The following is a 72,089-nucleotide window of genomic DNA, read 5'->3' as shown; positions in this document are numbered from 1 at the left end:
GTCTATTTTCCAATTACAGATATCCATTCTTTGCAATGCTGATGTGGAGTTTTCATGTGCTTTTCATTTACTAGCTTCTGAGCATTGGTGCCAGTCATTATATGGAGTTTAGGCTACTAATTTTCTTGATCTTCTTAACCACTGCTACTTCATTTTTCCTTCTATCCCACTTCCCTAATGTTTTCTTTCTTGTCCTTGAGGTTGCAAATATAACATATAGGCAGGATTGTAATTATTCTTCTGTTAACTGTAGTCTTGCATTATCTGATGTTAACATATATGTCTTAAAGGTCTTTGGGAATGAAAGAGGCTTTCATTTGTTACATATTCTAATTATTCAATTATTTTGTCTTGGAAAACGTTGGCATAAATAGTACTGATTCTGACATTTTTTGCCTTCTAGGGCTTTAGAAATTTGCAACAAGATTTTGAAGTTGTTGGCAAACAATAAGCTTTAGCTTCTTTTGGATTGGGTCTACTTTCTGCATATTATAGTTGGGAATATTTTAGATGTTTTATCCAATAAATATCATTTGTGGTTTCATCATTCATTTGATGAATTTTTTAGCAGTTCTTGTCTTTTGGAATTCCTCTGCTGTCATTAGTTGGGAGAACTGCACCAACCATCCCTCACATATCGTTGATATGAAAATTTAGTCCTCCAGAACGACCATAATCAGTTTTAGTCCGTAACAAACAAAAAATGATCACCTTTGGTCCCTTTTCACTTTTCCGAGCAAATTTTGGCCGAAACTCACTGGGTCCACATGTCCACATGTCATGCCTAATTTTTAAGGGGTAAAAATGGAAAATCACCGTTGACCAATTTTGTGAGGGACTAACCATGAAAAACTTTAGTTAAACATTAATCAAAAGATACAAAAACTAACCTGCCATTATTTGCAATTCATCTCAACCCAAAATCTTAATACCTAGCAATTCAAACAGTATAGCAATGTCCTTAAATCTTAACAAATCTCACCATTGTGATCAAGGAAATAAGTGATTTACCAAAATCAATCTCGGATGAAAAAAGCATGTACTGTACTAGTACTAGTATAAAGTCCTTGCTATTCAAATTTATCCACCACTTTTGTTTCTTACATCATCAAAAATCCCTCCACAAAATGCCGTGCTCAATGGCTAACAGCACTCCCTTGACGCCACAGCACGTAAGCCACCAAAATGAAACATCCTCCCCTACTGCACTACACCAAATCTCAGGCAAATCCTTTGCAAATTCAGCACCAAAACTGTACCCAAAATGTCAAATTCTATTCCTCCATCACCTCCTTTGACCCCTACTCACTCCCCCTTCCAAAAATGCCTCCTTGCCATTCCAAAACCCAAACATACTCCATTACATCATAATTTTGCCCTAATTCATTTGCCCTAGAATGATAAGAAAACTCAGGACCTTCCAAATTTTTCTGAGTACCATGGTTGTTGCCCTTGGATCGATTATAGTAACCCCAAACAACATCTTCAAGCCCTTGGACAGCTTTTGGAAGATTGTTCTCTGCAAGAAATGCATCAGCAGGTAACTTTTGGCCAAATATGTATCTACTATTTTAAAGACATCACAAACCCTTCTTCTAGCTAAATATGCCTCTACCGTGATCATGATCATTGCAACTTTTCAAAGTATTAACACATCTTTTCATCAATCCACAAATCCTTTGGTTGAAGATTAAAAAATACATACCATAATCTGGAATTCTGGTGTTGTCTTCTTCATTTATTAGGCCGGTTAGCCTTTCTCTTACAAGTCTTCAATCACCAATTTCCTTCAGATGAATTTCAATCAGTTTGGGAGTTTGCAATTTGGGTTTGTTTTGTGCTGAAATGAATTGCAGGTAATGTTGGGTTAGTTTTGTATTTTTTGACGAATGTTTAACTAAAGCTTTGCATCTAGTCCCTCACATTTTTTGTCAACAGTGAGGTGGTTTGCCATTTTTGTCCTTAAAAAATTGGGCATGGCATGTGGACCCAGTGAATTCCGGCCAAATTTTGCTCAAAAAAGTGAAAAAAGACCAAATGTGATCATTTTTTGTTGGTCAGGGATTAAAACTAATCATTTTAGTTTTGAGTGACTAAATTTTCACATCAGTAATATGTGAGGGACGGTTGGTGCAATTCTGCCGTCATTAGTTGGAATGGGACTCCACCATGATTAAGGTTTGGTCCTTCGATATCTAATCATTGTGTAATTTCTTACTTTTTAAAATTTTTATGTTTTACTTTTCTTTTTTAAGGTTTATCTATTATCTATTAATTTCAGTTGCTAGTTTCTACTACCCTGTGAAATCTTAAAAGAATTTAGCACAAATTGCAAGTTAATAACATGATTTTGAGATAATGTGACTTTGGGTCTAAAATCTTTTTGAAGCTGAAGTCTGCCATTTCCTTTATATTTTCTGGGTTTTGATGTTAATTATTGTCCCTGGTTGCTAGAATGGCAGTTAAATGAGCAATTGCTCATCCAGGTCAACAGTGAGGTGGTTTGCCATTTTTGTCCTTAAAAAATTGGGCATGGCATGTGGACCCAGTGAATTCCGGCCAAATTTTGCTCAAAAAAGTGAAAAAAGACCAAATGTGATCATTTTTTGTTGGTCAGGGATTAAAACTAATCATTTTAGTTTTGAGTGACTAAATTTTCACATCAGTAATATGTGAGGGACGGTTGGTGCAATTCTGCCGTCATTAGTTGGAATGGGACTCCACCATGATTAAGGTTTGGTCCTTCGATATCTAATCATTGTGTAATTTCTTACTTTTTAAAATTTTTATGTTTTACTTTTCTTTTTTAAGGTTTATCTATTATCTATTAATTTCAGTTGCTAGTTTCTACTACCCTGTGAAATCTTAAAAGAATTTAGCACAAATTGCAAGTTAATAACATGATTTTGAGATAATGTGACTTTGGGTCTAAAATCTTTTTGAAGCTGAAGTCTGCCATTTCCTTTATATTTTCTGGGTTTTGATGTTAATTATTGTCCCTGGTTGCTAGAATGGCAGTTAAATGAGCAGTTGCTCATCCAGGTCAACCTCAAGGTTGATTTGGAGCATTTTGTGGTGATAATGTAGAAGTGGTTGGTTGTGGACCCTGTTTCAGTTGTAATTTTTATATAATTCAAAGGCCAAATTTTGGTTTGTCCATTTTCTCCATCCACCATGTTTCCTGAGTCGTCGGTTTGCAATGCTTAGCAAGGTGACAAGCTAACTGTTACATAATCTTTCAAATAAGTCATACTTTCTGCTGTTTTTGGTGATTCGGAGTTTTTGACATCTATTCTTTATTATCAAGAATAAAAAGAAAAAATCTGGAATGGAAATTCTTAGCTATGTTACAATCATGGTTCGCCATATCAGCCGATATCGATACGTATCGGTCGAGTCATAACTGGAACGGAGAGGATTGTACCATACCGATCTCTAAATCGCGGATATTATCATATCCGCGATGACTCATTCTGACTCGGCCCATATTGATCGATTTGAATCTGTGATGCATGATATTGGCCGATATATAGGAGTCAACTCGGAGTCGATTCGAATATTTTTTTAAATTGTGTCTTTTTTGGTATTTTCTAATTTTAGTAATTTTTTCAAAATTTTTGGAAACTTTCATGTGTTATAATATACGTATCACCCGATATTCAACTAATATACCGCAACAGATGTGAACCAACCGAGTCCGCGACGCGACACGACCTGTGATGGCGAACCATGGTTACAATATTGAAGTTGGCGCTCGGTGAGTTATGTCATGCATTTTGCAAAGTTACTTCTAAATTCAAGACAATGCTCTCACCTGAAATAATCCGCCAGCTCTACATTCAATTGCGGCATATTTGTTACTCTTAACTTTTGATGAATCCTATAGTATGTTTGTTACGTTCTGAATTTGTTCAAAGTGTATTGACTTGAGTTGCTGATAAATTTCAGATCCGACAGACTTGGAGGAAATGAATTCGTCATTAACTCTGGTGGCTGATAGTGTTTGGAAGTATCCCAGTTGACAACTCTCAAGTCACTGAATTCATGGATGCTTCTTAAATTATTGCAATGTTTAGATGTAAGGATGGTATAACTTGTCGTCCCGTGATCCTAGCTCCTTAGGAGAAGACATATTCACCTCCATGTTAAATCTGGAAGAAACCCTCTTCAAACAAGGGTATGAAGATGGCTATGCCGACAGCTTAGTCCCCGACGAGGAAAAGGGCCAGGCAGCAAGTGGACCTGAAAACGGGAATTGAAATGGGACAAGAGCTAGGTTTGTATAGAGGCTTTATAATATTTGGGTTGACCCAGCATGCTTTTCAACTCGGGTCCTCAAAAGGATTAAGCTGATGCAGGAATTGCTTAACAAGTACCCGATATCCAACCCAGAAGATGGGCCTGGTACTTATACTATGGATTCTCTAAGCTTCAAGTTTATGGCTACTTTTGGCACTTTGAATTTGGAGGTGGAATTCAATTGCCACCCAAAGCTTCTGATAGTAGAAATTTTGAACTTTGAGGTAAACTTTTTTGCCTATTTACAAATACTGTAATTTTCTTTTTTATGTTTTTCTGCAATATATGTTTTGGTGCCTATTTAGTAGTTGATTCTTTGTTTTGTTTGTTTATTTGTTTATTTATTTTTAAGTGTTTGGTTGAGTTTATGATTTTCTTGCCTGATTTGGGATTTTCTGGAGTATGCTGTATTTATTGGATATCACCATTTGGATTGGGGGAGTGGGAAGGAAAGGTAAGGAGAGGAATTGGATGGATTTTGTAATTCTTATTTGGATTGATTTTTGATGAGTAAAAGGAAAGGATAGGGAGGGAAAGGGAGGCAAAGAATCTAGTTGTTTTCTTGATATATGGTTTCATGTAAAAGTGGGGTGGAAATGGGGGGAAAAGGAACATTTTTTAAAAAAAAATAATTTAGTTTTTTTAAAAAACAATTTTTTCCCTTCCCTTTTTAGTTAACTAAATACTTGATCTTTTCCATCCTCAATCCAAACAGAAGTTTGGTGTTTCCTTTCTTTTCCTTCCATATTTGATCCAAGTAAGGTGAACTTTTCTTTCCTTTCTTTTCTTTTTTTTTTTTTACGGAAACGGTAGGAAATATATTGATTTCAAAAAACAAGCTATACAAACTTGAGCAAAGGCCCATCACGAGCTTTACAATTGTGTTGCTTGACACAGAGGACTTAGATATTCCTCATCTTGTACTAATGTAGTAGCATACTTGCTAATTGTTCTCCCTAATCTATTACCCTGGTTTTCAACCAAGCCGAATGAGCAGTTCATAAACAAAGCTTTGAGCATGTGAATATCTTCTAGTTGAGCAAAAAGTCTGATGTCTTGTGTGTTGTGAGTTCGCAGCATTCGTAACAAGTGAGCGGATGAAACTAGTAGATTAACATCTGGCCAAGGCTTTTGTCTAATTTTGCACAATGATAACTTAAGTGCAGCAGAATAATCCAGTAAAAAGTCACCTGTACTTCTCTCTCGCATGGCCCATGCAGCATGCACATTGGTGTCTTTTGTTGCCACTATGCCAATGCCAACAATTTTGCTTTCCTTCAGCTGGCTCACCTCCACTTCAATTGTCATCTTATTGCTGTGTATAAAGTCGCACGGTCCCTCTTCATCACTAGCTGATGTTTCCTGGCTGCTCACCCGCTTCTCCCTACTTTTCACTTCAGTGTACTCTATCCATTCTAGATGGGCTTTCTGTACAATGTCAAAAGGAGTCCTGCACTTGTTGTTAAAGACCTTGTCATTTCGAGCTTTCCACAGTTGCCAGAGAATGTTCACAGTAAGAGCTTGGTGCTTGTGCCCTTCATTTCTGCTTGTTGCTTCCATTAGACCACTCCACCATTTGTTGAAATTGCCTCTACTGTTATCAATGCCTGGTCTCCTTTCCCTTCCTTTCTTTTTCTTTCCTTCAATCCAAACAGTAAAAGTTTAGGGCAAATTGTGGTTATGGTCCCTTATGTGTTCATTTTTTTCCTACTTTAAACCCCTCACTTTTATTTTGCTAATTCTGCTCGGTTAGTTGTTCAGAAGAAGCCAAATCAGTTTTATGTATTTCTTTATTTATTTTTTAACACGATTTCTCATCGAATGAATAGTGAAATCTGCAACTGAACAAGAATTTGTCAAAGCACATGTGTTTCAATCGTAGATTTCTCTGTTTTGGCCAAAGTTGCACTTGAAAATGTGTTTTTGAATGAATATGCTAATTGATAGGTGTTGAAAATAAAACGGGACAGAAATGGCAATTTTCCCTTGAATTTAGGAAGCAAGCTGATAACTTTTGTTGGGAGTTAATTAAGTTGTTATTAAGTAGATTTTCTTGGAAGCTGGATTCAAAAGTAGTCCTACATTTAGTAAGTGATTGCCAATGGAAAAGAAATAATTAAGGAAGAAGCTTTCAAATGAACCATCACATTGATGTCCAAAAAAGAAAAAGGAACATAGCATTAAGCTGTCTAGATAAATGCTTCCTGATCATGTACAGAAAGACTGCAGATTTGAGACTACCTAAAATTCTTTCTTTTAGTGGGTCCTGTCTCATGCTTGTGACATTTTTTGTCAGGATTATTGATTTTATTAATATATGCTATATGTGTTGCAAAGTAATGAAATGAGTAGCCCCAGCATGAGGTTGAGAGCTTTATTGGCGTTTAAATCCTTAAGAAGGGCTTTTCATTACCTAAGTGGTAGACAGGAGTTTATCCAAATCGATATCTTTTAGTGGTCCTATCTCATGCCTGAAACATTTTTGTTCTCGGGATTATTAGCTTTATGAATAACCTTAACTTTTCATTTTACAAAATTAGGTGTAGCCTTAACACAATGATAGGTGCTTAGGTTACTCCAATGTGACCTGGAAGTCACAGCATTAGCACTTAGAATAGCCTCTCTAGTTGTAGTGTTAAAGCTGCACACGTCAAATCTTCTTAATTGCTCGAGACAAATTAATTTAATCTTCTTAGAGTTGCGGTGGGATCATCATCTATTGAATTCAACTGTTTGTTTTGTGATTTCCATTCTTGTCTGATACTAGTGGTTGCTTTTTATTTTCTCTCTCTCTCTCTCTCTCTATATATATATATATATATATATATATATATAAAAGAAAGTGGGCAACGGTTTATTTTCCTATTATAGAAATCCATTCTTTGCTATGGTGATTGGAGTTTTCAATTGCTTGTCCTTTGCTAGTTGACAAGCATTTATGCTATACCACAAGGTCATTACATGCAGTTAAAGCTACTAAATTTCACAATCCTCATAACCATTACTATTTGTTCCCCAAGCACTTTGCCCTCTTAAACAGGTTATTTCTTGTCCTTCGGGTTGCCTGCATATATGCATGTGTCCCGTATAGCAGTATTCTTCTGCTATAGACTACGTCAGGTTACTTTTTTTTTTTTTTTTATGTTAAAACATATGTCGTAAAGATCCTTTGGAATGAAACAGGCTTTCATTTGTCACATGTTGTAGTTGTTAATTTATTTTGTGTTTGAAAATATTGATGTAAATAGTATTGAATCTGAGACTTTTTGGCTTATGGGGCTTTAATTTGCAGCTAGCTACTGAAGCTGTTGGTAAAAAACAGCTTCAGCATCTTTCAATGGGTTTTAGTTTCTGCATATGGTCACAGGCATATTTTTAGGTGTTGAGTCCGGTAACTATCTGTTTTCATCAAGCATCTGATGATGTTAACATTTGTTAGTCTTTTGGTGTTTCTCTTGGCTCGAGCATTAGTTTCACCTATTACTCCACCATAATTAAGTTTGTTCCTTGGATGTCTAATATTGTGTGATTATTGTTTCTAAGGTTTATCCAGCAATTTTCTACTTTATACTCCCCTGTGAAATTTTAAAAGACCTTTTGTGACAAAATGCAAGTCATAAAATGATCTCTGTCGAGATAACGTGACTTTGGATCTAACATCTTTCCGGAGCTGAAGCGTGCCATTCCTTGGGTTTTGATGTTAGTTATTGTCCTTGGTCACTAGCTAGAATGGCACTTAAACAAGTCAGTTGTTCAACCAGGTCAATCTCGAGGTTGATTTGGGGCATTGATGGTCGGTTATGGATCCTGTATGAGTTCTGTTGTGCATATACTGCAAAGTTCGTGTTTTGATTTGTCCAATTTCTCCATCAGCCATGTATCAAAATTCCACCTTCTACATTAACTGCAATTAACAAAGAGCAGACATCGTCAAAGTAGTATTGCCCCATCTATATCCCATAACGTTTTATTGTTATTTTTTCCTGACATTTTTACTCTTTCAGTTGAGTTGGCTTCTTGTTTGCAACTTTTAGTGCAGTGTTGTGCGCAGTTTGACAAGCTAACTGGCAAAATAACAACAGTTCTGCATTGTAGATTGTGTGTTGGATTGGGACTCATTTGGTGTTCTTGACTTTTGATGGATCTTATAGTATGTTTGTTATCCTTCTGAATTTGTTCAAACAGTATATTAACTTGAGTTACTCATATATTTTAGATATGACAAACTTGGAGGTAATTACTCTCTTCACACCGGAGGCTGATAGTAGTTTGAATGATTTACCCTAGTTGACAACTCTCAAGTCATTGGATTTGGTTGCTTCCTGAATTATTGCAGTGCTTAGACTAAGGATGGTTAGAAATGAGCCTTCTTATGTTCCAAACCATCTGGATTTACGTTATTTTATTAGTAGCTCTGGATCATGCTAATTCTTGTGTTCTTAACTTGCATCTGGCTTACTGAAAATGGTGTAGAACAAGATGGGTAAGAGCTTGCCTTACTAGCAGTAGCGCAAGAATGTGGGGATTGTGGCCTGTTTTGGGGGCTGTGAAGTGTGAACTATACCCATGAACAAAAACTAATTTTGGGGGCTGTGAACGTGGGTAGAGAAGAGGGGAAGAAGAAGAGAATTTAGGGAGAAGAAGAACAAAGGAACTAATAAACCAAAACTCAATGTTTATTCATCAGTTCTCTCTTTAGCTCAACTAACGCAGGAATGTGAGTATTTATAAACCATAAAGCTTCGTAAAACTCCTATTTTCATATTCTAAACAGGAACTTTCCCTAATAACTCTGACAACTTACCTCTTATAATTGACAACTGAAAAAGACTCAAATGACTACATTCTGGAAATTTCCAGTGACAACAGATAGACCAAAATACAAAGTACCCAAGACATAAAGGATGGAAACTACTAAAACCGAGGAAATAGAACTACAACAAAGTTATATAAAGATCCTATTCCTGTTCCTAGTTGAAGGTTGAGGAAAGTTTTCCTGGAGCTCTTTGTTGACAGCATCAGAAATTCTAGTATTTGTCGGTCATATTTGCTTGAGGTGATCTAGTACTTTCATTAGAACTACCTTTTGAACTTGGCCGTTTTATAGTTAAAAGAGTAGTCTCTTCTATATTTCCAAAATGTTTTTGGGAAAGTAAGTTATCTTGGTCCTAGTTTTCTTGTTTATATCTTATCTCCAGGTAAGACTGGCTGCAATTAATAGGCTGGTTTGAAATATTTTGACAATCACTTAACAGAGTTCAGGGAATGAGTTATACTACCCTCTAGTTTGCTTACTTTTCTTTTTAAATTCTTCTTTCATTTCACATCTTAGGCTTTGAGTTTTTTCCTTTCCTAGTCTGATTATAATCTTCCAGCCAAATATTACTGATTTTGTCAGTATGACCTGTATCTGTTAGTAGACCTTCACTGTCCAGGTTTGATGAGGAATAGATTCCTTTAGCTTTTCCCTATGCAGATTTGACTGGACTAACTCACTTGGCTGTATTTGGAGCTCTAGATTGAGACTGGAGTACAGAGAAAATTACTTCTTGTGTAACTGATTCCTTTTCTCATTCTTCTGACCTTGCTTTACTGTTGTGTGTGCTAACAAATGCTTGATTAACCATCTATTCTTTTATTCTCATATACTTTTTTTTTAAATACACTGTCTCATGTTTGACACTTGGATACTAGAATTACTTTAAGCTAGAGGAGGATATGTAGGTTCAGGGCAAGTTGGTAGTAATGCATTGACTACTACTTTTTTATTTTGCCTAATATAGAAAGTTGTGAAAAAGTTTCCGTTTGGTTACATTTTGTTTTTATTGTCCATGGTTTTACATTAGAGTCTTCACAGAAAATTTTCATTCATTTTATTGAAGCATTTAGAACTTGTGAGTCTTGTGGAGCTTCTGGTGTTTGGAAGCATCATGATTAGCAAGCAGTTCTTGGGTTTGGAAGAGTATGGCCAGTGTTAGAGATGCAGTGGGGAAAGGAATTTGGCGGAAAATTGGGGATGGTAGCAGTACCAACATTCGGAATGATCGTTGGATCCCAGGTAACAAAGGAGGGACATCTACTACTCCTAAACCCCAAAGTTGCTGCCTAAACAAAGTGAAAGAACTGATAACAAACTTCAGGTGGAATAGACTACTGATTTTCAATACTTTCAATGGCAAAGATGCTGAAGAAATCCTCAAAATCCCAATAAGTGTGGCAGGAAGGGCAGATAGCAGTTACTGGATAGCAAGCACCAATGGAAACTACACTGTGAAGTCAGCCTACAAGATGTTGGAGGGGGAGGAGAAAACTACTAATATTGGAAGCGGAGTAGCTGGACGGCAAGGGGAAACCAGCTTTAATGGACAGAAGGAGAAAGACTGGAGCAAAATGTGGAGACTGGACGTCAAGGGTAAACACAAGACTTTTCTTTGGAAATGTCTGAACCAAGCTCTACCAGTGAATGAGCTAATATACTGCCGAACCAGGATGGGGGAACCAATTTGCCAAATCTGTGGCGCAGGAGAGGAAACCACAGAACACTTGTTTTTCTTTTGCAACCCGGCAAAGGAAGTATGGAGGTTCGCACCAGTGCAGTGGGATGGCATTGATGACAGTAGAGGCAACTTCAACAAATGGTGGAGTGGTCTAATGGAAGCAACAAGCAGAAATGAAGGTCACAAGCACCAAGCTCTTACTGTGAACATTCTCTGGCAACTGTGGAAAGCTCGAAATGAGAAGGTCTTTAACAACAAGTGCAGGACTCCTTTTGACATTGTACAGAAAGCTCATCTAGAATGGATAGAGTACACTGAAGTGAAAAGTAGGGAGAAGCGGGTGAGCAGCCAGGAAACATCAGCTAGTGATGAAGAGGGACCGTGCGACTTTATACACAGCAACAAGATGACAATTGAAGTGGAGGTGAGCCAGCTGAAGGAAAGCAAAATTGTTGGCATTGGCATAGTGGCAACAAAAGACAACAATGTGCACGCTGCATGGGCCATGCGAGACAGAAGTACAGGTGACTTTTTACTGGATTATTCTGCTGCGCTCAAATTATCATTGTGCAAAATTAGACAAAAGTCTTGGCCAGATGTTAATCTACTAGTTTCATCCGCTCAGTTGTTACGAATGCTGCGAACTCACAACACACAAGACATCAGACTTTTTGCTCAATTAGAAGACATTCGCATGCTCAAAGCTTTGTTTATGAACTGCTCATTCAGCTTGGCTGAAAACCAGTGTAATAGATTAGGGAAAAGAATTAGCAAGTATGCTACTACATTAGTGCAAGATGAGTAATATCTAAGTCCTCTGTGTCAAGCAACACAATTGTAAAGCTCGTGATGGGCCTTTGCTCAAGTTTGTATAGCTTGTTTTTGAAATCAATATATTTCCTATCGTTTCCGTAAAAAAAAAAAAAAAAAAGATTAGCAAGCAGTTGAATGGGGGCTCTATTCAGCTTGGAATGAACTGTTCTGCAATGCCGTCTAACCAATGCAATTAATTGCTTTGCAATGGCTATCATTTGGTCTTTATACAGCTTTTTATAATTTGCCATTTTCAAGTGAGCTTAAGGCACTCAATTGCAGCTTTTTGGACAATTGATGTTTTTCATCTCACCGAGTTGCTTTCTGCTACAGAATGAAGGTCTTTACAACATTAGTTATATTTGAAAAGGCAAATTACACATTACCCCCTGTGGTTTAGTATTTTTTTATAGGATAAATTATATTTTACCCCCCTGTAGTTTACCCTTTTTTTACATAATCCTCCTATGGTTTCAAAAATTATACATAACCCCCTCATGGTTTGGATTAAAGTGTCAAAGTAACGGAAATAGTCACTCGTAACGAAACTTCTAAAAATGTCGAAATTACCCTTATAAGTACATGACACATTAACCCCCTATGATTTTTATATTTTACCATATAACCCCCTTATGGTTTAATACTTTACCATATAACCCCCTTATGATTTTCAAAATATACACATAACCCCCCTTGGTTAATACATAAAATTCAACCTTACATAAGGGTATTTTTGACATTTTAGGTGACGCCGTTACGAGTGACTATTTCCGTTACTTTGACACTTTAATCCAAACCATAAGGGGGTTATGTATAGCTTTTGAAACCATAGGGGGGTTATGTGAAAAAATGCTAAACCATAGGGGGGTAAAGTGGAATTTGCCCTTTTTTATATAACCCCCTATGGTTTCAAAAACTATATATAATTCTATCATGATTTGGATTAAAGTGTCAAAGTGACGGAAATGATCATTCATAATGGAGTCACCTAAAATATCAAAAATACCCTTGTGTAAAGTTTAAAATTATTTATTAATCAAACGAGGTATGTGTATATTTTGAAAATCGTAAGGGAGTTATATGATAAAGTATTAAACCATAAGGGGGTTATATGGTAAAAACATAAAATCATACGGGATTAGTGTGTCATGTATTTATAAGGGTAATTTCGATATTTTTAAAAGTTCCGTTATGAATTACCATTTCTGTCATTTTGGCACTTTAATCCAAACCATAAAAAGGTTATGTATAATTTTTGAAATCATAGGGGGGTTATATAGAAAAACACTAAACCACAAAAGGGTAAAGTATAATTTGCCCTATTTGAAATGACATTCATATTTAGTGGTTAATGGTTTGCTAATAGGATAGACATAGGAACTGTACTGAAAGCAAATCTCTGATTGTCATTGTGTGCTCCATGATCTGTACATCCATCATTCCTCATGCTAGTGCCCTTGATGAAGTTGCGTTTCCTGCATACGTTGGTTGGGCAGTTTTTTATTAACATTTTTTTAGCAGGTGAGGGTTGGGATTTAAGAAGCAGGGTGGGAAACGGAGAAATTGAACCCAAGACCTTTAACTCCTAGACCTAAACCTTATCACCATTGGTTGGACAGTTAAAAGGGCATATACACTTAAAGTTTTGTGCTAATCCTTAGCCTATGAATGAACTGAAGTATATTGAGCTCCCGGGATAACCTTATATCTGACCAGAAGAAGAAGGCAAAATCCAACCAAAAAAATAAAGCATTTGGTTTGATTATGTATATTAGTTCCCACATCTCAGTTGTCCATTCTTTATACCCTCATGTACTCAATAGGCGTGTAGAAGGAAGAAGTAAAAATAAAGACCTATATAGCTTGAGAAGTCTTTAGTCGCAAGTGTTTGATTTGTCTGTCCGAAACCTATGCCACTCATGATTTATCCATGTTTTTGGAATGCGTTTGATCAATAACTTGAGTTATTTACATTTGCATGTCAAATTGGTGTAGCAGAGCTGTATGTATTCAACATTGTTGGTCCAAGAGAAAGAAGCGTTGGCTGTTGGTGTGACGACCCCACATCCCTTTAGCGCGTATCCAAAGGTTTGGCAGACCGTCTGCCAAACTCTTGCCAGGACTCACTCACGCTGTCACAAAATTTACTGAATATTAACCTCAACAATGAGAGCAATGACAATTATGAGTATCAAAATATTTCAAATTTTGCCCAAAATTTTCATTTTTAGCCCCAAGAATTTTTTGATATCTACTTTACTTAAGTCCATAAGGGTCCTTTTGTTTCAAATTCTCCTATAGGAGTGAAATGAAATAAGCAATTTGGTAATTCAATGTTCACTCAACTTGGAAGTAATTATTATGTGATTAGAATTATTACACATGAGAAAGTATACCATGTAAAATAGGAAAAATTATGTTTATCATTTTGCTGGATAAATGAAGTATCTCATTTCACTTACTTTTACAAGTAATTGATGTATATAGTTGTTAAGGGTATTTCTTTCCTACTGTCACATTATTGAGGGAAGTTTGTTCATAAAAAAAACTCTAATAAATTCTTGTAATGAGTAACCGGGAGTTTTCATCTAAAAATATCGACTTTCACATAAAAAGATATTTGAATAAAGGAATAATGAGTGAAATGTAAAGCAACCTGGGATTTTCATTTAAAAATGTCGATTTTCACGTCAAACAACATTTCACGAGTTAAGAGTAAATAAAGGAAAAAGAACGTGATTGCTTCCCTTATAAAGTGTGTTAAACTATCATTTTTACAAGAAAACTCTAAAGTGACTATATAGGTTACTTATTTGTGGAATTAGGTGAGATAGTGAGATTGAGTTTGTTTGGTTGAATCTTTGGTATAATTATTTCTCTTTTGCATGGTATTATGAGTATTGTAGGTAATATGAATGGTTGCATATTGAATGCTTTCCAAGTTGAGAAAAACTTGAATTTTATATTCACTTGATTTGTTTCACTTCATAAACTATTGTTGGGAGAACTTTTCTTAAGTGCTTGAGGACAAGCAATGGTTTAAGTGTGGAGAAATTTGATAAGTGCATATTATATATAGTTATTAGTAGTATTTTGTGTTTATTTTTTGTACAAATTATGATGATTTAAGATATAACTTGCTCCTTAAACTTCTAAATTTTGCAAGTTTTGTTTGAGCAATTTAATGTGCAAGTTGTTATATTTGTAGGAATTGAGGTGAACTATCAATGTTGGTTCAAGATGGGTCTGATTCAAAATCATTTAACTCTTGATCTAACGGCAAATTTGGAAAGTGGAAGAGCATCGAATGCAAGGATCAATGGTGGAATGCATGAACAACAATATGAACATCTTGCATGAAGTATCAAAGAGGAATTGGAGCAGAAAAGAAGCAAGAAAACGCCACCAAGAAGAATACGCGATCCTTGAATATGTGACTTTAGGTCGCACATTCCAAGGTCGCGTATTGTAGCCAGAATTCTGCAAATTGCTCTGTATTCACACTACTTTCTAGCTCATTTCTAACACAAAATTTCGGCTGCACATGCTCAAGAAAACCTGCCGAAGTGGAAGGAAAACTTTATGTCTTGTCATTAGACACTTTTTGACTCTTTTAACATTAATAATGCAAGAATTATTGGAGAGGAGAGTAGTTAGTCATTAGGTAGATTTCCCATCATATTTAGTGGTAGAGCTTAGTGTTAGTCTTTTCTTGTTCTTTCTAACAAGAGACTTGTGAGACATTGTACCACTTATTTTGTTGAAATAATAGAAGATCATTGGGAGCTTGTTTATCATCTTGGCTAAGCTTTCTTTATCTATCTTTTTACTTGTGATTCAATATGTGTTTATACAATGAAACTATGTACTTTCTTGCTATGTCTTATATGAATAGCTAAATTTCTAGATCTAGGGAGTAGATGAAACTTATGACTACTTGATATGAAGTAAATATGTTTTACACTTATTACATCTTGTATTAACTTGTTCATTTATGTATGCTTATTACTTGTTGTTGCTTCATCACCAATAGCAAGTCTTTAGTTGTTTTATTCAATGAAAATTGATAATAACTATGGACCAATATAAATGGAGCTTAAGGAGTAAACTCATGAGAATAGAGGTCCACTTAATTGGATTTTTCTTGTATTTCATGAAGAATAAAGAGTAGATCTAGTTATTCACCATAAGAATAGGGAAAACTAGGCTATTCTAAGCCATTACATCATAAGAATAAGTTTTGGTAAATATGGAAATGAATCTCTTGTTAAACAAGAGTAGTAACAAGAGGTAAATCTATTTATTATATTTTGGGCAAAAAACCTCGGCGGCCATTAAACTATTGCCGGGATCATGTTTTGGCCATCGAACTATTTTTTGTTAATAATTGACCACTAAACAATTTAATCTGTAAAATCGTGACCATTTCGTCGTTAATTGCTCTTAAGTTCTGAAATTAGCATTACACGTGGCAATGCCCGAGGGCAATTTTGTCCAGCAACTATGCGACCTTCTTCTCCCCTGAATTTCTTTCCTCAGACAATCACCGAATGGAACATTATGTGGTGGAAAAAATATGGACTCAATTGGGAGTCCCAAATCTTCAACCACAAATCAAAGATATTAGGAAGGCCGTATTTTTCCACTGAGGGATCTGAACACTATTTTTCCATTTCTAAAAGTAATGTTCCGCTAATAACAGTATGCATATTAAGAAGAGCCGTACCAGTCCAAGATTATCAGTTAATGCATCCAGCACTTGCTCAGCTCCGTCGCATCCGGCTGCTATGTGCAGAGGAGTCAAGCCCCCAGGGCCTTTGACATCGGTCTAAATACATAGCAGATTGGACTTAATTTTTTTAGATCTGCATCTAGATGGTATCTTAGGAGGACTTCAACCATGGACCTACAATTTCGTCGAACAGCTTTATGGAGCAACCCATTTTCCAGCAGTGCATCTTCAATTGAAGAGCGTTTTTCTTCACCCATGAGTTTGATAACCAGAACATTCAAAAGCATCTTGACCACTGCACACTAGTCATGTTTGACTGAGAACTCTATAAGCCATCTGAAACGCTGGAAGAGAAATGTATCCAAGTTGGGATCTTGAAAACCCAATCTAAACTTCAACTTACTTCTACGGAGAAGCCAACCAATTTCATGTATGAAGTCCAGAGCTTGTTTGAGGAAAGAAATTCAGGGGAGAAGAAGGTCGCATAGTTGTTGGACAAAATTGTCCTCCCATTTTGACACGTGTAATGCTAATTTCAGAACTTAAGAGCAATTAACGACGAAATGGTCATGGGTTTACGGATTAAATTGTTTAGTGGCTAATTATTGACAAAAAATAGTTCGATGGCCAAAATATGATCCCGCCAATAGTTTAATGGCCGCTGAGATTTTTTGCCCTTATATTTTTGATACCATAAGTGGACTATGGGCCTGTTTGGAACCTGAGTTTTTTGGGAGTTTGTCTAAAACTTTACTGTAGCACACTGTAGAAGTTTTTGAAAAATTTTTGTAGAAAATTTTGTAAGGTGAAAAACTTTTTTTTTTTCTTTTTTTTTCCTTTCCTTTTTTTTCTTTTTTTTTCTCTTTCCCTTTCTTTTTCTTTTTCTTTTTCTTTCTTTCCTTTTTCTTTTCTTTCCTCTCTTCTTCTTCTTCTTCTTCTTCTTCTTCTTCTTCTTCTTCTTCTTCTTCTTCCCCGTCAGCTTGCCACCCCCAGCAGCAACTCCACCTCCCAGCTGCCCCGCCTTCCCCCTCCCCCCGCCACCCCCCTCTGCCCCGCCTTCCCCCTCTCCCCTGCCGCCCCCATCTGCGCCGCCCCCCTCTGCCCCTCCCCCCTCCGCCACCCTCTGCCCCTTTCCCCTGTGCCCCTTCCGCCGCCCCCCTCGCTGCCCCCGTCTGCCCCTTCCCCCTCTCCCCTGCCGCCCCCATCTGCGCCGCCCCCCTCTGCCCCTTCCCCGTCCCCCCTCCGCCACCCTCTGCCCCTTCCGCCGCCCCTCTCTGCCCCCCTCGCCACCCCCGTCTGCCCCGCCTTCCCCCTTTCCCCCGCCGCCCCTTCCCCCCTCTGCCCTCCTCGCCGCCCCCCTCTGCGCCGGACGTAGAGAGAAAAAAAAAAGACAAGAGAGGATGATAGCAGGGGAGGAAGAGGGGGAGAGGGAAAAAAGGGGGAAAAAAATTCTTGTCCGGCACCGGCACCGGAAATTGGTGACGGAGCCGGCAATGGAGGTGGTGGTGGAAGAGGAAGAAGAAGAAAAAGAGAAGGGAATTTTTTTTTGTTGTGTTTTGGATATTTTAAGTGTGTAGGTTAAAAACTTTTGATAAGTTTTTTGGGGTTCCTGTAGCAAAAGTTGTTAAAAAACTAGTTTTATGCAAATTTGGTAAAAAACCAAGCTTCCGAACAGGGCCATATATCATAAACTACTAATTTGATCTGTATACTTGCAGTCAAAACCGGTATAAATTGGATTTAAACTTGTACACATATCAAAAATCCGTCACAAACATCTTAAGTTTTCTAATTCATCATGGTATATTAGGTAATGATGAATTCTAAACTAGCAATTTGAGATTAAACCATGGCTATTGGAACATTAAACAATTCAACAGTTATTTAGTTACAAAATAGAGTATACAAATTAATCATTTAACATAAATATGTAAAGCAAGTAGATTATAGAAATTACATAATATTCAAAACCTTATAAAAAATTAAATGTTTGATATTTCTTTAAATTCTAATTGATTAGCATTTTCCTTTTATTTTCTTGGATGGATAGAAATTAAGTTCCTTTATGTATAACCATGTTAATTTAGAAATCTTGGTGGTAAGGAAAATCTTAATCTGTAAACCTTGCAATTCCTATTAATTTAAAAATGAAAGAACTTCAATCAAGGACAATTTTTTATATAATTAATTTTTGATACCAAACTACTATGTAGATGTGGTGGATTACATACGAATAGCATCCCCATGGATCGGATTATATAAATTTTGATTTGATAATTTGCCTTTAAAAAATGATCAGGTGCAAGGTACATGATGGATTACGACAAAAAATCAGTCAGAAACCTAGATAGGAACCAAATTTGACCAATATGAATTTGTAAGGGATGGAAAAGTATACTTTTAAAAGTGAGGAACGAAAAAACTTATTTTGCAAAATGTGAGGGACATTTTGAATGATTTTTCCAATAATAAAATATTCTAATGTAAAATAGGTTTCAAAGCGTTCTATTGTAGATTATGTACCTTAATAAAATTGAAATTCTATTAAAATTGAATTTACATTTCAACAAAATGACACAGTAGTCAATAACCTTATTCGGTAGATAAAACTTCATATTAGAATTCAATCAATGTTCAAAACATATATGTGTGTGTCTAGCAAATATTATTAAAAGCTGACCTTTTTACCAAAAGTTGATTTCTTTTGGAATCTCAATTGAAAATCTACAACTTTCAACTGCTTCTTCTGATCTATATATGCATTTTGTGGTATTCATCCATAAGCATATAAAATAAATGAGATTTTAAGTAAAAATTTTGAAGAAACTCGTTGAATTGGAGGGAACATTTATGGCTGGCAAATACGCAGGGTTGCAATGCGTGGGACCCCTCCCTCGGCCCTCGCCTCGCTGCCCACTAATTCCCCGGAGCCCCACCACGTCTCTCGCTCCCCGCTCCCCCCGCCTAGCCCCCACCCTGCCCCACTCCCCTGTGGGTGCTCTCATTGGGTTAATAAAAATTTATCGTATAATTTTATTATAGTTAATTTTTAGCAAATAATCAAGTACTAAAATATCAATACATCATTACATTATTATCCATTGTGATTTCACAATTGAAATCCATAAAATTAATCAAACAAAAATTATTTGAATACAATCCAACATGATGAAACAAATACAACTAAAGTAGTCAAGTTTTCACTTTTGACACAAATACAATTACTAAGTCATTATTGTATTTTTTTTTTGAGAAAAAAAAGTATTTTTGTGTAAGTGTAATTAGGAATAAATATAGTATAAATAACTTAGTATAAATACATTAATAAATTTAGTATAACTAATTAATAATTTCTATTAATAGACGTGTATAATTATTAGTATAATTGATAATATTAATTATATTACATATACTAACATCTATTATATAATACATATAACTAATAATATCATTATTAAAAGTTGTAACTAATTAAATTAAATATTATATACATACATATATATAATTATATACATAATATATATATATATATATTTTTTTTTAGTGGGTGGTGGGGCAGGGGTATAATCCCCCGCCCTGTTTCTAAATGGGGGGAAAAATTCCCCCCCGGTCCCGCCCCACTACCCACCCCATTAGCCCTCGCGGACACCCGACCCAAGTGCCATCCCTAGGAACATTGCGTTCATGAACATGCGCATTTGAGAAGGTTATGCAGAACTAAATTTGAGATAGCTGTTTCAACCAATAACCAGAGCATTTATTCCAATTTCCTCCTATCAAATATATGTAGCAAATGTAATCAGTCATGAAGTCAACTAGAGGACCAATGCAAGTCTAACTTAAATTTTGCATATATTGAACTTTAAGATTTTCAACATAATTTAATGTTCTCAATGAATGTTCATTTCTTTTCCAACATTTTGGAAATACTATAAATAAGATGAAAATAAATAGTTCAAAGATTTTACACAAAATTTGTTAAAAACTCCCAAATGTATGTAATCTTACAAGTTATTTAGTCATATAAATTGTTTGAAAAACCTACAAAGTTACCCCATATGTTGCACGATACTTATAAAGAAAAAAATTATTTTATCAGTAGGACTCAAATGGATTCATAATGATAATTAAAATATAGTAATAAGCACAAGAAAAGTAGGAATGAATGTGATAGCATTAATCGAAATAAAACTCTATAGTCATATTTGTATGAATTCAAAGTTATATAAAATTTGGATCTTTTCTCACCCATAGCTACCATCCCTACACAATAAAAGATATAAAAATTTATGACACAGATACAATAATAACAAAGAGTTTTAATTGGAAATTGATTATGAATTAACTTATATTATAAATTTTTTTTGGGTCATCAAATACGAATTAGAAAGTTTTTGATAAAAAGGCATCTGGGAAAGAAATAGTTTCCCAATTAGATCCTTCACTTCTCTAATGATTGCTCATTAAGGCAGTTAAAACTAGGATATAATATATTTACAAAACATGAATATGTTTTTTGTATGGGAATATTGGTGAAATGTTGAACCTTGTCGTTTTTCAATATTATTTCTTTGCCTATGTGTTTGAAAACAAGTATAGACTTTGAACTTTATACATTGAGTTGCTTATCCTTGGACTTCGTAATTCTCCAGATAGCTGATACAATTTATGTAGTATAATATAATTGGGTAGGTATGAAAATTGGCACTTGCAGCTCTAGTATACCATATACAAGGGAAAGAACACAGGATTTTTGTAAATAAATGCAAACTTGTAGGAGTGTTATTGTGCAGTATCATGAATGATGTTATAGAGTTGTCATGACTGCTCGAAAGAGAGTGGAACACAGTAAAGAGAATTGACAACTAAGTGTTGCATGGAATATAGATCAAAAAAATTTTTTGAGATTAGTTAGTTATTTAACTCGATACATTATTTACTTTCCTAAGTATATAGTGTTTGGCTTTTGCTTAGTTTTGAGACTTTTCTATTTGTAAGTAGTCCTACCTTTTATTATGAGTAAAACTTTAGGTATTAAATAAAACATAAAGAATTTATCTTTGTTTCCATATACTTGAACAACCAAATTTAATTGTTTATATTAAGAAAGAGCAAACAAAATTCTCTTTAAAAGTACCTTAGAACGACTATCATTGATGGCACACATGTAGTAGAGGATATTAGAAAATGGAGAGATATTCAACTCTAATTTACTAATTGTTAAACCTTTCAATCTTATGATTTTTGTCTATAAATTACTAAAAAAAATGCATGTCTTGTTGACATTTGTAAGTATATCTTTAAATTGGTGCTTAGCAAAACAAAACAGGTAGTCTAATGAGAATAACGAGTTAAGAAACACATAGAGAGGGAATAATTACAGTTGAACTGAAACAATTGCTCATATGATCAAATTTTTAGTGATGAACCACAATGTTCATTTTTTATTTCAAATTTAGACTAAGATTTTTGCAAATCTTTTGCTTCTGAAAGGCATTGCCTAGATTACCAAAAAATAAAAAAGAAACTAATGCATTCTAGAAGGAAAATTTGCCTTTAAATATGCACATTTTAGTTGTTGTAAATTAAAATAATTAAGTGCTATGGATAGTTGTAAATATCTATGCATACAAATTAATTTCACACCATCAAAAGTATTTCTATGAGGTGATTAGTATACAACAAATATGAGCTAAAATAACACACACCAACCAAGAAACACAATAAAATAGATAATGCACTCAAATCTACATCCAATTATACTATTAACCTTTTATGCTAGAATATATTCAAAAGATATTTTGTATTGGCAGCCTAGACCTTTTTTTCACCACATCTACTTCAAGTTCTATTTGATAGCTTCTTTTAGGTAAATTTTAAATGTAGTCATGTATACATCCAACCTTTAATGCAAGAAATATCGTTCGAAAGACAATCACTCTTGGCCACCTAAATACATGTTCATTTTTTGCTATTTACAAAGTTACAAAGTTTTTCTACGTACACGCATAGACATTTCTTTAACTATAAGCAGATACAAAATCACAAAACTTATTAGGTATATCACTATAGTAACTTCAAGGTTGATGGGTGGTCAATAAATGGCATCATTATATCAAATTATAAGTTTATTCGATGCTCATTTATTTTTTATTCAAAAATATATAATTATTTCAATTAACAAGACAATAAATTTTTGAGGTACACGCGAAAAATTTTCTAAGCTAGAATATGCATGTACTAGTACTACACATTATCTAGTCTTTTATATTGTTCAAATGGAGTTTGAAATTTTCCCATGTGTTGCACGATACTTCTAAAAAAAATCCAAAATTTCTATAAGTATAATATTAAAATGTTAGAGTGACATGTGAAAAATGAAGATAAGTAACATTGAACCATGATAGAACATGGTGGAGTGAACTAGAAAGAAAATTTATAAGCACCCCACAATACCTAAGTATATATATGCGTGTGATTCAATTTATGTTTGTGCAATATTTCTTGTAATTTGCTAACAAAATAGCTCGCTTCATTTACATATTTTTAAGAATTAATTATGACATTTTATTAGATATACATGAGTTTGATGGCACTTTTCTCGAGCGCAATTTTCAATAATACATCTTGGCATTTTTTATATCTTTCAATCAGTTACAAATTAAAATAATCATTGTAAACTTTTTATGGACAAATGTATGTATTATTGCTTATTATGTAGTCATACATCTTGCTTGAATAACTAGTAGAATTTTTTATGTGCTGCACGATACCTTTAAAAATATTAATCAGAAATCTTTTAAATATATTTCGAATAGTTTAGACTGAGATGTGAAAAATAGATATAAGCAGAAGATTAGTTAGGTAGTAGAGGAATTTGTTAATTAACACAAAAGTTTGCAAAAATTCTTATGAAAATTTCAAAGTTACCTAAAAAATTTCTTCACGAACAACCACCATCATTGCACAAGTGAGAATAAAGTAAAAGGGGACAAAATAGAGACCCACCTCTGATTAACAATTTGAAAATTCATTGGTCACAAGTGTTTGATTTTATGTGTATCAAAAACTTATGTGGCTTATGATTTATCCAAGTATTTGAAGTGCACTTGATCAATAATTTGAGTAATTTGCATTTTCATGTGAAATTAGTTTAGTAAAGCTGTATGTATGTAATATTCTTAGTCTGAGAGAAAGACGTATTAGATATTGGCTAGTGATTTGGTAACTCATATCATGTATAGATGCTCTTGTTTAGATGAAGAAGAAATAGGCTATAGCTATGATAAAATTGATGGTAGACTGAGAGATACTTGAAGAGTGATTGGCCAATTAGTACGTAGACAAATGTTGTTGATTAGACATTCTGGTTTTTGTTCTCATGAATAGATAATGTAATAAAGTAGGCTTTGATGTGGTTTCTTTTCAGTAGATTTTATATTTTCTCAACATATGCCTCACATGCATACTTTAGATTGAACATGCCTTGTAATTGGAAAGGAAACCGTGCATGTACAGGACGTACGTGATGATGTTTTAATTTTTGGGGTGTGACAATGAATGAAAAGTTAAACTTTTCTTTACGTACTAATCAATGAATAGCTAAGAATAAGCTTTTAATTGAACTTTTGGAATACAGGCTTCACAAGCAGGGAGTGCTTTCATAGTGAAAATGAGTTTTATCCTTAAGTTTGAGGAGATAGGAAGATGTACGGCAAAAAGGAATATTAGATCTCAAAAAAGGAAAGATGTGGAACAGATAAATGTCCCATATTTTGGAACACCTTCTGGATAAAAAGAAAACGGCCGTCTTATTTCCTAAATGGGCATAGGAGGAAAGCTAAGGAATCAGGTCCCAACAAGTTGGAATTGGTATTATCCGTGTCCAATTTATGGAGTTTCAAAATTACAATACATAATTAATTATAAAAGTGATGCAATTAGCTGCTTAATGTTATTTATTGGAATGACTTGAGAGTTGGAGCTTTTTGTAATGAATGAAGGATAATCCTCCAATTTCCACTTAAATAAAAGATCAAAGAGAACCGTGTCATGGTGTAGGTTTGATGAGGGCAAGAAAGAAAACAAATGAGGGATATTTTTTCAATTTCCATGTGAAATAAAAGATAAGAGATGCGGGCATTTTGGTCTAGGTTCGATGATATACAAACGACGGCCATTTTGTGATTTTGTGCCAATTCCAGTTTTGAACCTAATCATAAAATGATGGGAAAATGATGAAGTTCACTATATTTGTTCTCATCAGTATGTTTTAGATTTCTATTTAAAGAATATAGAAGATTAAAAAACAAAAGAAATGTAAAAACTGCCTTCTTTGCCCTTTAACACTAGAAAAATGATTCTGAAACCCAATCCGATTCAAATATCAACTGATACAACATAATCTCCAAATACTACCAGAATATTTAACTGGCTAGCTTTACAATATATTGAACCTTTCACATCTTAATCACTAGCGACATCATTGTACAGGCTACCCTTGTAAAAAGCTGGACTAATTAATTCCACTTTGCATCTCTAAATTTGTATTATTCACTTTGTATCTTAAACTTCAATTTTGGACACTTTGCACTGTAATTTCTCAAGTTGTCACATTTAAGTCCAACCAATAACAGCATTAGTGAAACTAACAACATAGAGAACCCCGGTAATCAATGATAATTTGCTAAAAGTAGTGAAAGGGAGTCAAGGTATAGTAGTTAGAATAAAAAGGATACATTGTCATTAATTTATATATACCATCTTTTATCTTATTAATTTTGCTAATGATATTAGCTATTCGGACCATATATATCAGTAATAATGTACTAAGAACTGTCAAAAGGAGTCAAAGTATCACAATTAGTAGAACAACATATTACTTTGTCATTAATTCGCACCACCATTTATCTTATTAATTTTGATAATCTTGTTATTGATTGGACTTAAATGAGACAAATTTAAAAGTTTAAGGTGTAAATTGTCTAAAATTGAGAGTTTAACCTGCAAAGTATTCAAATTTGAAATTTAGGATGTACAGTGAAAAACTGGTACAAGTTTGGAGTGCAAAGTGGAATTAGTCTTAAAAAGTTCGGCAATTCAGACTGCAGATCATAACTTTTACCTATATTGATCGAGCAAAGGGGTTACTCATATCAGCAGCTGAGTCAACAACAGAGCTCAGTTCATCCCATCGTCCATCTCTGAAGAATTCATCACCATTTAAATTCCAAAAGTTGGAGCTGGATGACGAGTAGGAGGTTTGAGCTACCAATAAAATCTGCTCCTGCGCTGCCAAAAACTGGCTGCTGTGATTAACATCTATTCCTGCAGCTGCATTTGTCCTTTGTTGAAAACCAACATCTTCAAGGGTTGTGTACGGATGACAACTGTTTTGAGATTGTAAGCTGCATGGCTTTGAACTTGCAGCCCCAGAGCCTCCTTTAGTGCAGGCATGTTTCAAGTCTGGTTTATACCTTTTGGACGATGCATTCCTTTTGAAGATTCGGCAAAGCGTCCAATCATCCTGAAGATTTATACAAGTTCAAAAGCATAGCTACCATTTTAGTTGTTGTGTAGTGTAACTAATATAATGCCAAATTATACTTGGCTTCACCATGCATGCATGCAGCAAGTTAACAAGTTGAAAGTTCCTCATGTATTATGTGATCTTGAAGGAAAGCCAGGATTAAAATGGATAATGCCTCTAATTACACTTTTCTTTTTCATTTTTTTCATTAAGTCTGTGATTCCACTCTCATCCTTTAATTTCCTGGTTTATATGCATAGGTATAAGCGACAATGAGAATTTAGTTGGAAATTTCACTTCTAAGATGGGAAGCATCTGAGGTTACTAGAGAAGTTACAGACCACCTGCCCCAACAAAATTTCATGCCTAGCGAGCTTACTACAATCCCTGCTATCTCCTCTTTTATTGGATTTGTATAAGAGTAAATTTTGTATACATTGAAAATGCATATACGCCACAGATATAAAATGCCACCTAATCTCAATTCGAATTTAAACTTCAATTTTTGTACATGTGATATGCATCTACACTTGTCTATATTAACACTACAAGATTAATCCTTAGTAACTAATAGTATAAAGGGAATAACCAGAAAGGAAAAAAGCTAAAGATAACAGAAATACAATCCCAATAGATTTTTTTTGCACTACATCAAATTAAGAAAATTAGAGGTATTGGTCAAAGTAACTAATATTAGTACACTTCAAAGATAGCAGCCAGCAAGATAAAGGGAATAAAAAAAACTAAAAATAAAAGGAAACACAATCAAATTAGAATTTATTTTTTCTTTTGTGCCACATCAAATAAAAAAAAATAGAGGTATCAGTCATAGTAAGTGAATTACTTACGCAACACTTAGATTGGAGAACCAACTTTTGTGTCTTTGCAATTTTTTTTTTTTTTTGGGTAAGTAAAAATTTATTAGTACCCAAGAACCAAAATAGCGTACAAGATATGTTTCAAATCAACAATTTTAACTTATACAACTTACATCTGATGCTAATCTCACAATAGTTTGAGATACTTTGTATACCAATTACAAAAGAAATAGCAGCAACTAACACTAAAATTTCAAATTGAACAAATGTTCTTGGATAACAACCAAACTCTTTGCAGCCATCTATTGGTATCTGTCTTCTTGACTTTTTTGAAGGAGGACAATCTGCATCTGACTATCTCAAAGATCTCTTCTTGAATAACTTTTGTGTCTTTGCCATTTGTTTTTAACTATGGGCTCTCTCCAATTATCCAAACTAAATTGTACCGGGGAATGTCTTTTTTTTCCTTTTCAAATTTCTACTATTGTATTTTACATAAGCATATGAACAATTATTCTTGTTTATTACTAAGAGGTAGGACTACCTGGAGTTCCATGTAGAAGACCTGAAGAAAATTATAAATTTCATTGGCTAAAGTGCGTAGTAAGTCACTAAATTCTTCAAGGTTCTTATTTCACCTACTAAACATTTTTTCATGCGAATTACCCACTAAACTTCTAAAAATCCTGCATCTTATTAATTCCATTAACTCTCGCTATTGAGATTGATGGAAGTTAGCTTAGGAGAAAGCCACACATATTTTGAATAGACAATTTGGATATTGTGCATGAAACCCTTTAGGTCACTAGCTGCTTTATGTTTATGAGCTATATTTTAGGGAGTGTAATACTTCTCCGCATTAAGACCCATGAAATTCTCAATGTTAAGTCATCGGGATGAAATTTAGTTCCAAAGAATGAGCTCTTTTCTTGATTCCTCAACGTCATCAGTGCAAAGAAATCTTCAAAATCAACAGACTGGGGGAAAAAGAAAACCATATAATCTTGATAGCAAGATTAAAACAAAAGTACCAAAAGTATTAAAGGGTTTCCCTCCATAGATCCCCAAAAGGGCAAAAAAAAAAAAAGAAAAAGAAAATCCTTGCAAGTTGCCCTAACCTAACTTATAGTCATTCGAGAAAAAAAAATTAAAAACTACAAGGATACAATTAGGGCAAGGAGAGAATGTGGGTTCTAAAAGGAAAATACCTGATAAGAAATAGGTAACTAAATCTGGAGCTAAAGCCTTAAAAAGGTTGATGATTTCATTTGAAATGACAGAATTGTCTATTCAGAATAGGTGCGCCTCGGACCGGGGGCAGCAACCGTTCCTGGCAATTATGTACATTTTTCACAGCACATAACTTTATTTTCACACAGCGTGACTTTATTTGCACAACGTGTAACTTTAGAACAAATTTTTGTTAGTCCCACACACGTTATTAAAAATGAGATACAAGAAGTGATCTGGACCATACAAATTTTTTGGACCAAATCTTGATCATGAACAGCTCAGGGACGGTCCACCTGATGACCGTCCCTGCCCCGTATCCGTGCGGCTCTCACGTGGGCCAACTTTCATGCATCTTAACGGCTAGAGTTAATGGAATGGTGAAGATTGAAGTATATTTAGGAGTTAAGTAAGCTGTTTAGAATAAAAATAATTTAGTGGGTGAAATAAGAATTTTGAGGTGTTTAGCGACCAACTATGTACTTGATTTTAACAGAGAATTTCATAGGTTATTGTTTAATCAAGTATTGTCTAAGCATATTAGTTCTAAGTTCTGTGTTCATCCAATTGTAAGACCAAATGACGAACAGGTTAACGGCATCCAAGGTTAGTACATTCGTTCAATTTTACCACACAAAATGAACAACCGAAAGTTAATTTAAAATGCAGAAATATTCATATTTTTTGGTAATTCAAATTTTTCTTTTTTTAATTTTTAAAGACTCTTATCAATTTTACCACACCAATCTCATTTTTCTTTCTTTCTTTTTTTTTGGACAAAGCATATATATTTTGATAATTAACAAAACAAATAAATGAATGGACCACTCCATGATATCTATCTGTTTTAGATTTGCCTTCCTTTTTATATTCTAGTGCTTATGGATCATAGCGTGCTTCAAAATTGTGCAAGCCTCGCAAGTTTTGACACAGTCCTTATAAGCATTTTATGAAGGAAAAATGACCTATTTCATCTCTTACGTTTTAGCAAAAAAAAAAATTTTTTTGTTTTTCATTTTTAAAATGAAGTAAATTAGACCCTCATATTTTAAAAATGGAGCTAATTAGTCCAGAATGATAACTTTATATAAATTTTAGCAGTAAAATCACTTTAGTTCTTCCAAATCTGGTTGCACCTATTATGCATATAACCATAACTCAACATAAAAAAAAAAGAAAAAAAAATATTATCCTAAACAAACCCATCTCTCTAAAAAAAAAAGTTAATTTTTTTTGAGAAAATGACATTAGTCAACATAGAGAGGGAAAAATTAAAAATTATAACATATAAAATAAACCCTTAAGTTACAAAATTTTATAACTCAAAAGTTTTTAATTTTTGAGGTAAAAATTTTTTAATTTTTTTAAAGACTAAGGTTTGTTTTTTATGTTATAATTTTTAATTTTTCTTTTTTAGAGAGAATGGTTTGTTTTCAATATTATAATTTTAACATTTTCCTTTTTATGTTGACTTAATATCACTTTCTCAAAAGAATTGAATTTTTTGAGAGAAGAGTTTGTTTTTTATGTTATAATTTTTACTTTTTTAGTGTTTATCTTAACTTAATTTCATGTGCATTCCAAGTGTAGCTAGATTTGAAGAAAAGTAAATTGATGTTCTAATTTTACCCCTAAAATTTGTATTAAGTTATCATTCAGGGACAAAAGAGCTTCGTTTTTATAGACTATGAGAAACTAATTTACTTCATTTTAAAAGCGAGGGACAAGAAAGAATTTTCCCCAAAATGTAAGTAAGTGATAAACAAGCCATTTTCCCTTTTATGGATTTAAAGTCAAGCTCTTAAGTAGTAAATTGAATGTCCTTACCACATTTTCTTTATCCAAAAAAAGGAGAAATAGCCACTTATTTAGGGGCGGGGCAACAAGGGGGCCCGAGTGGCAGCTGCCCCACAAGTTTTCGTATTTGGACCACTCTCTTGACCCCCTCCCTCTAAATCAAAAGTAAAAACAATCCCCAACCCTGCACCTTCTAGAAGTTTACAAAAAATTCCATTATCCCCTTCCACCAAACTTTTGCCTTGGAAAAATATTTACTTCTTCACAAAAATTTTAGCCTGCTTTTTGATTAGTTGATCTATCAAAATGAAATTTTAATTACTTTATTACTGCATATTATCTTTTTAAGATCTTATGTATTGTCTCCAAAAACATCTCTTATACACATGCAATAGTGAACGCTTAGAGCTAATTAGCTATACATTTGTGTACTTTGGGCTAATAATGAAGACATTTCCACCAAACTTAAAATATTATTGACTGCAAGGTTCATGGATTGAGGCAAGTGCAAGCGACCTTGTCAAAAGTTTAATAATATCACATTCATGTGGGACAGTCCTGATGTTTAAACCCGACACAAAAATGCAAATAATCGTGTTGAACCATTCCAAGACAATGATCGCAATTAAAGAAGCACTAAGCCAGAAAATGATGTGATGACTAACCAGTTGATATTGGAAGACCCAACAGATTCTTTTCAATGTATCTTTCTAGGATCCAATGCAATCCATATATAGGAAAAGAAGAATCCCTAGCTACCCAATACGAATTTTTTCTTTTAGCAGTATTTCAATTGTAAATACAAACGGGTTTGGGGCAGGTAAGATTGGCATTAGGCAGTGTTGGTGCGAGTTTTGCATCATAAGGAGTATCACACCGGTGATCATGAAATATTAATTTCCCACTGACCCAGAAAATTGAGGGGAAAAGTGATGCAGAAAGGTCAAGGCCAAAGATGAAACGAGTCAAACTTACAGTTTCCTGAGCAATATTATTCCTGGGATTAGGTTGGGTTGACGTTGAATGAGTCCAACCGGGTGGGAGCCGGAACTCGTGCATCATCCAATCAGTTTTAGTTCCTTTTCCAGCACTTCCTCTATAATAGACTAAGGATTTCTTGAGGCCGATGCATTGAGTTGTTTCCCCACTAGAATATATGGGTTTGTCAATTCCAGTCGCCTTCCAGAAACCGGATCCAGTAACTCTATTTGGTCTTACACTGTTTCTATACTTTCTTCCTCTCATGCAGAAGAAATAAAATTCCTTGTCTCCCACAACGCCAACCTCTGTGAGTAACAAAGAGTTGAACGTGCAAAAGCACTTAGTCGCAAGGAAAAGCCAGAATTTGTGAAGAAAACAGGAATCATTTTCATTTTCTCTTCAATTGTAAAAACCCAAATAAAACTAAATATGCTTGTAATAACTAAGCTAAATTGGGTGCAAGTGGTATGAATGCCTTTTATCATAAGTTGGGTTGGTGGTATATACATCTATATCACATACATACATACATACATATATATATATATATATATATATATATATATATATATCATGTGTATGTGTGTATGTCCGTGTATATATATATGTGTGTGTATATGTATATATATGTATGTATGCATGTACGCATGTGTATATATATGTATGTATGTATGTGTGTGTGTGTATATATATATATATATATATATATATATATATAAAAGTGTGTGCGTAGTTTCAGATTTTTATTCTTGTTCACACATGTAGTATGGCTGAATGCAAATCCTCATTTCTAAGTAATTTTATGTGGTAAACAAAAAGGTTTAACAATATAAATGGGCTAAAACATCTTTGATTCAAGTAGATCATTGACTCAACTAAGCAAAGAATCAACTCTGCTCTACGGATCCTAGCTGTGAGATCTACTGCTTCAACAAATTGAACCTGGTCAACTTAAAGCACCTTAGCACTTTCTACCTCGATTGTAGGACTAAAATGTTTTGTTTAAGAGCAGCATCAAAAAGCTTGGCCGTTAGTCGAACAAATTTATCTGCTGTTAATTTAGTTTTTCAAGCGGGGAGCAACAATTACATGCATTTTAACCAAAAAAAAAAAGATTTTTATCTTTGGGCCATAAGATGTGATTTAATCACATGTCAGTGCATTACTAATCCAATTAGTGACCTCTGGTTTTAGCTTTTTAATGCGACAATAAGCTAACAAGCTATGAGACAAGCGTTATTATCCATGAATCACTTTTGCTAATGAGCAATAGAATCAATCTTATTATTTACTTACTATACATGATAACTCTTCTACGGTTTTTAAATCGATCTATAGCTAAAGCTAGGCTGCGGTGAAGCTAGTTAGAATAGTTATGGAGCTACAGTATAATGTCATGTGAACACAACAATAACCTGCTTAATTCTATACTATTCGTCTTTTCTCGTGTGGCTTGAAAATTATCTTATACACGTAATTAACACTAATTACTAGTTTATAAACCGAGCAACTTGTCAACATAAACCCTGATCTTGTTGGTATCAGTTTGCAGGAACCAGTCATGTACTAAAAGCAGCTTCAAATTGCTTTATGCTTTCTTGGTGATTAACATGATAGTCATCGATTTCTTTGAAAAAAAGAAAAGCTATCCATTTCGTACTAATACTTGTTATGGTTATTCGGTGCTGAATACTTATCATAGACACAATAAAAGTGTTATGAATCCATGCATCATGAAAGATTATATAATTAGTGAAATTATGGAAAAGAGGAGAATTATACTCACTAGGCAGAGGTAAGTCCCATGGATCGCATTTGTAGATATCAACCTGAGTTATGAGTTCTATCCGGAGGGGTTTTCTTTCTACTTTTCGTCGAAGATAAAATCCAACAAGCTCTTCATCAGTTGGGTGAAACCTAAAGCCTGGAAGAACAACACCATCATCATCCTTGTGATTCTTGTTTGAAGACTTGAACTCCTCCATATCTCTAATGTGTGAATGTGTGTACTTTAGTGGTTCTCATAATAAATTGTCAGGTGGATAGCTATTACTCAAATCTAGATCGCTATTTATAGTGTCAATACGCTATTTATTGTTGAATAAAATTCTCTGTAGAAAAGGGTTTCAGTTTGACTTTCTTTCCCCATCTGAGACTGCATTATTGGTCATGAAGTTCGTCAATGTTGGGACTATAATATGAGGAAAAGGCGCTTCAAAGTGATAAGGTTAGAGTTATTACGTGACTGTGCTGTTTTTATATTTGTTACATGATTTGATTTGAATTTGTTTAACATTGTTGTATACATGGAGCTTGAAAATGGCGGCTTAGTATATGGAAAGGGAGAAATGTAGTTTGAATCCCTAATATTTGGTATTTGTATGATTTTAGTTCTTAAAGTTTGAACAAAACAAAGTTTGATCCTAGTGTTTGGCACCTAATACGATTTTAGTCCCTACAGTCTCGGTAAAAATAAATTTGGTCCCTAATGTTTTCAATTTCAAACAAATTTAGAACAATTGATGGATTTTTCCCATTACTGACTTAATTACTCATGTGCAGTCACGCATTTGTTTAATTATTTTTTTAAAAGAAGCAAAACAATGGCTAAATTTGTACAATAAAAAAAAACTCATGTGATGGCATGTTAGTAACTAATTAACCAAGAAACATGAACGAAATTTGTTAAACATACGCAAAAATTAGTGCTAGGGTTTCATGTTGGCGGAACAATGGGGATAGAGAGTGAAAATAGAATTCTAGTTCAATAAACTGAGTGCATCGACTGGTTTCACTATTTCGTTTATTTATTTCTAAATTCAATCTAACAGACACGTGACTATACGTGACTAAATTTTATCAGTAGTTGAAAAAATTCTTCAAATGCCATAAATTTGTTTTAAATTAGATAAATTTGTTTTAAATTAGTTAAATTTGTTTTAAATTTCTTCTTGCTAAAATCTTAAGGACTGAAACCGAGAAGGTGCTAAATATTAGGAACTAAAATTGTATTTACCCCAAATGGAAAAAAGAGCATATGTAAGAGTGTATGGAATTTTAAAATATATATATATATATATATACAATTATTGCACTAGCTAGTTGCAATTTGTGTGTCATTTACTGTTGTAACGTATTCCTATTTGATTGCAATGATGATGCAAAAGTCTAGAAGCGCTGATGAAATATGGAAAGGAAGAGAGGCATGTTGATTTGTCGTTTTTAATTTGGTAAAAGTCTTAACAGTGTGCTTAGAATATTGACTTTAAAAGAGGAACGTCCGACAAAATAAAATTCGAAATAATATCAAAGACCACAGACCTGTGGAAAAAGTTGTCACCTTAAATGCCGAGAAACAAGAATAATATCTGGCAACTTGTCCCTAGCTGGACTAATGGTTTACAGTGCAAGAAAACTACCTGCCCCCCAACGTGGACTCGGCTGCAATAGTGGAAAATCTCAGTAGTCAATCAAAATGTGATAAAGATAAAAAGACTTTACACTCACGATGACAAATTTGAGAAAGTTATCACTCCTCTTATAGTTGTTGACTTTTCAAATGACTATATATATACATATATATATAATTAAGAAAATAAATAAAAACAAGGAAAAGTAGATAAGATTAAATAGGAAAAATATATACATACAAGACAGGATAATAATTATTAGTATGTGTATATATATGATAGGTCAAATGAATACTAGTTGTATTAATGACTGACCTAAGTGCACTCATTAGAAAAATCCATATATAAAGTGTTTATCTAACTTTTGAAACCCAATAGACACTGATGGAAAAACACTTTAGATGTGATGAACATAACAATTTTTAATGTATGCATTCAAATGATGTTGCCTACATTAGATATACTCATTAGAAAAATCTCAATAAAAATCCTGTTTGATGCTATGTCGAATGGCCAAGATCAAATTCTTAACATAGCTACAGATTTAGCAAACTCATTGTGACAATTGATACTTGGCACTCTAACTTGACAGAATAGAGCAAATAAAACTACCAGTTTTTTTTTCTTTTAAATAAGAACTGAATCCATCTAAAATAAATTTGGAAACTTGGCATATACTGCTACCTATATTATTAAACAGGCAGCCTCCTGGAGTTCAGCATAAGATTGAGGAAAAACAAAGACCTACGTGGTAACTTTTCTATGCATTCATTTTGTAGAAGCTCCAGCCTCCAGGAAGATGTGTTTTTCTTAAACATTGGATGCTACTTTTCCCTTGAACTCATGAGTTTTTTTTTATTTTACCTATTCTACAAAAACCAGTTCTTTTGATTTAGATCATTAGATGCATGCATTTCAAGACAACGAGAAATTGCCATAAGAAATGGTCAACTTAAGCCAAACAGTGAAAACATTGCTTCTAACTCCTCAATCTCTTATGTTCATTGTACTGGACAAATTTCAACCTTTGAAGAAAATTGTGTACCACCAAAATCCTTTGCTTTTTCTTGACAAATACTTGTGGGTTTTTCAAGAAGCAAACATTGAAAGGGATCACATACATGGAATTTTCCATATGAAGACTATTTGCGCAAAAAAAGACTCCAATTATTAGTCTGTAGCAAAATCAACGCTAAGACCTATCATTCTTTTACTTTGAATTTTCTATTACGTCTTTACAAGACTATATCTTTTTAAATTTTCTTGTTTTTCTCCTTTTAAACATATCATGTTACCATCTTCTAGAAAATGACCTCAGGGCTGTCCTAACATTTGAAACTTCAATCTTGTCCTCTTCTTGTGATTACATAAAATATAGTTGAATGTTGACCAACTCTCTTTCTTTTTTTTTTCTTTTTCCGTCTGCTTTTTTTTTAATCAAGAAAATTAGTTTGTATTTTTCTATTTAATAGATATAAAGAAAAAAGAATAATGTTCTATACACTGACAGTGTATACACGTTTCACCATTAGATGCATGACACATAATCCGAATTTGAATTTGAAACTCAAATTTTACATATGTGTCGTATATTCAACTACGATAGTGCACACCGTCAGTGTATATAAAATTTATTCAAAGAAAAAATGAAATTCTCTTCAAATTCTGGATGACTTTATGCTCATATATGTTTCAAGAGCTGAAAGTGAAAATTTACAAACCTTGTGGTAAACTATCATAGTAGTATAATTTGAAATGACAAACTATTTTCTTAATACAACTAGAGGAGATTTGGTCTGTTGAGAAGGATTCACCCTATCTAACTTTCTCACAGCTCAAAGAAAAAGCCACTATGATTGTTTCATTCGGAATTAAGGGGTTTCACACCATTTTTAGTTCCTTTAAACCCTTCTCACTCTTTTATTGTGTCAAAGGACTAAGAATTATTTCTGCCAATCCTATTGTCATACTGAAAAGTTATCTTTTTTTTTCTTTGTGTCTTTCATGCTAATAAAAATTTTAGATGATTATGCAATAAACTTGAAAGAGGATTTGAGTATCATTTTCCAAAGTAAATAATTATCCTTCAATTCCTAAGTTGTCATTTGGTTGTAATGCATAATTTGTCCAAGGACAAAGAGTGAAGTTTCTTGACCGAAAAATTGTTGTTTTTGTCCCCAACATATTTAATCGGTCTAGTTTGGGGCCCTCATAATTCACTTGCACACATTTATTTTTCGCAATTTATTAGACTGGACCAACTTAGCACCAACAGTTGCTTGTTTTTTTTCTTACCCTTGACTGACCATGGGTGTACGTGTTTGTAGCCTGTAGACATTCGTGTTTTTATTATTTTCTAAGTAGTGAATCATCTTTGTGAATATAAAAGATTATAATCTTTGTACTTATCCCGTAAGAAATCTCTTCCTTGTTAGGCTGCAGTAGCGACAAAGCCACCCTTTTCCGTGTTATCTAAACCCGCATGTCAACTCATGAAACAGTTAGTATTATGTCATAGATACGTACCCTCCAAGAAGAATTAATTTTATGCAAGATGAAGAGGAGGGGACAAGTAATCCAGAAAATATGACTCAAAAATCAGGGGCCATGAAAGGGGTACAAGGGAAACCATCATGGCACTAGAGTCACCAATTTATTAGCAAAAGTAAGTGATTGGCTTCATGAAAGTTTTTAAGTCCATACGAAGTTAGCATTGAACCACTACAAAACCTAATTAACATGTCATTTTGCTTAATATATATCGATTAAAAGCTTCCGGAGTTATTGATTCCTAAAAATAAAAAACACATTAAAATGGTGGTGAATTTATCCTTAATAGCTAAAATAAATGGATAGCTAAAGGCTAATATGGTTGCTTTTTAGAATAATTATAGATTATATTAATTTCAAAGAAGAGTTAAAATTTACATATTTGAACCTAGTTACTGTCCAAAATAGAGAAACGAAGAGTCATGACTTGTTATCCCAATAAATGCCAATCATTGGTAAAATATCAAGATCTCTTGCCGCTAAAACTGCATTGGCAATTAGATATGATGCTCTAGGAGATAACCAGGACAATACAATGGGATTGGAGAATCGGTTAAAGGTATTCTTTTATTATGATTAAGTTAAGGTTTTAGGTGTTCGGCTCCCTTCTGTTGTTAAATCATCTTCTCTCTGTAGCTTGAAGCACGATTGAGGAGTTTAGAAGGCAGAGAATTGAATCGTGCTGCTGGTTCTGCTAAAGGCAAACCAAAGATTGAAGTTTATGACAAGGATCGAAAGACGGGTGCAGGGGGACTGATAACCCCTGGGAAGGTCTGCCATATATTTTACATTCTATTAGTTTGCTAAGTCGCAATTTTTTTTCACTATTTTTTTCTTTTTGTCTGCAGACTTACAATCCTGCGGCTGATGCTGTTCTTGGACCAACTGAGTTATCATCAGAGAAAGAGAAAAATGAGCAGGAAAAGAGGAAGGATGAAGAAGCAGGTGATGACACTCCTATGAATGGTGTGGAGAAGAAAAAGAAGAAGAAGAAGAAGGGGACTGATATAGAGGATACTCATGCTGCAGAAGATGGTGTTGCTGGACCTGAAAGTGAAGTGGTTGGAAAGAAGGAAAAGAAGAAAAAGAAGAAACATGCTGCTGAAGATGCTGAGCTACAGAATGAAAATATTGAAGCGGGAGAGAAGAAGAAAAAGAAGAGTGTTCTGTCCTTTCTGTGTAGCTATTGCCACATCCATGATTATAGTTCCTTCAACTTCATTGCCCTGGCTTTGTTGTTCATGCATGTATGTTGTTTCTTCTGTGCTCTTCCTTCCTTTCTATTTCTCCACTTCCACTTGCTCCAACCATTCTTTTTGTGCTCTTTCTACTGTTCTAATTGGTGTGGATCTATTTGAGCTCTCAAATTTCTTTTTTTTTCTATCTTTCCACACCTGGCACAAGATATTTGCAGTCAGACCAATATGTTCCATCCCTTCTGGTCTTTTCCTTGCTTCTGAGATTCTGAGCCACCATCTTTTAAAATCTCCTTGCTGGTCTTTTGCCCCATCCCATTGAATAGGAGCTGCCTTCCATATGTCCGCTGTGTGAGGACAGTTTAACAGTAGATGTTCTATTGTTTCCTGTTCCTCCCCACAGGTTCTGCACATAGGATTACCTATTCCTATTTTTTTTACTCTCTGCTTCTCTTACTGGCAATGCTCCTTTTATACATTTCCAGATGAAGATCTTAATTTTGTGTTTAATGTTGAATCTCCAGAGTGTGTTCCATATTTGTATCACTTCTTGACTCCCATCTATGTAACTTGGACCAGCTTCCTCAGATTTCGATTTCCTTGCACTACGATTCTCCTCCATCAAGATTTTATAACCTGAGCTAACTATGTACGTCCCTCCAGCATGTGGTTGCCAAAAATAACTATTTTCCCTCCCTGACAAACTTAGAGGAATACTTAGAATTTTCTCAGCATCATTTCTATTGAAGGTCCTAAAGATGATGTTCCTATTCCATCTTTTGTGACAGATTAGTTCATCCACTATCCTCAGCTCACAGTTACTTGATCTTCTGGTAGTTGGCTTGCCTGTGATTGTTCCTGGTATCCATTTATGCTCCCATATGCTTGTACTCCTTCCATTTCCAATTCTCCTGATCAGACCCTTATCAATTAAGCTTTTTGCTCCCATTAACCCTTGCCAAATTCAGGAGGCATTCTTTGGGGGTTTGCATTTTAGAATGGACTCCTTAGGGAAGTAGTTAGCTTTCAACACCTTACTGACAAGAGGGTTTGGCTTGGTAAGGATCCTCCATACCTGTTTTCCTAACAGTGCTTTATTGAAGGCTTCAAGATCCTTGAATCCCAGTACTCCTTCACTCCACTTCAGTGCCATTCTTCCCTAACAAATCCAATGCATTTTGTTCCTACCACTTGTTTCTCCCCACCAGAAGTTGGCCATCAAAGCACTGATGTCTTTGCAAAGTTTCCTTGATAGCTTAAAGCATGACATGGCATACGTTGGCATGGCCATTGAAACTGCCTTCAGCATTACCTCTTTTCCTGCTGAGCTAAGAAACTTGTTTTTCCAGTCCTGCAGCTTTCTTTTCATGTTTTCTCTTATGAAGCCAAAGATCTGATCCTTAGTTCTTGAAATCACCATTGGAAGCCCTAAATATTTCTCTTGTTTTGCTTCAACCATCCCTCCCAGTGCTTGGCATACCTCTTCCCTTTGATCACAGTGCATGTTCCTACTAAAGAAGACTGTAGATTTGTCAAGGTTGATCAGTTGTCCCGAAGCAACTTCATAGATTTTGAGGACTTTCATGACTTCAGTAGCCTGTTGCTTGTTAGCCTTACAAAAGATGAGGGAATCATCTGCAAAAAAGAGATAAGTAATAATAGGTCCTTGCCTGCTGATTTTCAGTCCTTTGATTCTTTTACTTTCTTCAGCTTTCCTCAGCAAGTTGGAGAATCCTTCTGAGCATATTAAGAACAAATAAGGAGACAAAGGATCTCCCTAGCGGATCCCCCTTCCTGATGACACAGAACCTTTAATTTCTCCATTGCAGTTGAATGTGTAGGTTATAGTTTTCAAGCAGCTTGTGATCTAGTTGATCCATGCAGAACAAAACCCTATTTTTTCCATCATAGCCTGCAAAAAATGCCACTCCACCCTATCATAGGCTTTTTCCATGTCTAACTTGATTGCCATGTAACCCTTTTTCCCTTGTCTTTTGTTTTTGAGGTAATGCATGTATTTATGAGTTAAAACCACATTATCTAAAATCTGCCTATCCGAAATGAAAACAGATTGGGTTTTCTTATGCATTTGTCTAGAACAAATTTCAAACATTTGCTAGTATTTTAGAGATGATTTTGTAAAGCACACTGCAAAGACTGATAGGCCTATAGTTTTTCAAACTGGTCGGGTGCAAGATTTTGGGGATTAAGGAGATGACAGTATGGTTTACAGATTTAAGCATGAAACCTAAGCTAAAGAAAGCTTTGACTGCTAGGATAATATCACCCTTAAATGGTGCTCCAGAACCTCTGAAAGAACAATGGAGACATTGCATCTTGTCCTGGGGCTTTTTCAGGGTGCATAGAGAATAGTGCATCATGAATTTCCTCCTTCTTCACTGCTTTAGTCAGCTTATCATTCATCTCCTGAGTTATGGAGTGTGGAATACCTTCTAGAATTTCTGACATATCACTTCTCCCCCCCACTGTTAGACAGCTCCTTAAAGAACTCTGACATTTTAGTCACTACCTCTTCCTCATTCTCCGTCCAAGAACCATTTTCCCTCTGCAAATTCCTGATGCTATTGTTTACTCTCCTTCCCTTAACATAGGTGTGGAAATACTTAGTATTCTTATCACTCTCTCTTAGCCAACTAATTCTAGCCTTTTGACTTTAGAAATTTTCTTCCTCCTTGTAAGTCGTTTTCAACTGATCTTTAATGTCAACTAGTTTACCTTTTCTATTTTCAGAAACTGAGTCCCTAACTCTCTCTAGATCCTTCTTCAGATCAGTAATTCTACTTCTAGAATTAGCTTGGAAAGTTTTCCTCCATTTCAAAAGTTCAATTCTATAGTTTCTGATCTTCTTTGTGATTTTGAACATTCTTGATCCTTGTTCTTCCTTATGCCAGGTTTTCTCCACCACCTGTTGAACCCTCTCCTTTTGAAGCCATCTCTTATCAAAGTAAAACCTCTTCTTTCTCCTTTCTTTCCCAAGGGCTGTATCTAACCAGAGCATATAGTGATCAGAAGCAAAAGTATCAATGTGCTGACATCTTGCCTTCTCAAAATCTTAAAACCATTCAAAACTGCATAGACACCTGTCCAGCCTTTGTCTGACCTCACCTTCATTATCCCAATGATTGCTCCACGTCCAAGGTTGTCCTTCAAAACCAATATCTATTAAGCTATTCTGATCCATGAAATCTTTAAAGTCCCTAAATCTTCTCTCCTCACTGACTACTCCTTCCTATTTTTCTTCATTAGAAAGAATGTCATTAAAGTCCCTAGCTACCATATATCTAGTTCCCCACAGTCTTTTCCTATTACTCAGTACCCTCCATTGTTCCTTTTTGATCATAGGGTCACAACTAGCATAAACACCAACAAACCACCAGACAACCTGAGTATCATTGTCTTCTATTTTAGCTTCTATCGTAAAAGTTGTTTTGTACACCTCTAAGATATGTGTTTCCTTAGTCCAAAACAAGGCCATACCACCTGCCTTATTCATAGCTTCTACTGCCACATTACTGTCAAATCTTAGCCCTCTAGCAATTCTATCTATAACTTGTTTTCTGTTTTTAGTCTCACTTAAAAAAATCAGATTTGGAGAGAAGAGATTGTTCACCTTCCTCAGATGGGGAACTGTCAAGGGACTCCCCACTCCTTGACAGTTCCATACCAGAACTCTCATTTCCCTTGGGAGGCCCCTTTAAGAAAGAGCCCTACCTCCTCTCCCCTCAGCTCAGCAGGATACAATCCTTCCATTGGTTTGGTCTTTTTCCACTGCACTATCTCATTGTTAACTGCCTCCATCTCTTCATCCCTTATCAGAGCCTTTCTCTTTCCAAAGTTCAAAGGGCTTGCACCATTACCATTTAATTCTCTCAAAGGTCTTCTGGTTTTAGTTGGGGATTTCATCCTTCTGAATGTCCTCTTGGTCTGCTTATCAATAGCCTCCAGAGCCTTCCCTATTCTCTAGGACTCATGGTGGATCACTAACCCTGCAGTTCCCTCACTTACCCCTAGATCTTGATTCTTGGCTTGCAAATCTCCCCCTTTATCTTTCCCCATCTCTTCTACTATAGTTGGGGTCTGTTTCACTTCCTCAACCTGAATCACTAGAGAGAGGTCAAGCCTCCCCTTGTCAAGGTGCATGGGGCCCTCACTACAACCTTGGCCAGCTTCCTTATTTTCCACTACAATAGTTAAGGCTCCCATATCTTGCACTATCCTAATATCCTCCATTGCTTTCATCAAGTCCTGATTGCTGTTTCCTTCCTGCCCAGTGGACTTAAGAGTTTCCAAGAGACATCTACTCAGTTGAGTCCTGATTCTTTCTTGCTCAACCAGTTCTCCTTTCTGGAACTTCCAATATCTTTTGTCGCTAGACACTTCAGTCCTAGCTGGTTTTTCATAAGGTGAAATTTGGTTATTTCCGGATCTCAACCAAGATCCATACTGGTTTTCTAAGATGCTTCCTCCTAAGACTCTCTTCTCTTTGTAGGACCTCTCACTGTGCCCTACTATCCCATAGCTATAGCAGAAGTCAGGGCACCTTTCATACTTAAAGGCTACCCACTTGAGAGATCCTACAAGTTTAACCACTGTTCCTCTAAGAACAGGTTTAGACAAGTCTGCTAGAGCTAATATTTTCAAATGCCTACCCTCTTTGCCTCCAGACTGAGGGATTAACACCTCTTTAACTTCTTTGAACACTATCCCAATCTTTCTTCCTATCTCTTTAGTAAGCCAGTGTACTGGTAGATTCCAGATCTGCACCCATAGAGGTGCGGTCACAAAAGCTCTATAATCCTCTTCTATTCCTTCTTCCCATTTGTTCAGCACTAACATTTGATTATCTATCATCCAAGGGCCACCATCAGTAATTCTTTCTTTGTCATTAGTATTGGGGATGTTGAACTGAAACAGATTAGGTCCCAGTTCCATCACTGTCATATTCCCAGGATACCCCCAAGCTGCAGCCATGAAATTTTTAACCCCTGTGAAGTTAACTACTTTCTCTCCCATCACTCTTCCTATAAGACTACCTTCACATTCTCTAACTCCATAATGAAGATCTTCCAGTTCCAACGTGGCTCCTGAGAGCTCGTTGCCCGCCAGAGAGAACTTTTGTAGAAGCTCCGACAGGTCTCCCTCCATAAATAGTATCAGAATTTCCAGGCGGTATTTCCACTCCACACTCAAGAGGAACACAAGTTTTTACAAGGAAGGAACAGGAGATTTTTACAAGAAACAAATAGAAAACCACTAGATGCACTGATGAAACTTCTGAGTGAAAGGGAAAATGAAGAAAGGAGGTTACAGAAAGGTACTCTGGTCAAAGTCTACCTCTAAAGCAAAGACAAAGGAAAGAAACCACGGAACCATATTATACCTGGCGTATGCTTACCATAGGTGTAAAGCTTCTGGTGCGTGAGCTGCTACCCTTCATGCATCATTTAACGCTTCTCAATAGTGATGCAACATTCATTAGCTATAAATTCCAGACAAGATCGGTAGTGGAGATAGTCTGGAAATCCATGCTGAAAAGTGCGGGAGTGTCGGATTTTGAAAAAGTTTGATTTTGCTGACTCTCCCACCAAAGAGGAAAGGAGCTCTTATCCCAAGAGAGAGCACTACTACTTAGAGAGAGAAACACCTCTACTTAGAGAGAGGATTTTCCCTTCATTCCCTTCCCAACCATCCGTTTCTTCACCCTTCCACCTTGGCCTCTTTTGCCCGAAATTCCTTATTCTCTCTATTTTCTTCCTTTTGGCTCTCCTTTCCTACTATTGCTATGGGGCTATCTACTAGAAATGTGCAAAATCGAAAAATTCTGATTTACCGATGGAATTCGAATTGAATTCAAAATTTTCAAAATCGGTAAATCGAAAAACGGAATGAAAATCGGGTTTTTTATTTTCGAAATATACGAATTTGGTTTGAATTCAGTAACTGATTTTCTCAAATCGGAATTTCCGATTTCGAATTGTGTCAGAATTTTCAATTTTGAATTCACAATTCGAAAGCGAAAATCGAATACCTATTTCGATTCCAAATTTTGTATGTTTTATATATTATATTATATAATAATACATCTAACTAATAATTATATTATATAACAATACAATATTAAGTCTTATTAAGTTAGTTGTATATTATGTTATAACTAAAAACATATATTCTACAAAAGTTAAGCATTTAGTTTAGCAAAACTTATATATAATTATAATACAAAAATTAGAAATACAAAACAAAACTCCAAAAAGTTCCTAATGAATTCGGTGAAATCGGTAATTATCGAATTTCGAATTCAAATTCAGAATTTGTGAAATCGAAATCAAAATCGATCGAAATTCCTAATATCCAAATTACGAAAAATTTCAAATTCAAAGTTCCGAAATTACCGAATTCGATTTCAATGCACACCTCTACTACCTACTATACGGTCCCCTTATCCTAGAAGATGTGACAGAATTCAAGACCAATTCATGGATGACAAAACCTGTTTTGTAGACAGTTTCATCGGAGCCAAATATCTACACCAATTACTAGTTTTCTATTAAAAGACATTGTTGAAATTGGTTATAAAAAAAAGAAACAATTTGACCCAGCAAACTTCATTTCTTTTCTCACCCCTTCTGCCTTGGACCGTTTCTTTTGAAATCCCTCATTTCCACACTAGCTATCTCGTTCCATCCTAACCCCTTCCCCATCGTCATTACCTACCTCATCGTCCCCTTCTTCTAGAAAGCAAGATGGAATTCAAACCTAAATTAAAAGCATGGATAGATACACAGTTGGCGTCATGGAGTTGCAAGTTGTTAGCTTGATTGATTAGTTCATTTTCTGTTGCTTTGGGTTGAAGGCGTGGACTCAGCAGCAGGAAGGCGTGGACTTGGAAATTGGAGGCTCCAAAAAGTTGTAGAAGGAGAACCACGCTTTCTGTATTGCAACTTAACAGACCACTTGAGTTTTCAATCCAAGTGTCCAACGTTTAGTTCGTTAATTACTAAAAGCTATTTCAGCATGTTAAGAACATTTCTTTTCCATTATGAATTTTGTATCAAGTTTTGTGTTGGCTGAATTTGGTGAAGAATTGCACTGTTGAGCTTTCTCTCTCTTTTTATCTTTCTCAGGAAGGTTTCTTCAATCTGTAACCGTTTTCTACCCTTTTCCATCAATTCTCAGTCTTTGTAGTTTGATTCATGCAGTTTTGTTCATGAAAATTGAGTTGGATTCTATTTTCCCAAATTATCCACTATTTTCTTGAGTAATGCTTCAATTATCCAACTGGGATCTCGTCACCACAACAGTTGGACTCGAAACCAAATATCTACTGCAATTACTAACTCGTTTTGTGTTGGGAAACATGGTTCAAATTGGTGAGAAAAGAGAAAAAAAAAATTTTTTTGTCCGAGAAAACTGGACAAGATTTAACGTTCATTTGGATAGTAAGATGCATTCGGTAATCGGATGCTTCGAAGCCGTGAGAGATGACTGAAAATTATAGTAGTTCCCATATAAGTTTTTAACTCGCTGAGGATAGTATTAGTAGTTTGTAAAACTTGGGGTGTGTTTGGATCCCTTGTTTTTGGGGCTGTTTTTGAAAAACTGTTTTTCACATTCCAAATGCTACAGTAAATGTGTATTTCCAAAACAACTCCAAAAACACCATATCCAAATATTATATCAAAAACAACTACATATGTATATTTCAATTTGTATATTTCAATTATGTATATTATATATATTATATTATATTAATATAAATTGAAATATACAGATTGAAAATTATATATATATTATATATTATATAAATATATTATATAAATTAATATTATACATAATATTGTATATTATACATAATATAATATAATATATATAATATGTAATATTGTATACATAAATGTGTAAATATTTATACATAATATATTATGTACATTATATTATAATATATACATTATTAATGTATAATATTATTATGTACATTATTGTGTATAATAATGGTATGTATAATATATAATATACATAATATGTAATAATGTAATAATGTATATTATGTATGATATATTATATTATGTATATTATATTATATATATACAATACTATGTATATTATACAAATTAAAAATTATATATTATATATTTATATATTATATATTATATAAATATTTATATAATGAAATATACAATAAATATTACAAATTGAAATACTATATAAACACCATATTTATAATATTATAATATTTATAATTAATATTAATGTATATTATATATATTAAATATTTATATATTTATTTATACATATTATAAATATTTTTATATATTTATATGAATATTGTATATTATATATATTATACATTTATATAAATGTGCATTTATACATAATATATATTAATGTATATTTATAATATACATTTATATTATGTATTATATATAATATAATACATTTATAACTTTATATTAATATACATAATATTAATTTTATATTTATACATAATATTAATACATTTGTACATTTATTTTAATTATATTAATACATTTATACTTAATATTAATATCTATTAATAAAATTATAATTTATACATTTATATAATATTCATTTGTAATTTATACATTTATAATAATATAGACTTATACGTTTATAAATATATTTATATTATGTATTATATATAATATAATACATTTATATATTTTTTATATAAATACATAAATATATTTATTTATAAATATTTATAAATGTATTATAAATGCATAAATGTATATTTATATAAAAATTATAAATTATAATTAATACATATATATAATATTCATTTATAATTTATACATTTACAATAATATACACTTATACATTTATAAATATATTTATATTATGTATTATATATAATATAATACATTTATAATACATTTATAATACATTTACATATTTTTATATAAATATATTTATTTATAAATATTTAGAAATGTATTATAAATGCATAAATGTATATTTATATAAAAATATAAAAATTATAAATTGTAATTTATACATTTATATAATATTCATTTATAATTTATACATTTATAATAATATACACTTATATATTTATAAATATATTTATATTATGTATTATATATAATATAATACATTTATAATACATTTATATATTTTTTAGCGAATATATAAATATATTTATTTATAAATATTTATAAATGTATTATAAATGCATAAATGTATATAAAAATAAAAAAAATTATAAATTATAAATTATAAAAATACCCAAAAATATGTTTTAAAAATACTTCTAAAAATAATCCAAAAAAATCTACAGTAAAAGTTTTTCATATAGTTTTTGAAAAACAACTCCAAAAACAACTAATCCAAACGGACTTATATTTCATAAACAAAATGCTACAGTGCTGTTTTTTAAAAACAATCCTAAAAACAGCTAATCCAAACGGAGCCTTGCTTTTGGCTAGAACATAAATGCTTCAGATTTAACTGAGGATAGTATTAGTATTTTCTTTTTTCTTTTTTTTTTGGGTTAAGCATGAATTTATTTATGATTTGGTTGTTAGATTTGAAATTCTTTTGGATCTTGAATATATTTCAATAGATCTCATCATTATTATTGAAATTTAAAACCATGTTAATTAGTAAATTTGACGGTTATAACATGTACAAAAGAGAATTGTAACGATTTATTTGTTAGAAAACAACTTTGAAGTTTTTTATATTTTTTCATATATGTTCATAATTTTTTTTAACTTATTGTATCTGTTAAACTACAAATCTATAATTTTTTGTGCATATTTAACGTGTTATTAGGGAGTGTTGTAAATCAAATTGTACTGGACGATTTCTAATAATTTATTAATGAAATTTGCTTTTTATCAAAGGAAAAAGATAAATGCTTTGGTATTATCCTCAGCCTTAGCCAAAATAATGATGCACTTATCTAATTGATTAATTATTAATTATATCTTAAAATTTTATATTGTTAATTTGGAAACTAGCTTATCATTGCACGTGATCTTTTTTGGCGTATGAATGTACCAAAGTCCCATTTAAACTTAGCACTTGGCAAAACAACAATAGCGTCCAATAACAGGAGTACTGGTAGTGAAATAATAGTAGATGAGTTTGAGAATCAAGAGATCACAAAGTTGGATTTTCATTTTGGGCCCAAATTAGATACTTTACAACACTTTTGCTCCTTGTAGGTAGCATCCATGTTGTAACACTAAGAACTAAACTAGCAAATCCCTCAAGGAAATTTTATGTTGTAATTGCAAGATCATTTTCTTTAATTATTGTAAAATTTTACCTTATTATAAAATATTTCCCTATGCCTAGAGATGTATATATTTCATAATATAGATACAAAATCATCAATGGCACACACAAAACGAGCATATAGATTATTTAACTTTAATAGCATCCAATGTTACGTATTGATCATTTACGTTCATATACTGCATAAATGATAATTTTCTTTACACCTAATTCACAATAAAAGAGTAATGTGTTTTGTACCATACACAAATATGCGCTCATTTACGTCTAATTATACTATAAATCTTCTGTGCAATTGCACTGGATAGCATGCCCATACATATATTTGCTTTGGATATACTCAAAAGACATAAGACTCTATATTCCCTCTTGTATATTTCTTTCTTTTTCATCAATAACAAAAAATTAAGGATCCTGGTCAAATCCCGTGTTACCTATTAAAATTGTAAAATACTATACATAGAATATATTGCCACACTCAAATAAATTTTACTTGGGTAACATATAAAGTTGCTCAAACTTTGCACGAAACTTCTGAAAATTTTGGCTGAAAGTTCTAGGTGAGTATAATTCAAAAAATTTTAGAATAGAGAATTAAACAATGTGCAGCAAGTCATAAATAGAACAAGAGGAGATTGTGGCTTATTGCAGGAAATTTTTTGGCCCGAGGAGATTGAATTAATTCAAAGCATTCCAATTGAAGACACTCACAATAGGGATAAGCTAATCTGGCACTTTTCAAAAAATGGATCTTTTACTGTGAAGAGTGCGTATCACTTGATCTAGTAGCAATCTTCTAATTGGGAGAATTTGCCATCAAGTAGTAGTACTCTAGAGCAAAGTGTTTGGTCTCGGCTTTGGCACTTGAATTTTCCCTGAGAAAATTAAAATTTTCTTATGGAGGCATGTAAAGATATGCTGCGAACCAGCACAAAACTCAATACTAAATGGCTCCATGTAGATACCTCTTGCCCTTTATGTCTCGCTCCAGTTGATGATATTGATCATACCTTCTTAACTTGTCCTACAGCTGTGCAATCATGGGCGCTTAGTTTCTTAAACCAGAAAGTTCGACTGTAATCTGCTGATCAGATTACATCTTGGCTTCCCAACCTTCTTTTGCGACTATCAAGCAAAGAGATGGAATTGGTGGATGTTATTCTTTGGAATTTATGGAATAATCGGAATGGAGCGATCTTTGATAGGCCCTACAAAGATCCTCTTAGCTTGGTCTTCCTATCCATAGCATTCCTGGATCAATTCCATGAAGCAAATTCCAAAGATAAGTTCAATACGCCTACCTCTCTTCAATCAAGGTTATCAATAGGTCATTGGATACGACCCAATGCAGGTTTTGTTAAGGCAAACTTTGATGGAGCTGTGTTTATGGATGATAAATCATCAGGGGTTGGTGTTATTATCCGAGATGATAAAGGAAGTTTCATTGCTGACCTTTCCAAAAAAATTCTTGGGATATTGGAACCAAATGTGGTTGAGTCATATGCGGCCAAACATGCTATTCAATTACTACATGATTTGAGTTTCAATAAGATTGTTTTGGAACGAGATTCACAGAAGTCATCAAAATGTTGAACCGTTTGGAATCTGACGATTCATCATGTGATTTGTTGATTGATGATACCATTGTCTTATATCAAGATTTCATATGTTGGGAAGTTTCATGGATTTCTAGGTCGTTTAATGTTCCTACTCATAACCTTGTTAAGTATGCTGTTAATCTTTTAGATTCTTGTATATAGAGAAACTCTCCTCCATTTTTTATTTGTTCTACACTTGTTGCAGATTTGATCTCATGATTAATAAAATTATTCTATTTTATTAATCAAAAAAAGAACAAGAGGAGATAGTGATAATATTAAAATATAAATCAATAACACCGGTGGTTCAAATATAAATTGCTCCTTACCAATAACCATCAGAACTACGCATTAATAGTTGCAACTGGTTATGATGTAAGCAAAATACAATTGTATTGATTGAATTAAAATATAGAATTCAAACAAAATTATGCGTTGATGTTTCTTCTTTAGTAATGCAAAGAAACTTTCTTCCTGCTCCACACTTGGTATTCAAGGCGTAATGTAGAGTTTGCCTCATTCAAATTCTGTTTATAACTAAAAATTGATCTAGATTCAAGCATATGACGTTATTGTGATCAAATTATTAACAAATAATTGTTCTACTTACCACAAGTGTTGTCTAACGGATTGACAGCTTACCAAAATTAAAGCGTATTTTTTCTTTTTTATTTTTTTGACAAAATCACAATCCATTTACCGCGCACACATAGTGATATATAAATGTGTGTATATACACATGTATATATTTGTAAGTATTTCTGTTGATCCTTTATAGATGAGACAATTTCACAAACCTCCCCTATGATTTTTAATAATTATAAAGAGCTCCCCTCAAGTTTTAAAAATTACACATACATCTCCTACTTTTATTGTTATATTATATAACAATACAGATCCAACAAGTTATATTTTCTCTCAAAAATCCTAAATTGCCATTTTGTGCAAAACTAAGAAAGCAAAATATAGTATGCTTAATCATTTTCTTCCACACTTTGCACAAATCAACAAGTTTAATTCTTAACAACCATCCAAGCATAAGTACCAAATCCAAATAATCATCCAAAACATTCCAAATTACATATATAGCATTAGTACTTGCCACTAAAATATATATATATATATATATCACTCATACAGACACACACCTCCCATTATCTCAATACTCAAATACCTTTTCAATACAAACTAATCTGACCTAGAACAACCATTACGACCTTCTTAACATTGTACAATGACAATGTTAAAAAGATATTTATATCCTTAAGTATTAATTACAGTATATTTTCTTATAGTGTAGAATGTTTTGCACTTTATCTCCTAATATCATTTTTTCCCGTTAATTTGTTAAACTATGGGGAATATTTTCGTTTTCAAACAAAAACAAAAACAAAAATACATAAATAAATAAAAAGATAAAGTGATTTGTGTTTACTTTAACCCCTACACTATTTCTTTTTTACTCTATTTCCAAAACTATTAGTCAATTATAATATTGTACAATGACAATGTTAAAAAGATATTTATATTTTTAAGAATTAATTACATTATATATTTTTTAAGTGTGGAGTGTTTTGCGCTTTATCTCCTAATATCACTTTTTTTTCTCTTAATTTGTTTAACTATGAAGGTTATGTGGTAAAGCACCAAATCTCATGCTACTTTACAATGGCAATGTGGTTTCATGTTAAACTATTATTTTTGAAAAATCAAAATAGGGCGGGGGTGAGGAAGGGCTCCTCCTCCCCAAAGCCACCTTCTTGTCTTCCCTACTAAGTGGGCAAGTCTATTACTTCAGTTTAGTTGAACCAAATTCAATAAAAACAATTTAGTTGTCTTTCCAATTCACTAAAAACAATTGCATTGTATTCTACAAATTCCAGCATGTGCCTATAGTGGTTATTTGTTGTATGTTTTTTGTTTTCAACTATTTTGGATCACCAAAGTGGTTGATTTATATTTTAAAACAAAGTGAGACCTCATTCTATATGAGTTCTATCACAATTCTACCCATATAGAACTTTTATCCAATTCTTTTTTGAACTTTCATGCAAGATCAGTGCCAAATTTATATGTTGGCAAAGTTTAACAAATTGAAGGAAACAAATAATGTTACGAGATAAAGCGCAAAACACTACATACTTTAAAAAAATATACTGTAATTAATCCTTAAGGATATAAATATCTTTTTAACATTATCATTGTACAATATTAAAATTGACTAACAATTTTAAAAATAAAGTAAAAAAGAAATAGTATTAAGGGGTTAAAATAAGAGTAAATCTTTCTTACACTGACGGTGTATACACTATCATCGTTAGATTCATGACATGTATGCAAAAGTAGAATTTCAAATTCAAATTTTGCATATTTATCATTCATCCAACGCTGATAGTGTATACACTGTCACTGTAGAAAAGATTAATCCTTAAAATAAACCCAAATCACTTTTATCTATTTTTATTTTTTTTTTGTTTGAAAGCAAAAATATTGCATGCTCTTTGTGCTTCATGTAACATGTCATACATTGACTCTCGTCCGATACATAAGAATGCTCAGAGAAGGAAAGACCTTTTTAACTCGTTCATTCCATTCTAGCGTTTGGGATGATTCATTTAAGTGGAAAAATCATTTGCTCTTAAAATGTTCATCCCAACTTTTTCTTGGAATCCCATCTCTCAAAAAAAATTTTGGGGAAAGTCCTTTCCACCTTAATTCTAGAATGCCTAAATAATAGGATGCCAAATTTGTTCTTATAAATTTTTACACTTCATCATGATATCTTAAGACTATTTATAAGCTCAATTAATATTTGAATATAATTTTTCATAATATTCAATTTTCTTTGTATTTAAAATAATTATTTTCTTTTATACCAGGAAACAAATGTTTTAAGATACTTTATTCTTTGACTTTTGAACTATTGTGCAAGAATTTCTTTTGAATCTTATCAAAATTGAAAATAGGTTAAAAATAAATGATAATTATTTGACTTCATGTAATTTATATTTTACATTACTAATTATATTGCTGTTAAATTCAAATTTTAACTTAAAAACCTATATATTAAAATGAATCAAGTATTACAATTAAAGAATTTCAGTACCAATCCTCATTTATGTTCGAATTAAAACTATCAAAATTTAAAGTAAACAAACAAATACTATTACAGAATGAATAAAAAATATGTAATATAACATATTATGTCCTATAAACTAATCCAAGGCAATTAAGTCAGATTTGTATTTAATATATTCCATTCTCACACTTATATTTTGATTATACAAAATATTGAAAACCGAGTAAACACTTATATATTGACTTATCAACCACATTCGGGAATAATCCGTTTGGATTGGTCAATTTTTCAAAAAACAAGTTTTTCAAATACAATGATACAGTAATACACAGCAACTCAAAAAATATCTCATTCATATAATATATCAAATATTTTTAAAAATTTTTATAGTAAAAATTTTTCATATACACTTGCTATAGTAAAATTTTTCAAAAATATCCTAAAAAACGGCTAATTAAACGGAGCAAAAATTTTTCCCACCATTCTGGATGAAAAATGTAATCTAGGCGAAGAGGCTTTCCATTACGAATATTTTCGCATACCAAGTGAGTGATGCTACCCATCATTGTTCACTCGATAATAGCAAGCGTATGAATTAGTTGCAATACCTTCCTACGTATATAAGCATGAAGAATGGCTTTTGGTGAACTTGCAATGTGTAACCAGACAAAACAACCGATACAGATAATTATTAGATTCGGGCTATAATTTGACAATTACGGTTGAGGATCCAGACTCTTAACTTTTAGGTTTAAGCCTCACTAACGTAAGTTTCTTCTCTCATTGGATGTGTGGTTATTGTAGTACTATTAAATTATAATTCTAACCATTTGTGATTATAATTCTATTAAATTATAATTTTACAGGACAAAAGTAATAGGAACCGGTCTTCAAGCTGTGTTTTCAGACTCGGACCAGATCGATCGATTCGACCGATCGAACCGAGAACCGGCCAAGTGTCCGGTCCGAGTCATGCTTCAAAATCGGGTAAGTAAAAATCCAGTCAAAAACCGGATTTGACACAAAAAAATCGGATTTTCCGGTTCAAACAGTTTTTTCAAAAGCAAAAACTCAAACTTTTTCAATATTATGCTTTGACCCCTAAATTGTTAAAAATTATTAATATACCTCAAATATTTCATACTTTATCAATATTTTCTTAAAGTTTGGTATTGTTTTTCAATTAAGTCCATAATTTTAATTCTAAACTTATTAATGCTCATTAAATAATATAAATTGTTACTTGATTGTTCTAATTTCTTTGTATTTTCTTGTTAAATATATTTAAAACATCAAATATATATGAATATACCTTTATTAATATAAACATATTATTAGATATTTTACATATAATATTTTAATTTTTAAATAAATTTTATTTATGACGTCATCTGGTTCAACTCCTATCGAACTCGGTTGAATCCATTGATCCCTGAATTTGACGGAGTCGATACCCGGTCCGATTCTGAAAACATAGGCTCCGTTTGGATTAGCTGTTTTTGGGGTTGTTTTTCAAAAACACCACTGTAGCATTTCGAATCTGAAAAACAAGTCCATTTGGATTAGTTGTTTTTGGGGTTGTTTTTCAAAAACTATATGAAAAACTTTTACTGTAGATTTTTTTGGATTATTTTTAGAGGTATTTTTGAAACATATTTTTGAGTATTTTTAGAATATTATGATTTTTATATTTTTATATAAATATACATTTATGCATTTATAATACATTTATATTTACAAATGTATAAATGTATATTATTATAAATTATAAATTATAAATGTATAAATGTATAAATTATAATTTTTTATATAAATATACATTTATGCATTTATAATACATTTATAAATAAATATATTTATATATTCATATAAAAATATATAAATGTATTATATTCTATATAATACATAATATAAATATATTTATAAATGTATAAGTGTATATTATTATAAATGTATAAATTATAAATGAATATTATAAATATATTATAAATTATAAGTGTATATTATTATAAATGTATAAATTAATATATTATAAATATATATTAATATTATGTAGAAATGTATTTATATAATTAATATAAATGTATATATGCATTAATATTATGTATAAATGTAAAATTAATATTATGTATATTAATATAAATGTATAAATGTATTATATTATATATAATACATAATATAAATATATATTTAAATGTATAAGTGTATGTTATTAAAAATGTATAAATTATAAATGAATATTATATAAATGTATAAATTAATATATTATAAATATGTTTTAATATTATGTTGAAATGTATTAATATAATTAATATAAATGTATACATGTATTAATATTATGTATAAATGTAAAATTAATATTATGTATATTAATATAAATGTATAAATGTATTATATAATATATAATATATAATATAAATGTATATTATAAATATACATAAATATTTATAAATTATGTATAAATGTACATTTATATAAATGTATAATATATAATATATTATATTATATATAATTTATATAACATATAATATTTATGTAAATATATTATAAATATATAAAAATATATTTTAAATAAAATAAAATATTTATGATATGTATATGTAAATATATAATATTAGAAATGTATAATATATATAATATACATTAATATTAATATAATTTATATATAATATACATAATTGAAATATACATATTAATATATATTATAAAACAAAATTGCATAAATATATGTATAAATTTATACATAAATAAATGTATTTATATAAATATATAATATTTATTTCAATTGACATAATATATATAATATTATACATAATTGAAATAAATATATTTATATATAATATACATAATTGAATATACATACTAAAATACATAATTGAAATATACATATTAAAATATATAATTAAAATATATTAAAATATAATTGAAATATACATATAAAATACATAATTAAAATATACAAATTGAAATATACTTATTAAAATATACAAATTAAATATGCATAATTGAAATATATTTGGAGTTGTTTTTGATATATTGTTTGGATTGGTGTTTTTGAAGTTATTTTTGAAATACACATTTACTGTAGCATTTGGAATGTGAAAAACAGTTTTTCAAAAACAGGCTCAAAAACACCAATCCAAACGTACCAATAGTCTTCAAGAGCTCTTGAAATCAATTTATGTTGCTATGTTGTTACATTTTGAAAGATAGAGAAGGAACAGGAATACGACACCGTTTAATTTACCAGGGGAAAGAAATACCCTCAAACAATATAACAGGCACTACCAAATGCCACATCACCAACAGCCAATCTCCAGTTGCCACATGACCAACGATCATGTTGAGTTAGAGAGGTGTTCACAATTATACTGTATGGTTAATAATTCTAACCACTAGTGATTTGTTTGTATTATGAGTTTATATCATTATAACTTTTCAAAAACTTCCTTTAAAAAAAACTTTAATTTTTTATTACAAAAAAAATGTCGTTATATCATGTGCGTATTTGTGCATGCATGCCAGCGATGATGGGTGTGCCTTTCCCATGAGAATTATATTTATCTTACAATTGAAGGTTCCAAGTAATCTTATAAAAAGAAAATTGTAAATCTCTATAATTTGATTGATCCAAACCAATATTTCAAAATTGAAAACTTATCATTTGGATTGTTATTTTCTAAATTTTTTATAAAAAAAAAAAAGTAAATTTTATATACACTAACCGTGTATACACTATTATCGTTGGATTCATGACATGTGTAAAAGTTGAATTTTAAATTTAAATTTTACATAATTGTCATTAATCTAACGCTGATAGTGTATACACTATCAATATAGGAAAGATTAATCCAAAAAAAAAATGTACCATAACCATTCGATATTTGTGAAGTAAAAAGATAACTAAAAATGTATAAAATTTTTTAGGGAAAATGACTTTCCAAAAGCACTTATATACAAATCTGATTTTTAAATTTCTATTCCATTAAAACGCACGTTACACGTCATGTATAAGAATGAAAGATGACTAGACGCCTTGAGAATACACTACTCTTAACGACATCATGATTTATTGTTTTAGCATTTATTTTTTTGTCTAATTTTCTCATAAAAAATGTAAAACTTCAATAATTCGTAAAAATTCCAAAAATAAAAAAATAAAATCCCAACGAATATTACCTAAAAAGTAAAACCGCATTATAGAACCCCTACAAAAAAGCACAAAATTTTTACTTAAAAAAAGAAAAAAAAAGAGCACCCAAAATTAAGATTTAAAAATCTAACCACAAAAAAGTCAAAATATAAATAATAAGAGAATAATAACCAAACCACAAGAAAAGGAAAAAAAATATCCAAAAAAATGAAAAAGAACCCTCAAAGATCTCATCACCAAATCCGGTGGGCAGCGATGGAAAAACTGATTACCAATAGAGACCCATATATACAGAGAGAGAGAGAGATCAGGGGGCGAGCAGCAAAAATTGATAGATTCAGATTGAAAACTATATATATTTAAAGCATCATTATATTAATATTTTCCAAATTCTGGAAAAAAATCATCAAGCGCTTTAGGAATCCACATGCCTATCAATTTTCCCCGCTACAAGCCCTAGACTTTCAGGCCTTCTTCAACCTTCCTTCTCCGTCAAGAATAATCACCGACCATATCAGTTTTTCCAGAAAACGCTGCAAACTCTCCTATTCTCTCTCAAAGTCTTAACAATGGCTTAAAACGGCAATATACATATTTAGGGCTTTGCTAATTCACCATTTGGATTTAAATTTATTTGCTCTTAGAGGTGGGCTGCTTGGAATTTTGGGCATGAAGTTGCTTTTTGATGGACTAGTAGGATAGTGGGCCACTTAATAGGCTTATCTCTGTCCTCCATATTAGACTAGGCCCAAAAGTTTTCTTCATTTTTCATTTTTATGTCCTTTTTAGGTTTTAAAAGAGAGTGGGAGAAAGGGGAAAATAAAAATCCAGCTAAATCCACCCAAAAAAAAAAGTTAAAAAGAAAGGGAAAGATTATACCTAGCAATTGGACAGGTTAATATTAGATTTTCACTTACATGAATTATATCTAACCCGCCTAACTTTAGATTGGATCATATTGAATTATGTCAAACTCATAACCCAACATATTAATCAATACATGGGATTCGCTAGCTATTGAGGCTCTTGGGTTGTAACCTTTATCTTGTAGTTGTTACTAGGCTAAATAGTTACCACTCAATAGAAACCACTCCTGTTGATAAGCCCCTTTGGTTATTGGATTGGGCTTTAAATTATTTTCCATTGAAATTAGTTCAACCATAGGGACGACGAATCTCTGCATTATGATGATGTAGAAGATTCCAAACACCCAAAGAGATGGTTGTAACTTGCCTTCGGAAGGATTGCTCAAACCCAGAATCCACAATAGCACGCAGAAGCTGTGGCTTCAGTAGCAAGTCTTGGAATCCGGAGCTGTCGATACCAAGTACGAACGTAGCCTCTGCAGTAAGAAATTTAACAACTTAGTAAGACACAGGTTTTTGCATGTGCAAAACATGCAAAAGCTTGGAGAGAGCTACATAAACATGTAGCTCCAATATAAATGCAACGCCAGGCATGGTCTACAAATCCAACACTTTTTGCAAATGATTGCAAACATACCGTCACCAATCTTAGATAATGATCATAAACACACAAACTTCATAATTACAACAGAAACGGCAGAACACACAGCAAACAAAATGGGTTCTAAGGATTCCTATATAACTAAAATGTGATGAAGGTCAAGCTTTATCCAGAATAAAGAACCAAAGATAAATATTCCATTTCATGGTCCAAGCAAATTAGATACTTTGCAATATGTCAAAACATATCACTCACACTTCCGCTGCTTCCTATAAAGGCCATCTCAAAGACAAGGACCACAAAATCTGAAACTTAATAGCACTTCATTTTGTTATCCTAGAGAAATTCAATACTTCACAAAATGTCAAAACAAGTAACTTCAACTATACTGATTGTTGAATCATCCAAAAGAAAGCAGCAACAACCAAAAGATCCGTCTTTCAGTGAATTCAGTACCCTCCAACAAGTAAGCTCAATTGCACAAGGGGAAAAAAAGATGAGCAGAATGAGTCAATAAAATTACCATTCTTCCGTGTCTCCCTACATTTACCCGTGAAGTGAAAAAAAAAAGAGGATGATAACTTTTTACTAGATCAGGACAGGTACAAAGTCAAGAAAAAAACCTAAAGATGTGAGCAACGAAAAACTACAAATCATGAAACTTATGAACAGAAGAGCTGCTGCTCTTCTTTATTTTTTGTTGTTGGGTTTGCTTTTGTTCCTTTTTTTTTTTTTTTGGTTTTTTTGGGGGGGGGGCGACTTATGACCAAAACAAAACACCCAAACACAAGCAATGAAAAAATGGAAAACTCAAAACTGATATTGGCAAATCGAGACATCTACAGCTACAAAACCGAAATTAAATTTTATAGCGGATAAAACTACACAAATGTAGTTCTAGAAGATTGAGATTTGAGGTAAAGGAGCTGACCTTTTAACGGACTCGCCGTTGACTTTAGCGATGACGGAGTCAGGGGCTTTTTCGCCATCTTCCTCATAGTCGAGAAGCTCCTCCTCGTAGGCATCGTTCTCCTTCGTCTCTCCCATTATTCTGCGGCTGCTCTGCAGCCACCAAAACAAACCAAAAAATCGAACTACAAAAAAGTCAAATATAAATAGTAAGACAATAACTAAACCACAAGAGAAGGGAAAAAATTATCGAAAAAAATAAAAAGAACCTTCAGAGAAGATCTCATCACCAGGTCCGGCGGGCAGCGATGGAAAAACCGATTACCAACAGAGACCCATATATATAGAGAGAGAGAGAGAGTGTGAGAGAGAGAGAGAGAGAGAGAGAGAGAGAGAGAGAGAGAGAGAGAAAGAGAGAGGGAGAAAGGAGAGATCAGGGGGCGAGCAGCAAAAATTGATAGATTCAGATTGAAAACTATATATAATTAAAGCATCATGAAATTAATTTTTTCCCAAATTCGGGAAAAAAATTATCAGGCGCTTTAAGAATCCACATGCCTATCAATTTTCCCCGCTACAAGCCCTAGACTTTCAGGCCTTCTTCGACCTTTCTTCTTCTTCGTCAACAATAATCTCCGAGCATATCAGTTTTTCCAGAAAACGCCGCAAACCCTTCTATTCTCTCTCAAAGTCCTTAGGCTTAGTTTGGGAGTTCAGGATAGACCAGGAGGCATTAACCGCGCGATGCGCGTTGGAATGAATAAAAAAATGCCCAATTAGCGCTATTCGGATTAAAGAGTTTTTCAAATCCTATTAAAATTTTTAAAAAATACTCTAAAAAATACTTTCAAAAGTAGTCTAAATTTTTGTTAATATTTAAAAAAATATCTCAAAATATATTTTAAAAACTCTTCTACTCTTAAATATTTCAAAATATTTTTTAAAATATACTATAAAAATTCTGCTATGGTAAAATTTTTTAAAAACACCCCCAAAAATAGCTAATCCAAACTGGATAGGTAGTTTGTTAAGAATAAATATTCTAAAATAACGAAATGAAATATTTTATATACATACATATATATATATATATATATATATATATTGGTGTCTTTTTCAGAAGAAATATATATTATTATAACACAACACCAATATGATTGCGCTCGTAAAGGAAAACAAAAAGCCCTATAATCTGCCTATTAGCATTTTAGTCAACCCCTAACCTTGGTGCATCAACTATACAAGTCAAGAACCAAGAAATATGATGTCAATTTGGATGCATCTTGAGAGTGGAGTTTGGCCAGCACATGTTCGTGTACATTGGAATGTTCTGGATTGTTTGGGCATTATTGTAAGGCCCTGAGCTACGATTAAGTGGACTACCAATTGTCATCTGATGAATCACTGGATGCACCCTGGGAGGGAGGACTGCCTCCTATAACTGGATTACCAAAACTCAACAAGCTTGGGGTTGCTGCAGCAGTTGATCCTTTTGGCTTTTTCCCATTTGCAACGAAGCTACCAACAACCACATGCAAGAGACAAACAGATAGTATAGCCAGAACTACGCACACGTACCACTAACAGAAAGAAGAATAAAACAGTACCTGTGCAGGTGTAGCAGCCATAAGCATTCCTGCAACTCTGCCACCCAAGACTCTGCCATCTGACCCTGTCAAGGACACACTCAAGCCTCCAGAATATGCCTGTAGAACTGAAATTAATCAAATATCAGATCTACAAAGAGATGGAGGACTTGACAGCTTTGAGTTTAGATTAGCATAATCTGCTTCAGAAGAGGCCGAAAGCACCTTCAGAACCTAAAAGTAAAAAAATAAAAGAAAAATGAGTTTGCATATAGATCTTGAAGCAGAATCAAGTTGAATGAAGCAAAAGACAATTGCAGCCTAAAATACCAAATCATTTTTTGGGTTCAGCCAGTGACCAATCCCTTTGAAAATTATAGGTGCCTATTGCACATGTTACTTGAACAAGCTAACTGTGAGAAGATAAGTTCCTAATGATCAAATGCATAAAGTCCAATGTGAAGGTAATGAAATCTAATATAGAAGGAAACGTATTAAGCCAGACATCATCGAATATGCAGATGTTAGAACTCAAACACCACTTAAGAAGCGGACTCATAACTGACGTCAATCTTTTCTTTCCCCAAAATAACTTCAGATTGAACAAGTACATCAGAGGAAATCAGTGTATGATCTCTCTTAGTTTGTGAGACAGCACACCTTGTTTGATCAACAATCACAGCAGAAGCATGAAGACCTGAGGTAGGGGATGAACCAAAGCAAATACCTCACATCAGCTTCTATCCCCGCCCAAAAAAACTAAAGCTAAGAATCAAATGTAACCCTCATTAATTGTCCAACTGCAAGGGGAATATCCTACATGCAAGAAAATATAGTCTTAACAAGCCACCAATAACATTCTCTCCTCAGCAGATTGGTACCACCATTCCATCATCTGACATTCACATCAATAACGAAAAGTCATGGATTTTATTCGGTATCTTGTGTGGCTGTCTGTGTTTCTTTGAGAGAGAGAGAGTACAGGACAATAATGGGAAAAAAACAACTAATTAGGTGCATGATTCAACATGATCAAATCTGAAACAAACAGAGTTTTTAATATAATGAAAAACAGTCCCCAAACGAAGGGGACTTTAAAATAAATAAAGAAGAAGATGAAACCAACAGAAAAATCAAATGAACCAATGATGATAAGACAATGACATGAAGATAAAGAAAGAATCAAAAAAATTTGCTAATGCAGGATTTGAAATAATCTCGGTGAAGTGCAATTACTTTAAAGAAAAAGACTGCATCAACTAAACAAATTTGTGCATAGTCAAGAACTGCATACATACTGCTTAGAAAGTGCACCTTGAAGTGCCTGAATGCAAAGAGCCAAGTTATTATACATAGAACCTTCAAAATAGTCATTGAATTTATAGTTTCAAAAAGATGACAACCACTAGAATCTTAGAGCCAAATTTGTTGAGGTTCAAAAATATGATAGATAGCATGATAGGCATTTAGATGCACAATGCTTGAATAACCATGGTAATTGCTCCATGTAATCTCGGACTATTAACAATATCCGAAGTATCAGCATAAAACCATTAAGAAATATGGAATCACATACCTTCAGCCAAGGGGGGCCACGGAGTCTCTCACGTTTGTGGCTCCTGATTTTAGAAATTCTTGAAGATGTATCCATCTACCTTGACAAAAGAAGTGCCCATGCTCAAAGAAATGGACGGCAATAAGTAGAAACATAACTGACACCAATCCATCATAAATGCACTGCTAGGTCCTAAAGAAAGGTTTAAAGATGGCTCAACTGATTCAACTAACAACTACAAGTATGTCTAAGAGTTATTTGATTGAATAAATTAACACCTTCTCCATTTTAAATACAAATTTTCTTATTTGATATTTTCCTCAAACTACCAGCTCCGTGGAGAGAAATATAGGACTTATATGAAAATGCACCTTGTCAAGTGTCAGTTTGATAGTTCAAATACACATAGAAACAAAAAGTTTGTAGTAAGAAACATTAATGGCTTGAAAATATGCATGAATTTCCATGCAAGATCCTATATAAGTATGAATTACCAAGTTGTAAACTGATATAGATAGCAAAGATAGTCCAGAGACAAGAAGGATGACAGTAGATCTAATAGATCAGTCCACATGACACATACCTAGAATAAGTACCAGCTCCTGCCCTGTAGCTCGACAAACATGAATCCCAAGTATGTGTAATCCTAAAGAGTAGAACCCAGTAGCATCTAGTAGATACAAAAGCTGATAAGCAAAAGACAATCCTGCAAAGAAAAAACAAGTCAATAAACTAAATTCATATCATTGTCACAGCTTATGGAAGACAGTCCAAAGAATAATTACAACTCCATCCAAAAGAAAAAAGTTGACGCTCCTTACCAAGCATGCCTTTTGGTGCCGTTTTCAGTAGAAAATTATTAAATTCATGACGTGTATTCTTGTGGTAGATGCTTCTTCAACAGAACTATTCTAATTTTGTTCCATTTTAATACTAAAATGAGATACGATAACTTAGCAGCGTATATAAAACACTTTTATTATAGATATTTTTTAAAATATTTGATATATTACATAAATAAGATAATTTTTGAATTATTTTTATTTATATATTACTGTAATATTTTATTTGAAAAACTTGTTTTTAAAAAATAGGCCAATCCAAAGGAGAAACATGCTGCCTAAAGGTTTCCATATTATTGTTCAGAAACTGATTACGAAGTGAATACTTGTACATTTATGGGCTCTACTGGGCAAAAATGACCTCTGTAGTTCAGTATGATCACTTAACATCACCAACGTTGGTAAGATGCTTGAGTTGCAGCAATTACAGAGTATGATATAATGGGGCTCCAAGCGGAGAGCAACTCTCAACCCTTTCCAAAATGAATACAAATTGAAACTAGTTAAAGATACATGCTACATCTTACGGATCGTTTATTTTCCATATTACAACACTACTACGACAGTTCTCACATTTGCTATTGCTAATCAGATGCAGACTAAAAGCTCCTCCTGCTAATTCTAGAAATGAAAAAAAGGATGGATTTGGATATAAACTAGCCACGTCTCTGTCTCTGGAGACTGTTCCCGGAGAGAGAGATGTTTTCCTCAGGTTTTCACTGGAACAGTAGAGAAATTAGAAAAAGTAATCCTACAATGTAATATTTCTCTACTTCTTAATATTCCACTTATGGGATGTCCGAGGACCAGCTGCAATGCCTTCATAGTAACGAGGCTCTAGCTCAGAGTCGTTCCATCGTACCACAAACTCCGAAAATAGATCTCGGGCGGACTCTGATGAAAGATCAGAGAAAAACAAATGTTTTTCTTCCTTCAGCCAGGCAGCAAATTCGTTATTCTTGGAAAAGTAATCATCGCTGGAGAGTTCTTGATGCTTAAATTTCTGAGACAAGGTAAAAGATGAAAACAAAATGGGGGAAGATGAGTAATCTCTAATGAGTATAAAAACTGTAAATATCAGGAGTAAAAGCAGTCCAACTTTGAAAAGAATGTGATAACTAAACACAACGCATTGTACGTAACTCTAGGTATCTCACCAGTATATAACCGTAAAAATTACAAGCTGAATCGCTGTTATTGAAATGGACCAACTGATGGAATTCCAAATGGCCAAATGTCAAACAATGAATCATTGTTCAAAATGTAGATTCAAGAACTCACCGCATGCTTGTGTCTTGTATCTGCATGCTTATCACCAGACTTCTTCTCTGAAACAAATAACAGTCTCTCATGGATAAAATATTTCTTAGGGCCTCAAATAAATAGAGTAAAATTATCAAACTTATGGCGAGACACAGGAAATAAAGTCTGATTAAGAATTTATTCATCTATCACGCTATCAGGAACCATTATTTGCATGCACCCTCAGTCTCCAATAATGGAGAGTTTTATTCGCTAAAACCAGGTTGGCAATAATAATTATCTTGAATAAAATCCATAAGATCACCTAAAGCTTTTGCTGTGGAAGAAGTTTCAACCAACTGATGTTTCTCTTAATGCTAACAAAATAAGCTAGAAAGGAAAAAGGAAACCAGTAATAGCAAATAGTAGTATGATTGATAGTTACAGACATGTAAAATTCCAGTTGAAAGACCCTGTAAAATGGCAACCAATTTAGGGCGTTTGCTTTTTACCTCTCAATTATATCAGCTAGTTCAATAAAGCAGAAACAAATTTTTCCCAAAGAAGGGCGAAAGCTTTGAACTGGAAATGCTCATGAAGTAAAGAGCAAAATCAAGGTCAGAATGTTGTTTTAAGTTGTCTACCATTCCCAACCAACCACCCCCTCCCTCCTTTCCTCCCCTTACCCTGGCTCCAACCCTGCTCAAGAAGAGGAGAAAAGGAAGCAAGTCTGATTACCGACTGTAATGGATAAAGCATGGGCAATGGGTGGGGAAGTAATTTGCATATTCCGGAGTACTGAGGATTTCATGGTTCTATTTATTGGAAGGTCCCATTGGCATGCATCCAGTAGGAATTGAACCTATGAATTTGCTTCTTGTATAGGTTTGCTATTCCTAGAATAAAGCAGAAACAAATTTTCCCAAAGAAGGGCGAAAGCTTTGAACTGGAAATGCGCATTAAGCAAAGAGTGCAATCAAGGTCAGAATATTGTTTTAAGTTGTCTACCATTCCCAACCACCCACTCCCTCCCTTCTTTCCTCCCCTTACCCTGGCTCCAACCCTGCTCGAGAAGAAAAGAAAAAGTAGTAGTCTAATTACTGACAGTAACGGATAAAGTGTGGCCAATGGGTGGGGAAGCAATATGCATATTCCGGAGTACATACTGAGGATTTCATGGTTCTATTTATTCAAATATAAACAATAAGGATGGCAGAGGCAAGTAGGTGTATGTCAGGATATGACATATACCATACAGTAATTAGCAACCAGTTGAAAAGACCCTTGAAAAACCTGCATAACTAGATTTGACTTAAAGAAAAAAAAAAGTACTAAGGTAGAATAAAAACCATTAGCATCAATTCTAGTATCGAAGACAGCAAAAGGTAATTTAAGTAACCAGGCCAAATAAACACAAAACAAACACCGAAAGGACCAAACTTTGTGGCTAAGAATTCAGCAGCAGTTACCAAGTTGAGATTTGACTAAAGTGCTTTGGGAACCCTCAATTAACAATAACTACTGATGATGTTAAATTGCAGAAAGGGGATAGAAAAGGGATAAAGGGCCAAAATAAAAAAAGGCATGAGCAGTAGAGAAAGGAGTTACCTTTAGCATGAGAAGAATGGCGGGGCTTTGAGGATTTAGGATGATGAGACTTGTGGTGGTGCTTGGACTTTTTAGACTTGTCTTTCTTTTCCCTCCTCCTCCTCTTGGATGCTTCTTCTTCACCTCCTGAACTTGCGTGCTTTTTGCGTTTTTCCAATTCATCTGTTCAAATTGCACATAATAATTAACAAGGAAATCTTAGTTTTATTTTTTTTCAGTGTACGTGTTTGTGTGGAGGAAGAAGCAGCGAAGAAGATAGTAAGTAGACCTCCTTGTCGATGGTGTGCATCCGGGGATGAAGACCAACTTGTTCTTTTGCGTTTATCTTTCCTCTTAGCAACAATCTCCTCCTCCTCCTTGCTCTTTCTGTCCCTAGCCATGATGATCTACGATGCCCGTCGGACTAGCTCAATTCCTCCTTAAAACTTGACATAAATAAGATTTTAGGCACTTCTCCTAAACGACGACATTTCATTTGAGCCAAGAAAGAGACGCGTACACACAAAAGAAAAATGGCAAAATAGAATATTTCCTCAAATTTTTGGGGAAAAAAAGAAACAAAAAACTAAATAGAATATTGATCTTGCATGATGGCCACTTGTCGTGCCCTTTTTTTTTCAAAATAAAAAGATAAAAATTTGGGAATTTTTTAAAAATAATTTTTGGGTTTTTCAAAATTAAAATAAGGAAAATAAAAAGAGGGCCTGAAATGAAACTAGGTAAAGGCGATGGATTTAGACACATTAAAGTTTAGGAAAAAAGGTTTTTTAAAAAATTTGAAGTTGCACTTGATATTCAATTTAGGTTGTTCCGAGTCACCTATAAAAATGTAAAATTTTGGTTTTTAAAAAATTACAAATTAAACCCTTTAACTAGACAACTCCAAGTCTTTTGAAATCAGAGAAATGAATTTGTGAGCTACATTTGTTAGGAGGGAAGGTCAAGGTTTTACCCTTGTGCACTCCCTACACTCAACAAAACTGATTGCGAGTTTAATTTTTATTCTTCTAATTTTAAGACCAAAATGAGTTAAATCTATTGCTAAACACATGACATGCTATTAATAAGTATAAAAATATCTAAACACATAGAAGCATGCATAACACATAAGAGTGAAACAAAATGATTAGTTTGAAGACTTCCATTGGCAAATCCGTGGAACAACATACTCGCGGCCCACTCGATCACATTCCACAACAATAAAAAGTAATAAAAGAAAATAAATAAAATAAAGGGAAAAGAAAATTGCAAGAATTAAATGCACCTAAGCCCCATAATGGGTTACACCAGTTCTAAAATGGAAAATGGAGATTAACTTCAACTCAATTGACAATTGGAAAGCTAATCAATATAAAAGCTAACTAAACAACTACTAAGGACTTAATTGAAAACAAAAAAAGTAAACTATGGGGTCAAATTAGAAAGTACTAGAATTTGGGGAATTAATTACAACAAAAGGGAAAGCCAAGGGACTAATGATGCAATTCTGAAGAAATAATCATCTTCTCCAAACGGTCAGAGGATGCTGCATTCTTGCTTCTTCAATGGAAATTTAACCATAAACTAGAAATCATCATCTCCGGCGAGCATTAGACTTGCCGGAGCCTCGCCCTCTCTCTCCCACACATGCGAAACCCTCACAAAATGCAGAAAAAACAGCAAAAGTAAAATAAAAATGAAATAAAATAAAACAGAATAATCAACTCCAAAATCTCTTGACCTCTTTCACCCTCGAACTCACGGGCTCCGGCCAGTTTTAGACTGGCCGGAATTCCTCCCCTTACGCGCATAGACTACAAGAGATTCACCTATTTTGAATCAAATTTTCATTTGGGCCTTTTATCAAACAGATTGTAGACAGATTTTGCAAGAAATTCAGAAGTAGTCAGAGAAAATTTTGCAGAAAGCTAAACTAAGTCAAACACAATCACAGAGCATTAAAATTTCAACAAATACCACATAGAAATTTAAAGGCAAGAAGACACGTAACATTTCATTATCAGAAAATAACAGAGTAACAGCAACAAAAGGGTTGAGGAATTTTTATAGTGATTTCCCGATGAAGACTCACGGTGGTGGTGGCTGATTCCCGCGAGTGGCGGCACTTCCGGCTGCTCCTTTGTTCCTTGCCAGGCCCCCTTTTCTCGTTCCTTTTCGGTTTTTCTTTTTTTACTCCTGGTTTTCCCTTCAATTTTTGATAAGATATAGACTTCTAGAAATGAAGCTAGAGATTGAAAGTTGTTCGGAGACGATGAATTTTGGTAATGAAAGAACAGTCCCCAACCTTGGAGTTTCTAGTCTCCGGTTCCTCTTTTCTCTTGTTCTTTCTTTTTATATGATGAGATCAGATGATGCAAATTACTTTTTCGGGTAGGTGGAGTGTCAGTGCCGGTGCATGAGTGTGTCGGTCTATTTTATAACTCAATTCAATATTTAAATTTAATGAAATCAGATATTAATATATTTAAATAATTTAATAATAAAAAATTAAATATTTAAATTAATTAAATAATATTAAATTTTTTAGATAAAATTCATTAATAAAATTAAATAATAAATTATTTACTTATTATTGAATACAATATTCATTAAGATATATTAGATTTAATATTTAATAATTCAATAATTTAATAGATTCAGATTTCAAGGTTCAGTTTTCAGATTTCAATTTTATCAAATTTCAAACGCACCTTAAGCTAGGTGCTAATGAATAGGTGCGAGGAAACTTCTTGTAATCTCAAGGCTCCGTTTGACAAGAGAGTTTTTTAGATATTTGTCTAAAACTTTATTGTATATTACTATAGAAGTTTTTTAAAAAATTTTTAAAATGTATTTTTTTTAATATTTTGAAGTATATAGTTTAAAAATTTTGATAAATTTTTTGAGGTTACTGTAACTAAACTTTTTAAAAAACTTGTAACAAATAAATTTGACAAAAAATTTGGCTACTAAACAAGGCCTTGGTGCCCAAGACATTTGAAAAAAATAAAGTGAAAATACCAATTCTATTAATAAATATACTAATTTACCCTCCATCTTTGTGTTCAAGAAGAATTTTGGAGAAGATATGCAGACACCATCAGGGATTAACAGATTCTTTACAAAAACTTCTTTTCACTAGGGCTCTAACATAGATGGAGATTTACTTTTATGAAAATATTATAGTTTAATAAATTCTTACAATTAATATAACTTTCCAGAGATGCACAAATATTCTTACAAAGACACAATTCGCATTAAGTACAAGAAAATTTGATCCTTCAAAAGTTCAGAGTATATGTATATATATTGCTGAAATACTCGAACAGGTTCTAATTTTGTCTCCTTGACTGACTAGTTTTTGAATACAATAAATATAGTCAAAGTTCTTGCTCAAATTTTATGGGAGTATTTATCTAAATGATAAAAGGCCATAACAATGAGGAAAAGCAAAAGTTTCTTTCTTGGACGGGATTTCCTTTGTCTTGCTTATAATAAGAGCTTAATTAATTTTACTTGAAAAAGGAAAGAAAGAAAAAAGAATACTTATGCATAAACATCAAAAGCTTCCTACTTTTGCAAGAGAAAACATCTATTATTGATGTGCATTGGATATGTATTTGGACGTTTATCTAAGAAATTTTGTAATAATTAGCTCGCAATAGATTTTAGTTTTATACACTACATCTTGATTTTTGTTGCAACTATTTTGTTTCGTTAATTATGTTTAAACTTCATGTACTTACCAATTAATGTGAATGTAAAAATTTTGGTAAATTAACAAAAGGACTAAAAACAAAAAAGTCCCTTATGGTATCCTTATACTATATAAGATTGAGTTTTGGTCAAAGATAGGTTGAATTTCAACCGTATAGGTGGGGGTTTTCTGGAAATGTGAAATGTTGTGTATTAATTTAAAAGTTTTAGGTACAAGTTAAGGAAGCAAGTATTTGGGTATGTTTACTAAAATGACCCCATTTTAATACATTTAAAGTTGTCATTAATGAGCCATCTGGGTATTGATGGAATGTATAATTAGTGTGCAATCGTTTATGCATTTTGTATAACCCATTTATGCTTGTGTGTTGGTGTAAATACCAAAATATCCCTTAACTACCAATAATTTTCCTTTTCAGCCGTAGATAACCATTTGAGATGTTGCTTTGTCTGAAACGTTTGAATGGCAATCGGATTTAGGAAATGAGCCAACGATTTCTCTATCAATGGTAGGAACCCCATTTCTTTATCATTTATAATCTGCATTTATGAGTTACAAACGTTGGTCAGTTTATCCCCTTTCAACTTCAAGGGTTAAGTTTTCCTTTTTTGCCATTATCTATAATGATTTGCCTCATCGTTTTCTCTTCCATTTAGGGGTGGGCAAAATTATCCGCTAACCGAAAATCCGTCATATCCGATCCGATCCGATCCGAAAATTAGGATATTCAATTTTTATTATTTGATTGGGTCAAAAGAAGGTCGGGTACCTACTAAGATGCGGGGCGGGTTAGGATCACATAATTAAAAACTTGCGGGTACTCGATCCGCCCCGTATATATATATTTTTTATTTTATTTTTATACACACACTATAAAATAATAAAAACTAAATAAGTAATTTTATTGAACAAATTGCATTACAAATGTGAGAGACTATAGTTTATTTACAAAATTCATTTGTAGAGGCCATGATCTTATATTTTATAGAAAAAAGTTTAATTAATGTGAAACATATATATTAAAAATTGTGCTACTTATTTCAAACTTTTATTGATTTCGAATTCTTTTAATTTTTTTCCTTTATCTTATATGTTCTTCATATACTTGTTTCTTGGTGGGAAACCTTTTTTTACAAAAAAATTTATTAAATATTAGATAAATGTGTAAAATATAAAATTAAATTGATATAAATCCTTTTTTTAAAATTAAATGATAAATGGGACGGGACGAGTACCCGCTGACCTGATACTATTTCAGCGGGTACCCGATTATAGAGCACCCGTTGATATGCGAGAGTCGGGTAAGAGTCAAAAAATAGTTGACCTGCAAGGTGTGGGTCAGATCAACCAAATGGTGAATGGGGCGGGTACCCGACCCCTGTCCACCCCTACTTCTATCATTGCTCAACTCTGAAATTACCTATTATTTTGTCATTAATTACACCAAATTCAATTGCCCAATTGTTGGTATGTTAATGCCTAAACGGTTGATTATCAGTTTCTCCCTGTTTGTATTCTAGGATTGGAATAATTCTACCTGGTTTTATACTAATCAGCTCAGAATGCTCTTCAGTCCCAGCTACTCCTGGTGGTTCAGCGTGAGATTAGATTTCACCCCCCCCCAAAATTTTCAGTTCCTCCCTTAATTTTGTTGATGTGTTCTTAGTATCTACAATTAGCGACTCTTATTACGTTGTCTAACCCCAATTGGTTTGGGTTGGTTATAAGTTTATAAGTGTGGAGCAACAGCAAGTAAGAACTCTTGGTGGGAATTTTGGACTAAGGTTAGCTTTCTGTGTTGCTCTACCTTTCTGCATTATCAACGACTTTCAATTTGACACAGTTTTATTGTAACACTGCGTGAATTGATTTATTATATCGTTTATCTTTTCATACTAAATTTTATTTCTTCTCACAATGTACTATTGTTTGTTCAACAAAAAAATCTCATTCTCCATAGGCACCAAACACCCGCGCGATGCGCAGGCACTCTCCCCTAGTATCTAATACATAGAAAAGTCTCCCGTGGTTTCAAAACATATAAAACGACACCTCATGTTTTGAACTAAATTATAAACTAACAAAATTCGTTAAATTTAACGGGATCTGGTAAATTTAAAGAAAAATTCCAGTAAATTTAACAGAATCCGGTAACTTTAACAGTTGAAACCGTCATTTTCGTTAAGTTTAACGAATTTTGTTAGTTTACAATTTAGG

At 33.1% G+C, this 72,089-nt stretch overlaps 4 protein-coding genes across 7 annotated transcripts; 1 reads left to right on the top strand and 3 right to left on the bottom strand.

The window, feature by feature from the left end:
- Nucleotides 1-24,659: 24,659 nt before the first annotated feature.
- Nucleotides 24,660-32,745, bottom strand: LOC113689765 (transcription factor JUNGBRUNNEN 1). The gene is made up of 3 exons (XM_027207535.2): nt 32,483-32,745; nt 30,691-31,001; nt 24,660-25,867 (listed from the first exon to the last, which is right to left on the bottom strand). The coding sequence occupies exons 1-3, from the start codon at nt 32,679-32,681 to the stop codon at nt 25,466-25,468; spliced, it is 912 nt and encodes a 303-aa protein (XP_027063336.1). The 5' UTR covers nt 32,682-32,745; the 3' UTR covers nt 24,660-25,465.
- Nucleotides 32,746-37,098: 4,353 nt separating this feature from the next.
- On the top strand, nt 37,099-38,029 carry LOC113689087 (uncharacterized). Its single transcript, XM_027206917.2, has 3 exons — nt 37,099-37,215; nt 37,293-37,427; nt 37,505-38,029. Exons 1-3 carry the CDS (start codon nt 37,099-37,101, stop codon nt 38,012-38,014), a joined length of 762 nt encoding a protein of 253 aa, XP_027062718.1. The 3' UTR covers nt 38,015-38,029.
- A 19,253-nt stretch (nt 38,030-57,282) lies between these two features.
- On the bottom strand, nt 57,283-60,985 carry LOC113688871 (DEAD-box ATP-dependent RNA helicase 15-like). Of its 3 annotated transcripts, none has more exons than XR_003448133.2 (3): nt 59,612-60,106; nt 59,365-59,527; nt 57,283-58,308 (listed from the first exon to the last, which is right to left on the bottom strand). XR_003448133.2 is itself a non-coding variant. In XM_072050496.1 (3 exons), exons 1-3 carry the CDS (start codon nt 60,974-60,976, stop codon nt 58,215-58,217), a joined length of 252 nt encoding a protein of 83 aa, XP_071906597.1. In that variant the 5' UTR covers nt 60,977-60,985; the 3' UTR covers nt 57,283-58,214. The 3 variants fall into 3 exon arrangements, 2 of the variants coding, with proteins under 2 accessions (XP_071906597.1, XP_027062482.1); XM_072050496.1 differs by lacking the exon at nt 59,612-60,106 and adding an exon at nt 60,950-60,985 and having other exon boundaries at nt 59,365-59,495; XM_027206681.2 differs by having other exon boundaries at nt 59,365-59,495; nt 59,612-60,109.
- A 2,814-nt stretch (nt 60,986-63,799) lies between these two features.
- Nucleotides 63,800-68,476, bottom strand: LOC113689703 (uncharacterized). Of its 2 annotated transcripts, none has more exons than XM_027207439.2 (5): nt 68,247-68,476; nt 66,444-66,600; nt 66,176-66,337; nt 64,607-64,653; nt 63,800-64,328 (listed from the first exon to the last, which is right to left on the bottom strand). In XM_027207439.2, exons 2-5 carry the CDS (start codon nt 66,553-66,555, stop codon nt 64,095-64,097), a joined length of 555 nt encoding a protein of 184 aa, XP_027063240.1. In that variant the 5' UTR covers nt 66,556-66,600; nt 68,247-68,476; the 3' UTR covers nt 63,800-64,094. The 2 variants fall into 2 exon arrangements, with proteins under 2 accessions (XP_027063240.1, XP_027063241.1); XM_027207440.2 differs by having other exon boundaries at nt 63,970-64,328; nt 66,444-66,593; nt 68,247-68,386.
- Between the last annotated feature and the right edge of the window lie 3,613 nt (nt 68,477-72,089).

The sequence above is a fragment of the Coffea arabica genome, chromosome 5c (genome assembly GCF_036785885.1).
Source record: "Coffea arabica cultivar ET-39 chromosome 5c, Coffea Arabica ET-39 HiFi, whole genome shotgun sequence".
Taxonomy (NCBI): domain Eukaryota; kingdom Viridiplantae; phylum Streptophyta; class Magnoliopsida; order Gentianales; family Rubiaceae; genus Coffea; species Coffea arabica.
The sequence above is the reverse complement of the archived record's forward strand: the minus strand, read 5'-3'. Positions and strand labels throughout refer to the sequence as shown.

Coding starts and splice junctions, on each gene's coding strand:
- LOC113689087 (XM_027206917.2), top strand. CDS start 37,099: ATGCCAATCATTGGTAAAATATCAAGATCTCTTGCCGCTAAAACTGCA. Junction 37,216..37,292: donor GATTGGAGAATCGGTTAAAG/GTATTCTTTTAT, acceptor TTCTCTCTGTAG/CTTGAAGCACGATTGAGGAG. Junction 37,428..37,504: donor GACTGATAACCCCTGGGAAG/GTCTGCCATATA, acceptor TTTTGTCTGCAG/ACTTACAATCCTGCGGCTGA.
- LOC113688871 (XM_072050496.1), bottom strand. CDS start 60,976: ATGCTTATGGCTGCTACACCTGCACAG. Junction 59,496..60,949: donor TGGCTGCTACACCTGCACAG/GTACTGTTTTAT, acceptor TGGTGGCTGCAG/AGCAGCCGCAGAATAATGGG. Junction 58,309..59,364: donor AACGGCGAGTCCGTTAAAAG/GTCAGCTCCTTT, acceptor TTCTTACTGCAG/AGGCTACGTTCGTACTTGGT.
- LOC113689765 (XM_027207535.2), bottom strand. CDS start 32,681: ATGGAGGAGTTCAAGTCTTCAAACAAGAATCACAAGGATGATGATGGT. Junction 31,002..32,482: donor ATGGGACTTACCTCTGCCTA/GTGAGTATAATT, acceptor TGTTACTCACAG/AGGTTGGCGTTGTGGGAGAC. Junction 25,868..30,690: donor ATAATATTGCTCAGGAAACT/GTAAGTTTGACT, acceptor ATAAATCTTCAG/GATGATTGGACGCTTTGCCG.
- LOC113689703 (XM_027207439.2), bottom strand. CDS start 66,555: ATGGCTAGGGACAGAAAGAGCAAGGAGGAGGAGGAGATTGTTGCTAAG. Junction 64,654..66,175: donor CCATTCTTCTCATGCTAAAG/GTAACTCCTTTC, acceptor TATTTGTTTCAG/AGAAGAAGTCTGGTGATAAG. Junction 64,329..64,606: donor ATACAAGACACAAGCATGCG/GTGAGTTCTTGA, acceptor ACCTTGTCTCAG/AAATTTAAGCATCAAGAACT.